The 56,299-nt window shown below is 46.1% G+C and overlaps 1 protein-coding gene across 1 annotated transcript; it reads right to left on the minus strand.

Annotated features, from left to right (window-relative positions):
• Positions 1–10,927: 10,927 nt before the first annotated feature.
• Celf6 (CUGBP Elav-like family member 6) lies at positions 10,928–42,282 on the minus strand. The gene is made up of 11 exons (XM_028892474.2): positions 41,949–42,282; positions 38,199–38,281; positions 29,201–29,249; positions 15,449–15,528; positions 14,982–15,266; positions 14,741–14,873; positions 14,510–14,659; positions 14,222–14,284; positions 13,637–13,954; positions 12,959–13,114; positions 10,928–12,201 (listed from the first exon to the last, which is right to left on the minus strand). The coding sequence occupies exons 1-10, from the start codon at positions 42,208–42,210 to the stop codon at positions 12,987–12,989; spliced, it is 1,551 nt and encodes a 516-aa protein (XP_028748307.1). The 5' UTR covers positions 42,211–42,282; the 3' UTR covers positions 10,928–12,201; positions 12,959–12,986.
• Positions 42,283–56,299: the final 14,017 nt, after the last annotated feature.

The following is a 56,299-nucleotide window of genomic DNA, read 5'->3' on the forward strand; positions in this document are numbered from 1 at the left end:
GCCAAAAAAATAATGGTTTTCTTTGTCGCCTCGTGTGGTTGGGAGGACTGCGGAAGGACAGCAATCTAGATTGTCTATCTAGAGATACCGAGGCGTCCCCTTGGTGCAGGTTGAAGCCAGGCAATAAAAAAAAAAGAAATAAAAAATAAAGATTCTCAAATCTGACTCGCCCCCATGCATACTTCCTCGGTGTGCTGGAATCTGCCTGGCCTCCGGGACTAACACCCTTGGGAGGCTCAGGGCACTTAGTAGAGTGCTTGCCCAGCATGCACACGCAGAGCCTTGGTTTATGCACACCCGTGTAAATCCTGTGTGATGCGGCAGGCCTGTAACCTCAGCGTCCAGGAAGTTGAGGCAGAAAAATTAAGTTATCCTCAGCTACATAACAAATTCAAGGCCAGCCTGGGATATATGAGAGCATCTCAAAAGTTAATTAAATGAAGATTTTAGTGGGGGGCGGAAGAGATGGCCTCCGCAATTAGGAGCCATAGTTTCACTTGCCCAGGACCTGGGTTCGGTTCCCAGCACCCACGTAGCAGTTCACAATAATCTGTAACTACAGTTCCAGGGGATCTGACACCCTCTTTTGGCCATTATGGGCACGAAGAACCAGTGTGATACACATACAAACACTCATTCATATAAAATAAAATAAATCTTTAAAAAAAATTAAGTGATTTATGTGAGAGAAAAGCTTAGTTTGAGCACTTGGGATTTTTCACTGGGTTCTAGATTTTCTCCTCGCCTACTCATGATTCCTGTGTGGATATAGCAAAAGGCCCCAGGAAGCTGACTGCTAACAAGCTTCGATATTTGTTACACTGTAGTAACTGAAAAAAAAAAAAACAAAAACGAGGGCTCTGTTTCAGTCTTAGAGTGCAAAGGTTCATAGTAGTTCAGAAGGGTTTGCCCTACTCATGACCAAGGGTCACGTAGTCTTCCGAGAGCCACGCACTGTGGAAATGTGCTCACCACAGTGTTTTAAGACAACACAAGAGTTTGGTCCCGCGAATAAAAAGTCAAACTCCCAAACCGTACAGCCCCCAGGATTCCTTCTCTAGCCCCTCCCCTCTCATGCTCACGTACTCACGGTGAATATCAACTGCTTCATAGATTATTATGATCTTCCTGGCTTCCTATGCACACATATCCTTGTCAGTTACCCCTCCTCCGTGTGTGTGTGTGTGTGTGTGTGTGTGTGTGTGTGTGTGTGTGTGTGTGTGTGTGTGTGCCCGTGCCCGCACGTGCGTGTACTCGACCTTCCTTGTTGAGACAAGGTCTCCCATTGAAAGTGAAGCTCTTCAATTGACTGGTATTCAGTAGACTGGTTGGCCAGGGATCCTCCTGTCTCTGTGCTGGGATTGCACATGGTACACCACACCTCGCTTTTTACATGGGTCCTGAGGATCTGAACTTGAATCTTCATGCTCTCATGGCAATCTTTTACCCAGTCATCTCTCCAGGACCACATCAGTCAGCATGATCTCAGTTTTGTCAATATGTGCTGTGGAATACTCTCCTCTGACTCTATTAGCCATTACCATTCATCAGAGAAGCAGTGTTTCCCACAAGTGACCCTCACAAGATTGGGTCTGTTGATGTCTCTTCATAGAAAGAGGGAGTGAGGAGGGCCATTCGACCCTCACTGGAGATTCCAGACATTTCCTCTTGTGCCTCCCTCCAGCACCACGTCTTCTCAGCCACTATGGACTGGAAACTTGTCTGAAATCATGAGCCAGACAAATCTTTTCTTCCAGGTGTCTTTTCTGTCAGGTATTTTAGCATAGCTTCAAGAAAAGTGACTGATCCACTGGTGGAGGAAATCACCCAGTTCTACGGACTTGAGCTTGTGCGTAGACATCATTTTTGGTTAGTCCAGCTCCGGAGCCCATTCTTCGGGAATTATGGTTTCCACAGCTGTGCTTGAGATCCACAGGCTCCCTACATGTTTCCTGAGACGAATGGCGCCTAAATTGCAATTAATTGAACCGTGAGTGGATTCCTAGTCCAAGCTGTAGACCAGGCTTTCTCTTTTGGGCCACCAACCAGCTCCCAAATCAGGACACAGAGATTTACTATTAGTCTTGAATGTTCGGCCTAGCTTAGGTATGATTTTGGCTAGCTCTTTTAATTCAAATAAACCTGTTTCTCTTTATCTATATTTTTGCCTTGGGACTTTTTACCTTTTCTTACTTTCTTGCTGTCTCTATGTCTGGTTGACTGCTGGCTGCTTGGCTTGTGGCCCCAGGGGCCTCCCTCCTCTCCTACTCCTTCTCTCATTCCCCTTCTCTTGAACCTAGATTTCTCCTCCTATTTATTCTCTCTGCCAGCCAGCCTCGCCTATCCCTCTTCTGCCTAGCTACTGGCCATTCAGCTCTTTATTAGGCCAATCAGGAGCCTTAGGCAGGCAAGGTGAAATAGATGCAACACATCTTTACATAATTAAACACACATCCTTACATCATTAAACAAATACATCATAAATAAATGTAACACACCTTTACACAGTTAAAATAATAGCCCACAGCATAAACAAATGTGACACATCTTTGCCCAGTTAATATGTCACAACACTGCTGTGTTAAACAGATTGTTTGGGGATTGTGAGACTGGAGCTGAGAGATTAAGATTCTAATTGGACATCATCTGATCTACTCTGAGGAATGAGAATAGAGGAAGACAAACTACCAAAGAGAATGAAGGAAGAGAGGCAGAGAATACTATTCTCAAGTTCCTGGCAGCTTCCCCGCCCTTTCTGAGAACCTCCGAACTCTGACCTGGAAGGGGATGTCTATGAATCATTCTATCTAGACTAAATTGCTTGTGCACAATACACTTACTACAAATTCACAGCCACCCCCTCTCTTAAGATAGGGTTTCATGTGGCCCCAGCTGACCTTGAACTCCCTACGTAGCCCCAGAGCTTCTGATCTTTCTGCCTCCATTACCTGAGTTCTGGGATTACAGGCATATGCCATCACATCTGTTTTGTGTAGTGCTAGGGACCAACCCCAAAGGCTTTGTGCACACTGGGCAAGCACTCTAACAAATGGGCTCCAGCCCCTGCCCTCATAGTCTTTTCAACAGAATCTTTGGATCCAGCTGTCCTTCTGTCCTTCAGCTTTCCTCACCTACCCCCATTCTGCTTCACAGCAGAGAAAATGAAGGCGAGGAGGGAGCTGCTTCATTTTGTGCTTACACCCAAATGGTCATTCTCTCTCATCCTTCCACTTGAGCTGGGGCAGAGACTCCCTTGTAAGCCCAGGCTATCCTTTCACTGTATCCTGTATTTCACTCATTTTTGCCACATCGGGAACTTTGCTCCTTCACTTATTCCTTCTCCTTTATGTAAATTCAACTTTTTCTTCTCTCCTACTCTTTGATCTCAGCACATAAATATGATAAACTAGCTCAGTATTTTTAAAAAAAGTGTGTGTGTGTGTGTGTGTGTGTGTGTGTGTGTGCGCGCGCGCTCTCGTGTGCATGTGCGCGCGCGCGCTCATGAAGGCCAGAAGAGAGTATAAGATGCCTAGAACTGAAGTTCCGGATGGTTGTGAACCACTTGTCATGGATGCTCCTTTGAAAGAGCAGCCAGCACCAGCTCCCTACTCCAGTCTTTTTTTTAAAAATTCAACTTTAGCCAGGTGCTCATGCCTGTAATCTCAACACTTGGAAGCTGAGGCAGAAAGATCACCATGAGTTTGAGGCCAGTCTGGTCTATAGAGGCCCTGTCTCAAAAAAGTAAACAATAAAAAAATAAATAAATTAGAACCCAGTTTTAATCTCATACACTATTGGTTTTTGCTGCACAAGAAAGATGATGTCTGGAGGTTGGAGCATGAAAATCCTGAGATTTTCAACAGAACCCAAACAGTATAATTTTGCTGCCTTAAGCCATCAATCCAGACTGCCAAGACTAAAATAATTGTGCATGTTATTAATGATGAAAGTCAAATTCTCTTTCCTAATCTTTTTTTCACTTTCATATGTATGTTATGAAGTGTGTGTATACGAACATTTGTATGTGTAGGGGCACACATGTATACGTGTATATGAGGATGCCATAGGTTAATGCTGTGAATTCTCCACCATTTCTCTTCTGTCGGGTCTAAAAGAAACCCGGGACAAATGGCTAATGGTGGTGCCCATGAGCACCAAAGCACGTGCTGGCCTCTAGGCTCTCTCAGCAAGTACCTGGTCCTGGCATCCTGGGGTCCTGGCTCCTGCAGTTCCTCTCACCCCACCTCCTATCCTAGACTTCTCCAGTTCACAGGCTCTCCCCCCCCCTGCTTCTCATTCCTGGGTAACTGTGCCATTTGGGCCATGGCCTCTCTTGCCCTTCTCTCTTGGTCCTCCTCTCTCCCTGCCTATCTCTCATGTTCATGGTCATGTTTGGTCTACTACTTTCTCTCCCTGCTCTGGACTCTTCCAGATGCCGCTGGCTGTACTCACCCTGATCTCTACATTGAAAACCTTCTCCTCAGTCACACCTTGGGGTGCCCATGTCCCCACACTGAGGCAACATCTCTCAACCAAACTCAAAGCTTGATGGTGCGGCTAGGCTCCCCAGGCAGCTTGCTCAGGAGATCTTCTGTCTCTATCCTGAGGCTGAAATTACAGCAGTCCACCACCTGGCTTTTTATGGTAGGTGCTGGGGATCCAAACTCTGGTCTTCATGCCTGTGCATCAAGCACTTTAACTACTGAGCCACCTCTCCAGCCTTCTTTCCCCAAATCTAAAGGCAGCGAGAACACACAGACTGAAATGGGAAGGAAATCCAGGAAATGCTGGAATTTCCAGGGAAAAAAAAAGAGAGAGAGAGAGATAATCCTGATCATCAAAACCACACTTAAGTACTTCTTTCCTCTTCCAAGTTAAGATGCATTTGGCTTGGAACTCAGTGCTAGGGTTCTGGTGTTTGGCTGTCAACCCTGTGTAAGGCACTGGGCACAAACTTCATGCACCTTCTTGGACCCCATAGCTACCTCCCTCTTTCTTGGTGGGAGGCACCTGACCATGCCAAATAGCATCTCTACTTCTCCATCTTTGGCCTTCCCAACACCCAGGGGGCAAAAGATGCACCTGGTAAGTACCTGAGAGTTGTTTTGTGGGGTGTGCCTTGGCCAGTGGAAAATAACGGATGAGGAGGGGGTGCAGATGGAAAATCCTCTTGGCGAACTACTCCACAATGCAGCGTCTCCTTGCAATACCAAATGCTTGGGAGCAAGGCTGGCACTGCCCGTGACCAGTGCTTTCTTCACCTCTTATGTAGAGCAGTTGCCAGCACAGTGCTACATCATCCTCCAACTGCCTCCTGTCCCTCTCCACCCACCGCCCCACCCCCCCCACCCTGGGTTTCCACACTCAAGTCATTTCATCTTTGCCCAGAGTCTGCTTTCCGGAGGACCTGAGTTAAGATATAGAGACATAATAAAGTCCTCATCTCAGCGCTGGGGCCTAACCATGAGTAGCTGATGTTCCTATTCAACTACAATTAATCTTGCCTGGGTAGCTGGCTTTCTGTTGGGGGTCCGGGAGCCAAGGTGGCTATGTCAGGCCATTTGTGAACTACTTACCTGGAAGATGAGGCTCATTCCAAAGGCTTTCTTCCCGAGTCCCTAAATTTCCTGTTGAGCACCAAAGGCATCTCTGGGGAACGCTAGACTCAGTTTTCAGTCTATCGTGATAAGCTGGGTAAGTAAGGTCTGTAAAAATGTGACCGATTATGTGCCATGTGTCAACTCAGAGAAGGGCAGAAGAGAAAGATCCAAGCTGCAGGCTGGGAGCCAGCGACCTGGCATGCCTGGCTCTGAGCTTATTAAGCCCAAAGAATACCAGGCTGTGTCATATACAAACATACTGGTCATCGTGGAGGCCCAGAGGCCACAAGCAGACTATTGAGTTCCTGCTTAGCTTGGCTTTGTCATGATGGATGCTACAGCCTTAGGACAATGGGTGCCCAAAGTCTATGGCTGAAGCTAGAAAGGAGCAAGGAGATCCCTGAGTCTCTGTGACGTAATGCTTTCTTTTGTAGAGTATCCCATGGGTGCTCTGCTGCACTGAGGTAGGGGTGAGCCTCCAGATATGAGCAGAGCACATAGTGGCATAGCCAGAGTTGTTTCTGCCTCAGCATATATGTGTATGTATGTATACATGAATAATATGTGTACATGTACAATACAGGTACATATAGTGTATATGTATATATATATCATATATACACACATACATATATAATATATATTGGTTTTTCTAGACAGGGTTTCTCTGTGTAACAGCCTTGGCTGTCCTGGAACTCACTTTGTAGACCAAGCTGGCCTCAAACACACAGAGATCCACCTGCCTCTGCCTCCCAAGTGCTGGGATTAAAGGTGTGCACTACCATCACCCAGCTCTGTGTGTGTGTGTATAGTTTTTTTTTTTTAATTTTTATTATTTTAACTATGTGCATGGGGGTATATACACATGAATACAAGTTCTCACAAAGATCAGAGATGTGAGATCCTGGAGCTGGGGTTACAGGCAGTTGTAAGCTGCCTGACATGGGTATTGGGAATCGAACTCAGGTCCTCAGGAAGAGCAGTATGTGTTCTTAACCACTGAGCCATCTCTCCAGCCATATACACATATTTTTTTTAATGTATGAGTGCTCTGCGTGCATACCTGCATGTCAGAAGAGGGGCATCAGATCCTATTATAGATGGTTGTGAGTCACTATGTGGTTGCTGAAATTGAACTCAGAACCTCTGGAAGAGCAGCCAGGGCTCTTAACTGCTGAGTCATCTCTCCAGCCCCCAGAGCTGTTTCTGAAGTCAGAGGTAACCATGCTCATCTCAGACTAAACGTCTTTTTCCTCTGCATTGGGGATACCTGGGTTGCATCTAGGGAAAGAAATCTGCCCCAGGGGTCTTGTTGAGGGCTGAAGACTCTGCCCACAGTCTCCAAGCTATTTGGGTTGTCAAAAGGTTCCAGATTCAAAATTAGCTGATGGAGCCTCCTCAAGTCCTTGTTGGTGTAGCCTCCATGTAAAAACTGGCTAAGGCTGGAGGCAGAGGCATTCAGGAAGCTGCAGACTGATGGCCGGATGAGTACTTGTGTGGTTGCCTCAGTCCTGCATTAAGCATCTTCTTGAGGCTGAGGCCTAGAAGTCAGGGATTTTGACTATTCAGTGAAGGCCAAGGATGCTGGAATATGAGCCACACAAGAACAGAATGGGAGTTGTCTCTGTAGGAGCAGCAAGATAGATGGTCTGATATAGAACTAGGAAGCTGAGGAGTAGAGGAAGGCTCAAATTGTGACCTGTTGCCATTATGGTCATCTCTGTCATCTTGACACAACCCAGAATCACATGGAAGAAGTCTTAATGAGGAATTGTATATTACTGAATTGGCCTGTGAGCATATCTGTGAGGGATTGTCTTAACTGATGTAGGAAGCATCCCACGTGGGTCTTTGCACCAGTCCTTAGGCAAAGGGTCATGAACTGTGTAAAAGTAGAGAAACCAAGCTGAGTATAAGCAAGCAAGCCATTGAGCAGGTCTGCACCCAGTTCTCTCTGCTCTTGCCTGTGGATGTAATATGCCTAGCACTCTGAAACTCCTGTTTGATGTCCCCATAATGATGGACTATACCCTGGAACTGAAATATGAAATGCCCCTATCTTTCCTAAGTTGCTTTTTGCCAAGGTTTTTTTTTTTTAATCACAACAACAGAAATGAACCTAGAACAGTTGCTAAGAGGTATAATTTTGGAGGGCCAGATCAAGACTCAAGGATGAGCACTCAGCAGAGGTCTGGAAATCATGGGAGTTTTACTAGCCTACAGAGAGCCCAAGGATCAGCTAATCCTCACAGCCAGCAAATAGACCCAGGGGTGCTGAATTGCTAAGGCAATCTTTAGATCCAAGTCCATGAAGAACTGGGTGAGAGATGCTTTGATTCTAGAAAAGCCATCTTCTCAGGGATGTCCACAAAAGGTCAAGAAAGGAGATATTTCCCAATGGGAAGTATCTGGAACAGTTATCCCGCTATCTAGAAGGAAATACTATAGATTGGAGTCCATTGTTTTCTCTTTTGTCTTATTTCAAATGGAAGAGTTTTAAAAAACAATGGTCTAATCTCCCTCCACTTTTTTTTTTTTCCTAGACAGGGTTTCTCTGTGTAGCTTTGGAGCCTGTCCTGGAACTCACTCTGTAGACCAGGCTGGCCTTGAACCCACGGAGATCCTCCTGCCTCTGCCTCCTGAGTGCTGGGATTAAAAGGCATGCACCACTACTGCCCAGCTGTCTCCCTCCACTATTTTATATTAGTTATTGTAGGAGTGAAAAATTGGGCCTTTTGGCCACATACTGCAAAATCTTCAGGACACATCCGGACCTGATCAAGAATCAGACATCACTCGGGGATGAAGACTGGGTAAAGAACGCCAGATGTTGGTGGCACACGCCTTTAATCCCAGCCCTGGGGAAGCAGAGGCAGGCAGATCTCTGTGAGTTCGAGGCCAGCCTGGTCTCCAAAGTGAGTTCCAGGAAAGGCACAAAGCTACATAGAGAAACCCTGTCTAGAACCCCCCCCCAAAAAAAAAAGACTGGATAAAGCAATTGTGTTCACAACTGCTTTGTCTCTCACATACATAGAAAACAGCTGTGTATGCTTTGGATGGGCCCAGGATTATTACACTGTTAGCCAGATGCAGTTTTGGAATTGTATGTTTGTCAATAAAAGTTTAGGTACAATAAAGGGTAAAATGTGCTTGGTGTCAATTATCTTTCCCTTTGCCGAGCTGTTTCTCCTCTTCCTTGCAGACCTGAAAAAATGGCCCAGTTTTCTATCTTAGAAACATGCTCAAGGCTGAGGAAAGTCTTCCCTGGAATTTTAGAGCTAGAAGTAGTGAGATCAACATATAAAAGGAAGTGGAATAAAGAGGTAGAGACATCATCATTTAAACCCCTAGACCCAGCAATGGCTAGAGGCAGGGATTTATCCTTTGACCAATTGTTTATGCAAGCTATTTAATTTCCTAATGACCTAAAGATGCTTGTGTTTAGGTTTTGTTACTTGCAATTGAAAAGGGCCAGACTATTACATGAACACACAAACAAAGACATAACACCATGTTGCTCAAACTCAAACATTCTACAAATCTTCCATTACCTTACCAAGGGTCTAAGGGACCAGATAAATGCTTAAAGCTTTGTGAGCCACGTATGGTTCTGTATCATCAATTTGTTTTGACAACTCTTTAAAAATATCAAATGGGGACTGGATATAGGACTCAGTGGTTAAGAATGGACTGCTCTTGCAGAGGACCAAGTTCAGTTTGTAACGCCCACATTAGGCCACTGACAAACACCTGTAACTCCAGTTCCAGGAACTCCAATGCCCTCGCTGGTCACTATGGACACCTGCACTCATGGGCATTTCCCCACAGAGAGACATGTACACATACTTATAATGAAAAAAAAAATCCTTGAAAAAAATTTTTAAGAAAATCATTCTTTAAAAAAAATCATCCTTAATGTGTAGGACATACAAAAATATGTCACAGGTCAGGTCTGGCTGACAGACCATAGTTTGCCAACCCTTGATCTAAAATCACGCCAACCCCTGCGGCTTGGGGATCTAGAGTTTGCCAATCCCTCACTCATATCCTACAGTATGACATAAAATAAGTTCCATATTGTTTCAAATGCCTTGACCTGACTCAGTACTGAGTTAAGGGTCAGGGTAGATTTGGAAATGGTAAAAGGGTCTTGACTTATTTATAAAGTAATAGAATCTGAAATAAGTGATTATTATTATTTCTTGGCTATAAACACCTTTTCACAATTATGCATTTGCTCAAAGACTTGGTTTGAATATCTCAGTTCCTTCTTGATGACTCTTCACCTTAATCTTCAGGAAGACTTTCTTGGGTCTCCCAACGTTAGTGCCTGGGTTGGTAGTTTTCTTGCTATAGACCACATGCATCCCTCTATCGTATGTGCTTTAATAGTCTGCGTTCCCCCTTAACTCCTGCTACTTGGTAGTAGCCCGAGCCCTAGAATGGTGTTTAGCACCTAGCACTGAGAGAACGCTCTGCTTTTAGGTGAACACCTGAAGTGTGTTTCCGTGTGTGCCCGTGCATGTGCACAGATATGCAGAGACCAGAGTACAACTTCAGCTATCATTCCTTAGCTTTTTTGAGATAGGGTCTCTCATTGTCCTTGAACTCACCAATTTGGCTAGGATGACTGACCAGCAGACCTCACAGATCTGCTTGTCTCTGTTGAAGTGCTGAGGTTATGTGTGCATGCCTGTTTTGTTTGTTTGTCTGAATGTGAGTTCTGAGGAATTGACCTCAGTTCCTTGGGCTCACAAGGCAAACACTTGCCTTGTATTGTCTGAGCTGTGTCCCCAGGCCCATGAATGTGTCTTTGTTTGAATGGGCAGATGTTGCATATCTCCACCTGTACCCGAGGTGCTCATCTTCGGGTTAGCACTATGCTGGTGTATATGTGCCTCCACATCAGTTCCTCTCCCAGCTGGCAATTATTTGTGGATGTAAACCACAGCTAACCTGGCAATGTGGTTGACAAATCTAGTTTTAATTCTCATTACTTCCAAAAACCAGTCGAAGACAGAGGACCAGGTGAAAACAGGTTTTCTTAAAAAGTGCCTGGAGGGCATTATCCTCTTTCCCACCCACATCCTTCACTGTCCCAGTGTTATCAGATGGCAGGCCTCCAGTGTTGGACCAGAGTAGCCCCCATTCTGTGGGGCTTCAAACTAGGTTGATCCATGACTTAGGGGTGGGAGTGTAAATTATTCCCTCAGGGAAAAAAGTGTGTCCTAGGCCCCGCAGGCCCAGGAAGGGCTGGGCAAGGCAAGGTGAACTGTGGTATTCTAAGCTGAATCTTTGCCCATCTCACAGAAGCAGGCAGGAAGCACCACTGTTGATCAGCTTTATATGGCACCCACTGTATACAACAGACAGACAAGGACAGACAGACAGAGCACACACCACTTCTAAGCTGAACACTGCTCACCATCTAAAAGCACCTTGGGTAAGCACACGTGAGACACACTTGCATAGGAAAGATGTACTTTTTAAAGGAATGAATTAGTATTTTGGCAAAACATCTACTTCCCTCCCGGGTCCTGGGTAAAGAGGGACCTCTAATTCTGAAGCTTCTACATAGTGAAAATTATCCCCTTCTCAAAGGCAGTATTTACAGCAGCAAACCTTCCATATCTGTTGTCACAGCCCTCTACACATATCTTGAGTCTACTTTACAGGTGGGCAAACTTAGACTAAGAGACAGAAGGTGGCCTGGAGCTAGGGGACACTGGGGAAACAAGTCGCAAGAGGAGGGGAAACAGGAGGTGTCTCAGCTCAGCCAAGGCGTGGCCTCGGTCTGCCTGGACTGGGAAGGCAAAGGCTCCCTCTTTCTTCCGGCCTGGGGAGGCTGGGGCTCCGCAGGAAAGGGCATCGGGAAGGAAAGGCAGATTCCCATTCTGATGGCTGGGGCCCTCCCAGGAGAGCAGAAGGCCAAGCAGGCCTGAGCTCCTCCTGAGGCCTCCCCGTCAGGGATGCTATCTGAGCTTGGGGATTGTGGGTTCACTGCTTCCATAACCGTCTTCTTGCTGGAATATGAGTCTAGACTTCACATCCTTTTCCATTTTTTAAAAAGGGCAGGGCAAGGAAGTAGCTTCAGAAGGAACGAGACACAGGACAATCTTTCCACAGCCTCCTCTGCCTAGGCTGGGCTATCAAGGGTCTCCTTCACCCTGTCTCCTAGGGGTATTTAAAGGCCGCTTTTATGAGACTCTATACTGTCTTTTTTGTCTCTCTTCTGTTTTTTCTTCTTTGTTTTAATTTATATAGATATATATATATATTCTTAAAAAAAGCAATAGTCCTTTGGTCCCTAAACACTAAGGAATGATATGATTTTGAACGAAGTAAGTCTGGGCTTCCCTTGTTGAGAAGCCCTTGGCACCCCCGAGGCCCTCTGCTGGTTCCCTTAGATCAGTCGATCCTCAGCCAGCACTGGTTGCCCTGCCAGCTTGAGCGCTCCGTGGAACAACCCACATGATGAGTGGCCTGAGCCCCAGGCGCCAGCCCTGGGTCCGGTCCACCTCCGTCTGCTGCCACTCCTTCCGGTAGGGCCACTCCAGCGTTTCTGTGCTTTTCTTTCTCCTTCCTTCTCACTCTTCAGTTTCTGTTGTTGGGTATTAATTGATAAGGAGACAGGGGTGGGAGGAGGCAAAGGTCACTGAGGGTAAGATAAGAGCAGCCTGTCCCCTCTGTGACATCTCAGCTAAGTGCCTGGGTTTCTCTTCCTGGCAGCATCCTGGCCACAGAAGCCAGCCCTGCCTGGATCACAGGCAGACCATTGTGGTCAGTGTCCTGCAGGAAGTTTCTGGGGCAGCTGGAGTAAGCTGAGACCCAGTGGACCTGCAGGGACAGCACAACTCTCCAAGTTGCAGGCAGCCTCCTAGGGCCCTTCCAGACTGGCCCTTGTCACCTCATTGTTCATGAAGGTCTACTGAGGATCTTTACCCCTCTCCCCTCATCTCCACATTAGCTGCTCTGTTCTTCATTCAGACTGCCCAGTGGTTCCATCCCCTTCACCATAAAGTCAGGACTTATGGTCCATGAGGTCCTCATGAACTGAACCAAACCCCATTTACCGCAGCCCTCCTATATGAGCTCACTGCTTCTGTGACCCCCTACAGCTGTTGCCAGAATATATTGGGCTGAATTTTCCTAAAAATCGCCTCTCCAAGGCTGGAAACACCAAGGTTGTCTAATTCATCTTGAACTTCGGGTTGAAAGAAAATCCCAGTCTCTGTTTCCCTTGTCCCTGCCTCTTCTCTTTATTCCTGGATTTCTCAGAGGGCAGTACTCCAATGTCATAAAGCTGGTAGGGTCTTGGGACCTGGGTCCCATTTGCCTGACATCCACCAAAGACTCACCTGTCTGTGACTGATCAGTGAGTGCAGATCAGTAAGGCCTGTTGGCATCCTTAGGTCTCTTTAGCTGGACCTTGAGCCTCTTCATGCCGATTTGAAAGCCATTCATGGCTTGGATGGCAGTCTGGGCACTGGTTGGATTGTCAAAACTAACAAACCCTGGAGGGTGTGGGCAGACAGGTTAGCTGGGAATCCAGCTTGCCAGGGTCTCCTTTCTCTAATTTCCAGGCTAGGTCCATCACATATGTATCTTTCCATTGCTTAACTATGTGAGCATGTATGCCTACATAAGCATAGACACATGCTTAATAGAGGCAAATCATTCCTAAAGGTGTGGTTTCCAGAAAGATGGGAAGTAAGTCTGGTCGGGGAAGGGACGGGTGTTGGTCAGAGTATTTCCCTGATTTGGGTGGGCTGCTTCACTCCACTCCTCCCAATCTGGCTTCAGATCAGCAGTTGGGGTCTGAAGGCAACTCATGATTCCAAACCCAGACTCATCCCGCTCTGGACAAACTCCAAAACTGCAACCTTCCTGATTTCACACACTCTAGTTACCCAAGATTCTCAGGTGATCTGAAATAAGGCTTGCTGTGCCCATACTTTGTCCCATAACATTCAGTCTCTGGAAGCCTTATGTGTGGTCCCTGGGGAATCCTGACGCGCAGGGATGGATCAGCTCACCAAAACACTTGCTCTGGTTGGTGGCACGATCCACAAAGACTTTGGCAGAGACAACGGCTCCGAAGGGCAGGAATGTCTGTATGAGTTCTGCATCCCCAAATTCCTGAGGCAGGTGGTAGATGAAGAGGTTACAGCCTTCGGGGCCTGCAGGAACAGGAGCAGGCTTGTTCAGGGGAAGGACCCCGAGGGGCACCCCCACATACACAGGCCGCTGCTCTCCAGCCCCCAGGCCCTCACCTTCTCTTTGTTGTTGAGGCAGAGCTGAAGGCTGCTGGGGGAAAGCTGTGTTCACTGGGCCGTAGGCCGAGGGATAGGCTGCTGGAGACAGAGGTGGGAGCGGGCAGTGACCCACAGACGCCATTTCCCAAACAGATCCCTATGTGCCTGGCCACCTCTGACAGGTTCAACCCAGTTCACCATTACCCTTGTCCCAAGACAGGTCGCTGGGGGCTGGGAACTGAACAGGATGGAAGAATTGACTCCTCGGCACAGAGCCTAACCCTCCCACAAATCTCCCTGTTCCTTTCTGAGGCCGTTGAACACCCCACATCCCCACCCCCCGGGCTGGGCAGCACCGAGAGAAACCTGCATAGTGGTGTATCCCAGCGTAGGCCTGCTGCAGGGAGTCAGCCACACCGGGGCTCTGGGCTGGAGAGAGAGGGGGCCCAAGGCCCACGATGAAGGTAGGTGGGCAGGGGTCAGAGGCCAGGGGCCAGGGGAGAGACCCTGGGTGGGAGTGTGGGAGGTGGAGGACCGCTATGAAAGGCAGCAGGGAAGATGGGGGGAATCCCTTCCCCCCAAGCAGGACCTTGCCTGAAATGCCTCGCTTCCACTCCATTTCCAGGTTTGAGTCAGCGGGGTAGGGCGACCCACCTGGGTACGGGGAAAGCCCGTTGTTATAGAGTGTATCAGAGCCTGGCTGTCCGTTGGTCTGGGGGTTCAAGGAGCCGAATCCATTGACCCCCATGGGCGCTGGAAGGCCGGGGAGTGCACCAGGGCCGCTGCCACCAGGTGACGCGTTAGCTGTAGATGGAGGTAAGAGAGTCAGGAAGTGAGACTTCATGGGCCCTCTCAACCATGGCTTCAGTCTCTTGGGTCCCTTACCTGCTGTAGGCAATAGCGGTGCGGCCACCAGGCTGAAGGCCGCTACGTGCTGCATCTGGGCGGCCACCGCGGCCACCTGGCCTAACCCGGGACCCTGCGCCGCGGCCAGCAATGCTGCCTGGTGTTGCAGGATCTTGGGGAAGGAAGAAGGGCGACTGTAGAGGCCTCAGCGGCTGGTAACTGCCTATCTCCCGACCCGGAGCCAGGTCCTATCCTCTCTGGGCCCGAGGCAGGCACCTACCGCAGTGGTGTAGGCGCCACAGGCTCCGAGAGGCAGTGGCGCTGGATGGAAGGCGCCCAGCTGGCCAGCCATTTGCTGCATCCTCCGTAGTGCGCGCTCGCGGTCGGTGTCTGCCAGCTTCACCACCAGGCTGGATGAGGCGCCCTGGGCCGAGGAAGGATTTGGTGACCTGTACTGACCCTGACTGAGCTCTGAGCCCAGCGCCTTCCCCAGCAGGCAAAGGTCACCAAACGCGGAGAGCCTGTTAGGTGAAGGGAACAGGTCCTCCACTCCGCTGGCTTCACCCTCAGCCCAGGCAAACGAAAAAAAAAAAAAAAAAAAAAAAAAAAAAAAAAAAAAAAAAGACAGTCATCTGGTCCCCCCCCACCCCCCCCCCCCCCCCCCCCCCCCCCCCCCCCCCCCCCCCCCCCCCCCCCCCCCCCGCGCCCCCCCCCAGAGTGCAACGGCTCACCTACGCGTCAGAGCACTGCAGCGAAGGGCTGGAACAGACGTCTGACATCCTCCTCCCCTGCTGCTTGCCAACATCCCCACAACAGCTTCCGGTCCTCTGGGACAAAGCCAGGAATGACCTGGGACCTCAGTGTCCTAGACTCCCAGAGTCGCCTGTGGCGCTCGGAAGTGGCTCACCAGTCTAACTTAGGAAGATGTGTGGGGTGAGAAGGCGGGGACCTAGTGGGTCTTTGGGGCAGGGTGACTACAGGGATGAGAGGAAGCAGCTGAGATTTCCATTATGAAACCTGGATCCTGCAGAAGCTCATAGAGACTCATTGCTGCTCTTGTGGGAAGTTACCCAGTCTTGACGGCTTTTGCAGAGCCTATACACATCATGTTATACTTTGACCTTTTTTGTTGTTAGACTTGTGCAATGCTGCTGGAGGAAGGGATGCTTGACTGTGACCTTACTGGTCAGCCTGGTGGCAGTGGCCAAATCACTGCCCTTTCTTGCTTAAATAAAGGAGGGCTCTGTTAAAGAAACAAACAAACAAACGAACACCAGCACAGAACATAGCTATCCTACTTTTAAGGTTTTAGCCTTAGACACTCAGCACTGGAATGGTGAATCCTTAGTCCCAGTACCAAATTTAGCCAAAGACCTACAGAGAAAGTTTGGTTTTCTGAGCTTCTGACATTAGCATTTTCTCCACTGTGTCTGCTGAGCCCCTGAGCCCCTTTCCTAATTCCCAGACTTGGCCCCCTCCCATCTCCTTGCCTAGCTTCCAGGGCCCTCCCTGAGTCCTGTGACCTCCTCTTTGACATCTCATGCTTTCATGCCCTGATCCCTCCTCTGGTGTGGTAACACCTTGGAAGAACACATTCTGTCTGTAACCTAGATGATCATCAAAAAACAAGGTATCTCTCCATGCACCTTCATTGCCTGTGGGAGTAGCAGAGAAAGGGACAAAATTGTAAACTGAGTCTCTGCCCCATGAGGAAAGTTAGAGGGCTTGGATTTGAATTAGGGATTAGCTATACATCTTCCAAGTTGGACCTCTGCAGGACCTCTTCCTGTATAGGAAGCTGAGATTGAAGGGTAGGGTCCAGTGGACTCACTGTTATAGTCTGGATTCTTTCTAAAGTAAGCCTCTGAATTAGGGGTGGAGCTTGCCAGTGTAGGGCACGAAGAACATTGGGAAAGAAGGGTTGGTTGGGAATCAGGCTTCAGGTTTTATTTTTAAGATCCCAGAGCTCAGAAAAATCGAGCTCCTAAACCCCTTTACGACCTCACAAGCTTGTGGGGTAAGAGTTCAATCCTGTGGATGGTTTCTTTTTGCTTCTACAGGTGTTAGTGGGAAAATTGAACCTGTGGAACAGATCCCTGGTTTCCCAACCTCTTTAAAAAAAAGTGGCAAAATATATTGTTTCAGCAACAATATTAAGATGGTGCTGGTGAGGTGGCTCAGTGGGTAGAAGCACTTGCTGACAATGATGAACCTGATTATCATCTATCTGTCTATCTATCTATCTATCTATCTATCTATCTATCTATCTATCTATCTATCATCTATCTATCTATCATCTATCTATCTGTCTGTCTGTCTATCTATCTATCATCTATCAACCTATCATCTATCTATCAACCTATCATCTATCTATCTATCTATCATCTATCTATCTATCTGTCTATCTATCTATCTATCTATCTATCTATCTATCTATCTATCATCTATCAACCTATCATCTATCTATCTTCTGAGTTCTATCCCTGAAACCCACATAGTGAAAAGAGAGTACTGACTCCCACAAGTTGTCTCTGAACTCCACATGTATGCTTTCTCCATCTTCTCTCTCTCTCTCTTCTCTCTCTCTCTCTCTCTCTCTCTCTCTCTCTCACACACACACACACACACACACACACACACAAATCAATCAATCAATCAATGTAATAAAGTATTAGAGTAAAAATAAAGATGGAAGAGAAAATCAGAAATGCCTGGACTGAAGCTAGAAAAGGGAGCTGAAATCTTTCCTGTGCAATCCAAGGAAAGCTCTTCAAAACCATTAAAAGATAGAGGGTAGAGTTCCAGATAACCCAAGAAGACTGGAAAGAACAAGGGGGTATGCAAGTCACTAAGCAATATCAAAGATGGGGCTCAACCTTCCAGGAATGGGAGGAGGTGGAAGGCAGCATCAGTGTGGATTTGAGTCTTGTATAAATATTATGAAATTCATGGCTTTGCCCTAACATTGAAGAACAGGCCTCAAGTGGTCAGGGAAATGTCCAACATCAAACGTCAAGAAGTCTGTGCTATTGTTCTGAGCTTTGACATTAAAATATTCCCATGTCTGCAAAAGGCCTGGAAGTGTCTGGAGAAGATCCCAGAACCTCCACAGTCCCAAGGGAGCTTCACAGTGCTCTAATTTATGGTAGAGCTGTGTCACTGATAGGGTCTGGAGCTGTCATGCCTCCTGGGCCAGCAGCCAGGTAGCCCTGTGTGAGAAGAGAGAAGACAAGCTTAGATGAAGCTACTAACATAGTAAAGAGGTTTGTGTGGACGGTGGCCTTCCCATCCTTTATTTAAACTTCATGTGGCCCTTTTCTGCCCGTGGTGGAGTGTGGGACAAAGGTGGCCTCAGCATAGCTATCACAGGCACCTTTGATCCTCCTGTCTCAGTAAGAACCTTTTGATTTAGTCATTTCCATCAGGGCATTGAGCCTATGGTTCTGGACTACTGGGATGTAAAAAAGTCATCATTGAAAAGAGCACTCCTTGTGGGCTGGGTTCTCTGTTTCCAAGGTTATCACTTGAATCTTGGAACTTTCTCTGCTACTTTACGAGGATTTAATGTTTCACAGGATGATGAGCTAGGCCACGGTGACTATGAACTTCCACGGTGACTATGAACTTCAGGCAATCCAGATATGGTGGGATAATTTTAAGAGACTTGATCAAAGGCAAGCCTGGGTCCTTTAGTGTTGCCTTCAACACTAAGACTCTAAGGCTTATTGATTCCCCTTCAGATAGAAAGGATGGTGCTAACAGCCCAGATATATCAGTTTCCTCTAAATCAAACTCTACTGGCTTGTTTAAAAAAAGGATTCTACAAGAGCTAGGAATAAATGTCTGAGTGAGGGCTGGGGATGTAGCTCAATGGTAGAGCACTTGTATAGCATGACAAAACCTGGAGTTCAGTGCCAGTACTTAAAACCATCTGAGTAAGAGTATCCAACAGGGGCTGGAGAGGTCACCAAGCTGTTAAGGGCAGCGACTGCTCTTCCAGAAGACCCATGTTTGATTCCCAGCATCCACATGGTGAATGGTTGACAATCACAGTTCCAAGGCATTCAATATCTTCCTCTGCTCTCTGTAGGCCTCAGGCACACACATGGTGCATAAACATACATGCAGACAAAATACCCATATACATTAAAAAAAATAACATATAGAGTATCCCATGGAGGGTGGGTTGGTCCCTAAAGACAGAATATCAGTTGTGGACGTCTACCTTCCTGGAGTGGAAGAAAAAGGGAGGTAACATCAGTGGGGAGTTGAGACATAATTGGAAAGCCACATTGTTCAATGGTATGACTGCATTTTCCTATTGGCACCTAATGTATACTCCTTGTTCTTCTATCAGATGTTTTTGAACTCCAAGCAAGTGACTTAGGCTCTCACATGTTCATTTCCATGAAGCTACTTTGTGTATCGGGTCATATAGGTCAGGAATTCTAATGTAACCAATGATATGTTTGAGAGCCCAGAATCAGTCTAGGCTGCCTTCTGAAGAAAGGAGGAACCAGTGTGCTGATCAAAACCAGAAGGTCTTACCTGAGGTGTACACATTTCTGGCATTTAGGGCCTTTATACCCACTCTCCTTGACATTGGTGGGATGCCATGACTATGAGTAAAAGTTGCAACTTTTGGGTACCAACCACCAAACCCATTCTGAAAATATTCAGTTCACCTTTCAGTCCAAAGTCAACCCAGAAAGTCCTGCTGGAGCAGTGGCTGCAGCAAAGCCTCTCTCCCTTGGTGTTCCGCGGCAGTGGAAGAAGCCAAGGAAGACTTAACAAGCAGGCAAAACCTCCTGGCCAGACAAACCTCAAGAAACTTAAAAGGCCTGGGATGCAGCTTACTTGGCAGGATGCTTGCTCAGTATGGGTCCGATCTCTAGCACTTCATAAATCAGGCATTGTGGCATACACACTTGTGATCTGACACTCAGGAGGCCAAGGCAGGAGAATTAGGCATTCAAGGTCATCCTCAGTTACATAGAGGCAAACCTGGGCTACCTGAGACTCTACGTCAAAAATAAAAAGGCTTAACCAGTTATGGTGCTCACCTTTAATCTGCACTCAGAAGGCAGAGGCAGGAAGATCTCTGTGAACTCAAGGCCAGCCTGGTCTACGTAGTGAGTTCCAGGCCAGCCTGGTCTACATAGTGAGACACTACTGAAAAAAAGTTTTGTCTTCAGTGGGCAAAGAACTGGGTGGCGTTACGGTAGGTGGGGGCAGAGCAGCCAGTTGGATGCCAGCCTGGGTTACGTAACGAGACACTGTCTCAAAAATCAAAACAAACAAACCAGCTAATCAACTAAACACACCATCAAAACCAAACAATAGGCAAAGATCTTAAATTGATATTTCTACAAAAACATACCAATGAGCAAGAAGCATATGAAAAAAAATTTAATATTAGTCATCATTAGGGAAATGGAAGTCAAAACTACAAGGACACATCACCTCCCACCTACTGAAATGACTGCTGTCAAAGACACACACACACACACACACACACACACACACACACACACACAGGAATCACAAATGTTACTGAGGGTGTGGAGAGACGGGAACGTTGGTGCCAGGAAGGAAGATAAAAAGGCACAGTTGCCGTGGTATAAATAGTATCCGGTTTGGTGGCAAACGCCTTTAACCCCAGCACCTGGGAAACAGAAGCAGGTGGATCCCAGTGAGATCAAGGCAAACCTGTCTACAAAGAGAGCTCCTAAGCCAGTCAGGGCCACACAAGACCCTGTCTCACTGCCCTTCCTCAAAAGATGTAATGGCAGTCCCCCAAAAATAAAAACAGAATTACCATATGATCCAGCAGTATCTCTTTTGAAGTATTTATGCCAAAGTATTAAAAGCTTTGTTGTACTTTTTTCCAAAATTATTTTTCTTTTTAATTTATCATTACTAATTTTGCCTATTCATGGGATACAATTTCATGTTTTGATATATGTATGCATTGTGGAATGACTAAATTAAGCTAATTAACATATCCATCACCTTAACTACTTGACTTTTCATGGTAAATTCTTAAATTTCTTTTTAAATATTTATTTTATTCTTAAATTTTTATTTATTTATTTTTGAGACAGGGTGCTATATTCAGTCCTAGCTGTCCTGGAACTCACTATATAGATGAGGCTTGCTTCAAATATGCAGAGGTCCACCTGCCTCTGCCTCCAGAGTGCTGGGATTAAAGGTGTGTGCCACCACACCTGGCTTTGTGGAATTTTTGGTTATTCACTTTTTTTATTTATGTATATATGGGTGCCTGCTTTCTATAAGTATGCACAACATGTTCTTTCTTTTCTTTTCTTTTTTTTTTTTTTTTAAGATTTTTATTTATTATGTAGTGTTCTGTCTGCATGTATGCATGCAGGCCAGAAGAGGGCACAAGATCTCATTACAGATGGTTGTGAGCCACCATGTGGTTGCTGGGAATTGAACTCAGGATCTCTGGATGAACAGCCAGTGCTCTTAACCTCTGAGCCATCTCTCCAGCTCCCCGCACACCATGTTCTTGAAGAATCTTTGGAAGCCAGAAGAGGGCATCATTTGGATATGGGTGCTGGGAACTGAACTTGGATCCTCTGCAAGAGCAGCAAGTGCTCTTAACTGCCGAGCCCACTCTCCAGCCCCACAGTAAGGCATTCGATTCCCTGGAGCTGGAGTTATGGATGGCTGTAAGTCATCTGAAAAGGATGCTGGAGACTGAATGCCGTCCTTCTGCAGGAGCCGTATGTGAGCTGAGCCATTTTACATACGCTTACAAATTATTATTAACTCTAGCTGCCATGCTCTGTAACAACCCACTAAAACATGTTCCTCTGCTTAACAGAAGCCCGGAGCCTTTGGCTAACCTCTCTCCTTCCCCCATTCCCTTCTCCCATCAGCCACTGTGAGCCACCATTCCATTCTGCTTCTGTGAGTTCCTCTTTATATTTTACACGAGTGAGATCATGTGCCATTTGTCCTCTGAGAAAGCAGGATCCTAAGGACATGTCTGCATACTCAGTTATAATGCTATTAATCACCATGGTCAAAAGGTAAAAGCAACCCAAACACTCACCAACAGATCAATGGATAAATAAGATGAAGCATATGTATCCAGTGGGCTGCTGTTCAGTCTTAAAAAGGAGAAGCATTCTGACATTTCCCACCTCGAGGGATGAACCTTTAGGACATTATATGCCCAGCAAAGTAGGACAGTCACCAAAAGACAGATGCTGCCTATTTTCACTTCCATGAGTTTTCAGGAGTAGTCTGACTGCTAGAAACTGAGAGCAGAATGGTGTTTGCCAGAGGCTACAGAGACGGGGAAAAGTGTAATGGTGTCAAGTTTCAGAGTTCTGGTTTGTGTGTGTGCACATGTTGGGGTGGGGAGGGCACGTGCACGTGTATAGAGTGGATGTGGAAGCCAGAGGTGGACACTGGGGGTCTTCCTCAATCACTTTCCATTCTAGGTTTTGACACAAGCTCTATCACTGGACCTGGTGCTCACTAGACTAGCTGGCCAGAATGATCTAGTGATCTCCTTGTCTCTACCTTCCAGTACTGGGAGACACACAGGTGGACAGGCCTTTACATGAAGGCTGGGATGGAAATCGGGTCCTCAGGCTTGCATGGCAAATACCTTACTGAGTCCTCTTCCCAGGCTGTTTACATTTTGAAGATTAAAATCTTTGGGGGTTTGGTTACACAAACACGTGAATATACTTAACACTAGTAAGTGTAACACTAAAATGGTTAAGATGATACTTTTTTTAATTCACATTATTTTGTGTATATATGTGTTTTGCCTACATGTGTGTATGTGCACCACATATGTTCCTGGTGCTCTCAAATGCTAGAAGAGGGATCAGATCCCTTGGAACTGGAGTTACAGATGGTTGCAAAGCAATCTGGGTGCTCGGAATCAAACCCAAGTCCTCTAATACTCTTAACTACTGATCCGTCTATCAGGACCCTATTATTTGGATTTTACTATTAAAACATAAACAAGAACTTTAAAGAAGATGGCAACAAAGAGACTTAGAGCAAGAAATGGAAACAAGATGCTACTGACCCCTCATTATGATCCAAGAGAGCCAGGGCTCAGTAAGAAAGGTGAACCAGGCTCTAGAGGAAGAAGACACTTCAGGGGTGCATTTTCCTTTGCGGGTTGCATGCCTGTGTCTGAAAAGCATCACTTGTGATGGGGGCTTGCCTTGGGTTCCACCGCAGCCAAGGCCCTAAAATGTTATAACATCTGATTAGCATGATCTGCTCTCGGCCAAGATGCTGACAACCAGCTTTCTGTACCTTCAGAGGCAGAACACATTGCAGGAAGCAAAGCGTTAACTTGAGGCAACTCTCAAGTGCTCTCTGTAAAACCTAACGAGTTAGACTTGTATGGAAGAGAAGGGGTATTTTTCTAGAATAAGAAGCCTGCCGACCAAAGATAGAAATAACCATCTGTATTATAACAGTTGTTGCTAAAGCATGCATCTGATTTAAAACAGTAATACACAGCCAGCTGTAGCAGCCACGCCTTTAATCCCAGCACTCAGGAGGCAGAGGCAGGCAGATCTCTGTGAGTTTGAGGCCAACCTGGTCTACAGAGCAAGTTCCAGGCTACAAAGAAAAATCCTGTTTCAAAAAATTAAAATTAAAAAAAAAAAGAAGAAGAAGAAAAGAGAAGAGAAGAAAAGGAGGGCATATGGGAAGGTTTGGGGAGAGAAAAAGGAAGGGAAATGATGTAATTATATTTTAATCTCAAAATTTTTTTTAAATATTAAGAAGCTAGAAGGATGGCTCAATAATTAAGAGCATTAGCTACTCTTCCAGAGGGCTCGTTTTATTCTCAGCAGCCAAATGTGTCTCACAACCATCTGTTACTCCAGTTCCAGGGGATCCAATACTCTTTTCTGGCCTCTGCAGAAACTGCACACTCATGGACAACATGACAAGTAGGCACACATATAAATAAGATAATTTTAAAAAGTGAAACCAGAGTGTTGTAGTGCACACCTGTAATTCTATCACTCTGGGTCTGAAGCAGGAAGATTACAAGTTCAAGTTTTGAATTAATTAATTACTTAATTAAAAAGTAGAAAGAGTGTATTGATTGGGTGTATTGATTACTTTAATCTATTTCTGTACCTTAGGTATCTTGGATGTGTAAAGATTTGTGTAGCTTAAAGAAATACACAAGTTGGGAAGGAGAACGAACAGAATAATCGCCAATGTGATTTATTAATTTATTGACTATATTATAAAATTGAAAAGGAAGGAAAAAATATGAATTTAGTGTTCCACTGATTTTAGAGGTTTCATCATGACTAAAAATTATTTTTCTATAAGACTATACTTACAGTTTAACTTAGTATTAATGTTTCAAAAGTAGAGAAAACATAGATAAGAAAAATCCATAGTGGTCCTCATGCTGAATAACAAATGATGCCCATTTATGTAGTAATCATTGTTCAATCAACTTAGAGTCCTTACCTCTGATAACATTTTCCATTCTGAAAAACCTTGGGATTTTATCCCAGGAAACTTTCTCCACTTATTTATTGGGATAGGGTCTTGCTATGTTGACAAGGCTAGCCTCAAACTCTTGAGCTCAAGGGATCCTTTTGCCTAGCATGCCAAGTATCTGGGACTATTCATATGTGCCATTGCATCCGGTTTCAGAAAACATTGTAATGCTCACCTTAAAAAAATCAAATTCGGGGATGGAGAGATGGCTCAGAGGTTGGGAGCACTGACTGTTCTTCCAGAGGACCCGGGTTCAATTCCCAGTACCCACATGGCAGCCCACAGCTGTCTGTAACTCCAGTTCAAGGGGATCTGGCATCCTCACACAGACATACGTGCAGGCAAAACACCAATGCACATAAAATAAAAATAAATAAGTTAAAAAAATAAATCCAAATGCTGGAGGAGAAGTTTTTGATGCCATGTTTGGCCAACGCAGAAATAAATATTGTTTATTTGACAGGAGGTGGCTTCCCTTTAGGAAATTCAGTTCATTTTTCTTTAATAGTTTACTATTTGATGTATAATTGCCAGTGGATGAAAAGTAGAGACCCAGGGTATGGACTCTATGAACACCATGGAACTTAGCTTCAGAATTCATAAGATCTAGCCAGGATACATTAAAATAATATAGTCTATGCAGGTGTGGATGCATGTCTTTGAGAAAAGTGTCCCCAAACTTACAGGGGCAGCCATGGAAGAAGAGGATCCTAGCAGATAGATCCTGCTGTACTGCTATCGTTATTGTGTTGTAGGGAAGGAAATGCCAAGTTCTGGGGCTGGAGTAATGGCCTAGCCAGGATAGTGCTTGCTCATGGGTTCAATCCTCAGAACCCATGTAAGAAGCCGGGCACATGGTTTTGTGTACTTGTAATCCCTGTACTGGGGAGGCAGAGATGGAAAAATCCCTGGGGCTCACTGGCCAGTTAGCCTAGCCAAATAGGGTGAATCCCAGGTTCCAGTGAGAGAACTGTCTCAAAAAAACAAGGTGGACAGCTCCTGAAAAATGACACTTAAGATGGACCTCTGGATTCCACATGCCTTTCCACATATATGCATTGGAGCACACACACACACACACACACACACACACACACACACACACACCACAGAAGCATGAAATCTCCATCCAGTGTTACCACTAACATCTAAAAGGACATTAGTATGTACATTAATTATTACTACCACAAACTTCATGTTTAGTGATTAAAAGAACACATTGCATTGTCATCAAACTTCAAAACGAGAGCACTATTTTTGTCAAAAGGCTCATTTTATATTTCCGCATGGATGATGGGAGAACTGCAGTTCAGGTGCCAAGGAAGTCAACCCGATGGGTTTATCTGGGTTCCCACAGTGCACCTAACAAAAAGCTGAAGCAGCTTCTGTTTTAATAATTAAGACATAAATTTTATATTAAGTTTCCTGGGTTCCTGAAGTTAGTTTCTGACACCCGTTTTATGAGAAAAAAAAAATCACATAATGATTCCTTCCAGAAGATAAATGGGAGACCTTTAGATTACATTTGCCTTGATTTCTTTTGTAAGTTGCATTCTATTATTTATTTGTGTGTGTGTGTGTGTGAGAGAGAGAGAGAGAGAGAGAGAGAGAGAGAGAAGAGAGAGAAAGAGAGAGAGAGAGAAGAGAGAGAGAGAGAGAGAGAGAGAGAGAGAGAGAGATCACATGCCATGGCATGGATGTGAGGTAAGAGGACAATTTGTGAGAGACATTCGTCTTTTCCACCATATAGGTCCTAGGGATTGATCTCAGGACATCAGGCTTAACAACAAGCATCTTTATTTGTTGAATTACCTCACCTAAGATAACGTCTTTTAAAAAAAAGTTTAGTTTTGTTTTTGAAACAGGACCTCACACTATAGGCCAAGCTGGCCTGAATCTTACTGTATAGCCCATGGTGGCCTCAAACCCACGGCGATTCTCCTGCCTTAGCCTCCCAAATTCTGAGATTACAGACATCAGCAGACATCTTAATTTAAAGGACTGATATCCTTTAAATTAAGATTTCATTGATACAAGTGTCTTTTCACACACAAACTATTAAAAATCAGCTGTAAACTAAAGGCTTCAACTCAAGCAATAATAAAAATATACAGGCTTACCAGCTTGGAATACAAGAACATTTGTAATCAGGGTTATAGAATGCTTGAGGTCACTGAAAAAAAAAAGACTTTAATGGGAAAAATTATTCCATGTTGGTGGTGTTTATTACATTTCAGAGGCAAGACATTAAAAATCATCTTTAAAAAATTGAGCTTTCAGCCAGGTACACTGCTGCACACCTTTAATACCAGCACTTGGAAGGCAGAAGAAGTGGATCGTTGAGTTCAAAGACAGCCAAAGCTACATAGTGGACCTTGTCTCAAAAACAAGTAAACAAGGCCTTTAATCCCGGCACTTGGGAGGCAGAGGCAGGTGATCTTTGTGAATTCGAGGCCAGCCTGGTCTACAGAGCGAGTTCCAGAACAGGCTCCAGGCTCCAAAGCTACACAGAGAAACCCTGTTTCAAAAAAACAAAACCAAACCAAACAAAAAACAAACGAACAAAATCAACAACAAAACTGAGCTTCTCATATTTTAGACAGCATTAAAATTCAGCAATCAAACCCTACAAGAGGTGTGTGGGGACTGGAAAGATGGCTCAGCCATTACAAGGGCTTACAGCTTTATCAGAGGCCCAGAAGGCAGGTCTAGCACCCATGCTGGGAGCTCACAAATACCTACAACTCCTGCTCCAAGGGATCCAGTGCCCACTTCTGGCCTCTGCAGGCACCCGTATATCTGCACATATACACACACATAGACACACACACACATAAATCATTTCTTTAATCTAGAAGATCTGTGATAGCCCTGAAGAAAAGCAACTCATTTTGATTAGACATGAGATTGCAGAACACAGATCAGTCGGTAAATAAAATATTTATAAATGACAAAGACCCAACTGCTTTGCAAGACTTACTACATTTACTCCTTTCCTGAATATGTAGCAAGAAGGCACTGAAAGATCTGGTCCTGCTTATCTGCAAGGATTATTCAAGCGTGTGCTCAGAATGCATAGCCCTTGAAAACCATCCGTTGTCAAGAAAAATCTGTGTAACACAAAACTCCTGAAGTAATGGGAGTTAGGCAGCTCTCTTTTCAGCCAGATTTCTTGTCCTGCCCCTGAACTACCCTGAACATGAACAGGTGAACAGGTGAGATGCTTCATGTATAGAATTTGTCAGTGATGTGACACCTGCAAAGTCTGTACAGAAAAAGAGGAAGAAAATGTTAACACCCAAGCAGATGCCACGAAGCCTAGCAGAAGCATTACTGAGCAGCCACCTGTGAATTCTGATGGGATGTGCAGGACCATGTGTAGCGTGCGTCCCTTGGCACATGGACCAATTCCTGAATAAGATTCCAAATTGTACCATGTCCTGCTGAGCTCTGGGGTCTCAGAACATGCCATTCCCCCTGCCTTCCTCTTTCCTCCTTCCTCTGACTACTTTCTGGTACCCTTTGAGGTCTCCTGACCTCCTCTAATCTAGGTTAGCTCCCCCTTATTTGTGTGCCTACAGTGCCATCCTAGACTTTTCCTTGAGAAACGCTGTTCACACTGAAGAGTGACCCCTTATTTGTTTTCCCATCTGTCCCCTCATAGTCTGGGGCTCCATGGGACCAGGTCTGTATTCCTAATATGGAGTAGCCTAGAACATATTGATTGGATAGTTGAATGAACTATACAGCACATTCTATTTGTTTCTCAGCTCACTCATGTACTCATAGGTGACTTATTTGTGGATCTGTCTCACATATGTGGCCTGGGAAGGGTTTTAGAAGATGGCCAACAATGGCTGTGATCCCTAACAGAGCTTCCCAATGGGAAGAGATTCTTGAACATGTTTTGTATGCAGTTGGCACATCAGAAAAGCCTGTCTGGAAAGACTGAGATGAAAAAAGATGGAAAGAGAAAAGGAACCTAGACATATCTCTCCAAGGCAATGTGGGGCTGATAATATCTTGGCCAGATATTATGAATCAAAGACAGATGTCAAAGAATCTAAAGGGAGGAAGGAATATTTATTGGGACCAAACAGAACCCTGATGCCACCAAAGTGCCCAGTGAATGTAAACAGGAAATCAAGGGAGGGTGTGAAGGAATTAGTAGGGTGTTAATACATGTCTCTATCAATGAGATGCATTCTCTCCTAAATCTTAGACTCTCACATAAGGAAGCAATGGCTGATCTTGGGTAAGATCGACAGATATCTTATCAGAGTGGGAGAGTTAGCAGAGACCAAGGAGGGCTGCGGATACCTTGGAATAATCTAAGACCCAAGGACAAGAAAGATATCAGGTACTGACTCTAGAAGTCAGCGTTGCCTTTCTAGCAGGGGAGCTGACCAGAACACAGCTATGAGAGCTCCTCACCACTCTTCTTAAGAAGCAGTGCTCTCTCTACTATGGAACAGTGCAGCTAAGAATGTCTACAGACTTCTGTGAGCCTCAGCTCACAGCTACGTTCCTTACTATGGTTCACAATACCTGTTGTGCCAGCTCATCTTTTATGGTGATTAATCAGGCCATGATGGGAAAGAATGAGAGGTCCCTTCTGTGGACCCAGAGGAATCTGGAAAAGGAGAACCACCCCAGCTTGCTTCTTTATATGCACCTGTAAATTCCACCTGGCAAGGCAGTAATGGCCATTCTCCAGGAGTAAGGCAGCAAGAGCTTCCTTCCTCTGCTTCTGCCCTTTCTGCCACTTCTGGGTCTGAGCTTTCTAGAACCTATCCCTTCTCAGTCTGAGTTGAGATGGCTGAGCTATTTCTTGAGATGCACAATTCTAGTCTCCACTAACCTGGGCCGGGTCTAGTCATAAGCCCTGGCATAGGACTAACTCCAGGAATGGGCCCACCCATCCTCTACTCAGGTACCACTCCGAGGTTTGTCAGACAGGGAAGTTACCTCCTCGGCCCTCACTGGCAGCCGGCTTCACTTGGATCGGACGATTCATCTGAAAGACATGGGACCAACACACCCATTTAGCATGACTGCCTGGTCCCAAGGCCTCATTCTTTCTTCCCAATGAGCTCCTCAGGCTCTGAGTCCCAGCCTTCCTTACACTCTGCACCCCTCCACTCCCATTGGGATTACAGATTCTCTCCAACATTGCTTCCTTAAACCCAGATGTTTAGAAAGTGCTGGAACCTGAAGGAGTGGACGGAAGGAAGCTCAGTCACAAGCATAGGGTGGATGCAGTGGCTAATGAGATTTTCTGTCTTGGATTCGGGGTAGCTCCATGTGGTGCCTGCTTCTTAGGCTCCTGGACTTACATAAAGGCTTTGAGTGAGAGGAATTGGGTGGGAGGGTGTAATTGCTATAGCACATTTGTGGTTTATGTCTAAAACTGAGACTCTAGCTGTGTGTTATTTAGATTAAACAGTCTGGGACACAGACTCAGTGCTATACACCCCTAACGCTGCCATTTCTTGGTTGCATGATTTGAAGTGAGCCACTGTCTCTCAAATCCAGTTTCCTAATCTGGGAAAACACTCCCAGCTGTCTGTGCCATGCTGGTCTCCGCACTCACCCCTCCGTCCCTCCTGAGTGCCCCTTTCCCTGACAGCCTAGGGTTCTCTAGGCACCATTTTCTCCCTGCTCATCTCTCTCTTCCAATTCTTGAATCGCTTCACCCACACCCACAGCCCCAGCAGTTATCCACACAGGGATGACTCAGACCTCTGCGTCTCCAGCCCACATCCTCTCCTGAGCCTCGGACCCATGTTCCCAGCTGCACGCTGGGCATCCTGGCTAGGAAGGCCCCCTGGCACTTCCCACTCAACACACCAGAACCCGAGCTCATCTTTTCACCCCAGCTCGATCCTCCATTACTCAGGTTATAAATCTAGAAAGCAACTTAACTTTTCCCTCCAACCCTTCCCTCCTCCAGCCAGCTTCGCCTTTTAATTCAAGGGTTCCCTGATTAGACGTGGTTAAAAAAATCACCTGGGAACCATATTAGATTCTTAAGGTGGGGGACTGTATAACCTGAAAGAGCTCCTAGGTGATTCAATATATACCCCCACCTTCCCATCCCCCAACCACCCTAAGTGAATTCATGATTGAATCCCCATCTCACCTTCCTCTCATAGGTGTTGTGGGGATCACATGAGGTAATGGGGGTGCAGAAGGTCTTGGTAAACTGCCAAGAGCTTGGTGCGTGGGATGTGAGGGATTGATGTTGGGGGCAGACAGCTGAGTGCCGGGAGGAAGGAACAGCGGCCTTCCTGTTCCTGGAGGAAGGGGTAACTGATGCCCATCTGGCCTGAGAAGGTGATGATCTGACCCCCTCCCCTCAGGAAACGTACGGCTTCTGCACCAATCAGGGACCACTCCATCCCTTCCAATGTGCTCGTTGCCGAGACAACAGGCAGCTTCCTGTTACCATAGCCACAAGTGCTACCCAGTAACCATGGTAACACCCTGGCAGTCACAGCTGAGCAATTTCTTTGGATCAAATTTTGGGGTGGGAGGGGTGAGGAAGACTCATTTAAAAAGGGGGGGGGAGGGAAAACAGGCCAAGCCTGAACCATTGTAATCCTCCCTCCCACCCAAGGCTCTGACACACCCACCCTCTGGTAGTGGAGCACCTGCAGTGTACCAGGCTGTGGGTGGGGGCCGAGACACCGACAGGACTCAGGTTGTAGTCTAGAGGGGATGACAGATCAATCCAAGCAGATCAGGGCGAGCTGGACAGGTCTGGACTGGCCTGGACCAGGGACCAGGAGGACAGGACCAGTCCCTAGGCATGGCCACCTGTGAGTGTGGAGGAGAAACCGAGAGACAGAGCTATGGAGAGCAGAGACATGGGGAATGATGAAGAAACACAGCAAGACAGAAATTATGGGAGAAAGTAAGAGACAGACCTAGAAAAGGGCAAGGAAAGAGAATTACTGGTGGGAAAGGGAAGGAAAGGGGGGTGGGCAGAAAGCAGGTCTGGGGGAGCCAGAAGAGCCTGGTAGAAAGGAGAGGGGCAGAAGCCTGAGCTGGGGGGTCAGTGAGAGTGAGCAAAACCATCATTATTTTATTAGTTCTTAAATAGATCCTGAGAATTTTTCTCTGGAGCCTAGAGTGACGAGCGCATGTGACAGCAGCGGTTTCCATGGTAGCTCTTGGCTGGGTTTCCTGGGAGATGGTGCTCACTGGTGCTCTGGGGGGATGCTCCCTTCCCTCTTCCCAACCACCTGACCTTTTGATGGAGAGTGGAAATTGGGTGGTATATATGAATTCTTACATGGGCCTGCCAGGGTCCAATCCTCAAGAGACTCAAGGTCTACACCGTCTGCCAGTCAGGCATGCTGCCAACATTTATGGAACTCTGTGATGAGCCCTAGTGATGCTTGGATGGAGACTCCCCTCACAGGCTCACAGAGAAGATAAGGCCCCGTTTTCTGAGAGCACACAACATGCCAAGCCTTCCCCTGGGACTATTTATATACGTTGTCTCCAAATCTTTCTAACCACTTCAGGAGGTCTACTGTCCCCATACTATGGATGAGAAAGCTGAGGCCCAGGGAGAGTTATTTGTCTAGGATTACATTGTGGGTACTTAGAGATTCACCCCATGTCTGACTGATGGTAAAGCTCCTGATTTTTTGCATCCTACTGCTCAACTCCTTGTTTTTCATTTGTTTGTGTTTTTGTTTTTAAGATAGTTTTACTATGAAGCTCAGGCTGCCCTAGAACTTGTTAATAGCCTAAGCTAGCCACAAACTCATGATCCTCCTACCTCAGTCTCCTGACAGCTGGGTAATAGTATCATCACCCCCAGCTCAAGTTCACTGTGCATTCACTCAAGTGTGTGTGCGTGTGTGTGTGTGTGTGTGTGTATGTGTGTGTGTGTGTGTGTGTGTGAAGGTCACAGTTAATATCAGGTCTCTTCCTCACTCTATAAAAAGATTTATTTATTTTTATTTTATGTGTATGGGTGTTTTGTCTGCATGTATATCTGTGCATCACGTGTGTGCAGTGGTGCACACAGAGACTAGAAGATGCCCCGGAACTGTAGTTACAGATGTTTGTAAACTTACATTGAGTCTGTGTTCTCTGGTAGAGCATCCAGTGCTCTTAACCATGAGTCCCCTCTGTCTTGGTTTTTGTTTTTTGTTTTGTTTTGTTTTGTTTTTCAGACAGGATCTCTTACTAAACCTGGAGTTCAGCTAGACTGGTTGGCCAGCAAACCTGGGGACTTCCTGCAATCCTGGAATTACAGAAATGTATCATTGCCGTTGGCTTTGTATGTGGGTTCTGGGGGGTGGAGGGGGCAAACTCAGGTCCCCATGCTTGTACAGCAGGCACTTTACTGACTGAACCATCTTTCCAGGCCATTCTTAAGACATGGACACAAATAATGAGACACAGAGGTACCAGGGCCTTAGAGACAATGCAAGGTGAGGAGCTATTAGTGAGGCTGGAAAGGAAGTGCATCTGGAAAGGAAGACACAGGAAACAATCCATGAAGAAACAGTGTTTGCTCTGGGCCTTGTAGTCAGAGTGGGTAGAGATAATGGCAGAGGCAGGGCAGGCAGCTGAGCATTCTAGACAGCTAGAGTAGAGACAGGGAACGTCAAGCCTGAAAGAGCAAGGGCTCCAGCTCCTGAAGACAAACTGCTCACGAGACAGATGGGAATTTCAGTCCTGGTTATATCACTGGCAACTTCTCTAAGGTCTTTGAGCCTCAGTATCCCCACTCATAAGAGGGGGAGTCGTTCCTATGCTTGAGGGTTTGTGGTGGAAATAACAAGAACCAGATCTTAGTAGGTATATTAGAAATGATAGGTGTTTTTTTTTCTTTTTGTGTGCTTCTGTGTGTCTTTTGGGCTTTACAAATTTTTGCTTTTGTTTTTATTTTGTTTTGGTGAAACAGGGTGAAACTGAAAGGCAGACAGGAACCAGATCAGGGCAGGCTGTAAGAAGCATGTCAAGGATTTTGACATGAATATATTTTAAATGCTATAAGGATGCAGGGAGGGACTTTAAAAAGGAGGACAGGTGACGATCTGGTCTGTTTAGTCTTAGAAAGTATCTCGTAAGTTGTCACAGTGCAGAGAGAGGATTGGGAAGGGAGTGAGAAGAGGCAGGATGTAGGTGGGAGGTGAGGGTGACTGGGACCATTGTAGAAGGAAATGGACAGACCCAAAAGATGTTCGGGACAAATGAACTAAACCATAGTTCTGTTGAGGGTGAGGCCGAGGGAAAGGAGGGCATGTGGACTGACTCAGGATTACAGCTCAGGAACTGGCAGAGTATTGCTTCCCAGGCCTGAGCCTCAGCACCACAGGCAGGGATTATGGGGAACACCTGCGGTTTAGGTGTGCCACTCACGGCTGGAGGGGAACACTGCTCATGAGAGCTACTGGGCAACCCTGCCTGTTTCCATCCTGCCATAGGCACGGGGCGGGGGGGCGGGGAATGGGGGCATTGACTCCCCAACCACGAACTAACTTGTCATGAGATTTCAGGTGAGCCTTTGCCTGGACTGATCACCTGTTCCTCCAGGAGTTTCCCAGGCCCATGTCTGTGTCAGGGCGCTGAAGGGGAAATCAAGGTAGAGAATATCAGAGAGAAGAGAACAACCTACTCCACGAAGTGGGGTGGGTAAGGTTAGAGGCAACCAGACCTGTACAAGGCCCTGTTCTCTTGAGCCAGTAAGCAGAAGGGAAGCAAGGTGTGTCCCACTTCTCCTACAGACTGTCTTTGGGCTTTTCATCACCCTGTCCTGATTCTATCCCTCACTCAGCATTCCCTCCCCACAGGAAGGGGTTTTATCAGTACTCCCCAGAGAAGGACTGTTGGTGGTCCAGGAGAGGCGTCACGAGGGACAAGGAAGAGTATGGCAACCCTCAACACCATCATTTTCAGGGCTTGGTTCTACCACACATCCTCACTTTTTTTTGTTTGTTAGTTTTGTTTTTTGAGACTGGGTTTCTCTGTGTAGCCCTAGTTGTCCTGGAACTCTCTCCATAGACCAGGCTGGCCTTGAACTCACCGAGATTCACCCGCCTCTGCCTCCCGAGTGCTGGGATTAAAAGCGTGCGTCAGCACTGCTCGGCTTACCACACTTGCTCTAACCCAGCTAGCTCACTATGAAATCCTGTGAGCTCTAGAGTCCACAGGCATGCCATGAGCCCATCCTCTCCTCTCCACTCCTGCACCATCCTAGCTCCAGGGCAGCTCGCTTCACCACTGGCCTATTCAGAAGCGACGTTGTCCCGTTGTCTTGCCTCCGCTATTTCTCCCACTTCAGTTCGGTCTCCATGCTGTAGCCAGGGTAATCTTCAAAACTTCATCCCTAACTCTTCTTAAGTTCACCCAGGACTGACTGTCAGAACTTGTGTGTCCTGTCTCCTCTACCCAACATGCATAGCACACTTTACCCAATCACAGCCAGTCATCTTTGCTGGGAGACATTCCTGTCAGTTCTCATAGTATCCTCAGATTTCAGAAGTGGCCTTTGGCTTTTAGCTTTTCAGACCCTCAGATATAAAGAAAGCATCTGGTAGCACTCTCCTTCCTCTCCACTCCTGAGGCCTCTTTTACATGTCCAGGTGTAACTCCAATGCAGTGCAATGAGTTACCTCTGGACCGGGAGCTTCTTGAGGGCATGGCTTGGTCTATAGAATATAGTGGGATTTAACTTCTATTTTCTCTCTCCTCCCAAGTTGTTTTGCACAGGACACAACTTGTGCAAGCAAATACCTCCTCCCTCTACTTGGTTGTATCTGCCTCTCTCATAGTGTCTGAAGGGGTAGGCTCTTCAAAGAAGGGAGGTCATGGACAAGGAGATAGACCAATAAGGGACACCCTCTTAATCCCAGAAGTAGGGACGAAGTTGGCTTCATTCTCTTCATGTGGATTCTAGACCTAGAGCGAGGCTCAAAAAAAACAGCAGTAGCTTCGCCAGGAAGAGGCTTCGGGAACTGAGAGCCAGGAGGCAGTTGGCTGCAGTTTGAAGGAAGTTCTGAGTAGGGAGCCGAGCTTCAATAGGTGGCAGAGACTGGCAGTGGGTAAATGGAGAGGATCCGAGAGGAGGTCTCACTCCAGAACAAACTATGCTGTTTCCCGTGAAGATTCAGGCTTTCTTGGGGTGGGGGGCTTCACTCAGCCTTTCCAGGCTTCCTACCCTTCAGTTTTGCCACATTCCAGCAAAAATACAGACTGAAGTCTTATCCCTGTCTCTCCAGCAGATGGCAGCTACACCCAGGACCTAGTACCTACAGAAGGCTGGGTGCCCGGTCCTCTCTCATAAAAGTTGCTGCTGCCCCTGGCAAGCTCAAAGGAAAGATTGATGGCATGGATGTTGCCGGGGCTAGCCAACAGTGCCATTGATTTTCATTTAAGAGGCTAATTAAATATTAATTTTCACTTTGTTAAGCTGAGAAGGGTGAGTAAAGTCAATCCTGGCGGTAACAGAGGAAACCAGTCCACACTGGAGGTCTGCAGATGGAGGTGTGGAAGAAGGCAGGGGTCCTCGAGTGCCACACTCTTCAGAAACTAAGAAAGAAACTAAGCCACATCTGCCACCAAGTTAGCTCATCTAACAGTGGAGCAATTAAGCGAATAGACTAACTGGGCTCAATGACCAGAGCTTCTCATACATGAGCTTGGGCAGCTCCCTTGAAGACTCAGTCTCTTCATCTGTAAGATGGGGGTGGGGGCAGTAACAATACTGTCTTCAAAAAGGATTAAATGACTTGAACAAGTAAAATGCCCTGAATGTTGGTGCTGAGAACTGTTGGTTATTACTATTTTGCTTTTCTCCCTTAGAGTCAATCCTCCCAGGTCTCTGGGGCTTCAGTGGCCTTTTCCAAGGAGCACCCATTCTTATAAAACCCCACAGGGGCTGCTCGTCACTTCTTCAGAAGCTTTTTCTCCCAAGCCCTCTTAATTTGCTCAGGGCTTTCCAGGTAAAGGCCAAATCTCCAGATCTCCCACCTGTTTCCCCTTCAGCTGCAGTCCTCTATAGGATCCTGCCCTCAGCCTGGCCCAGACTCTCCTGGGGTTCCCCCTCCCACCGTTAGACCCATCCACCTCACACCCACCTGCTTCTTCCAGCTCTGAATTTGTAGCACGCTGCTTCCTGCATGGGTGTTCCAGCTCGTCTGGATGCCTGTTCTAGCAGCAGGACTCGTCTGCTCCCACGGTTAGATGAATGATGCTTTCTACAACTGCTCCTACTAACGTCGCTCTCTCAACGACTGCTACCACTACCGCTGGCTACGCCACACTGCAGGCTCACTTTCTGCTGCGCTCTGTACTCCACATGACTTAGCCCATCTGCCCTTGAATTCAGTCTTACAGATGAAGAAACTCAGGTTTTATTGTTTTTTTTTTTTTTTTTTTTTTTTTTTTTTTTTTTTTTTTTTTTTTTTGAGACAGGGTCTCACTATGTAGCCCTGGTTGTCCTGGAACTCACAATATAGATCACGTTGGTCTCAAACTCACAGAGTCTCTACCTGTCTCTGCCTCTGAAGTGCTGGGATTAAAGGCATGCCCGGAAAAACTTGGGTTTTAAACTTGCTCAGAGAGCTGGGTGGTGGTGGTGGTGGTGGTGGTGGTGGTGGTGCACACCTTTAATCTCAGCACTCCGGAGGCAGAGGCAGGTGGATCTCTGTGAGTTCGAAGCCAGCCTGGTCTACAGAGCTAGTCCAGGACAGGCTCCAAAGCTACAGAGAAACCCTGTCTCAACCACCCCCCCCCCTGCCAAAAAAAAAGAGAAAGAAAGAAAGAAAGAAAGAAAGAAAGAAAGAAAGAAAGAAAGAAAGAAAGAAAGAAAGAAAGAAAGAAAATCAAGTCCTTTGTCAAGATCTTAAGGCAACAGTCATATTTACTGGGACTTCTCCCTTACTACAGCCCAAGAGGCTACATTGTTAGTACAACCCATTCCCTAGAAGTGAGAAAACTAAAGCCTGAGTGAAGGAACCAGAACACCATGGTAAGTGACAGAGGTGAGGTTCAAATCTAAGTCTGAACGATGTGAAACCAAGTATTTTTAATTATCATGCTATGATGTGTTCATATTAAAATCCCATTAAACTCTTTTTTTTCCTCCAGACATATTTATCTGCAATTCCTTTGAACATATCTCATGATCTATTTTGTGTCTTTGTGCCTTAATTCTATCCGGGTCTCTTTCTAATAGGCCAGTGACCTTCTTAAGTCTAAAACGGACATTGTTCCAGACTTTGCCTACTCATGGCATTTGAATATTGCTCTTTTTCCAGACACAACACTCTTCAGATAGGAAAAAATGAGGCTGGGAAGTATGTTTTCCTCTTGGTAACCTATGCTAGATCCTAATTGTCACTACCACATGGATGGGAGGTTCCATTTTCTTTACTTGTGACCATCCATTAGTTGAGACCAGATCATATAATCCTGGGTGTCTATAAAACCAAGAAGTCCTTTTAGCTTTAGCTGTTTTGTAACATGGGAAGAAGACGATTTTGGTGAGTCAAGGTACCCCAAACGTGTTACAGGAAGAAGACCGCAGGAAAGCATCATCAAGGACCACAAGATTGGAGAACACAGCATAGTGACTCCACAGAGCCTCTCCCCTACATCACCACATACATGCTCACAGTAGAGACAAGTAACACCCGAAACCATGAGTTTAGCCAGAGTGGAAAATTCTAACTTAGCTTACATCACCGTGTCTCTTCTAAAAAATAAGTTGGAACACTTGGCTCAAGTGTCTTGAGCCCATTTCTTTGACCAGAAGACTGAGTGTAACATGGGGCTTGAGTTGTTCAAGGAACACATAAACCCTTTCCTGGGTAGATGACCCTGTTTCTAGCTGCTGGTGCCAACTTCACCCTGTATACTGCTTTGGCATGCACGTAGAGCATTGTTCCAAGCTTGAAGTGATTCTCACCCATCCCGCCCTCAACCTTGGTTGACTTACCCCTGGCAGGGTCTTCTGTTCATGCAGTGCACTCTGGGCCTTGAGAGCAGAGTCCCGGGCGCAGTAGGTGAGGAAGGCACAGCCTGAGGAGGAAGAGCCTGGCTCAGGGGGGTTTCTGAACCCCCTCAACATTCTTCTTGGTAAGATCCAAATAAGTTAACAAACTCAGGGTCACTATCCTGGAAACATGAATACTGCCCTGTGAAGTGTTCTGTGATGGGAGAGTCTTCACCTGCTTGGGAACTTATGTCCTAAGCTCTGGCTACCTCTCATTTTCTCCTGGTCTTCTGTCCAAGAAACATCTGTACCCATGCATCCAGTCATGTGCTCATTCAATCCCACAGCTTCCCTCCTCAGTCCATCCATAAGTCCTGTCAGGGTTAAACCTCCCTAAGCAGCTTTGCCTTCTTCAACGAAGTACCCCACCCCCACAACGCCCATCTATTTTAGATATAGACTCATAGTCTCCAAGGATCAGCCTCAATTCCTTCCTAATTTCCTAGTTTGAAACTTCCTAGTTTCAAGTGGCAGAAAGAAAAGGAGGAAAATGAAGGGTTGAAGGCCAACTACTTCCCAACACTTCCTTCCCTAAGTTTGAAGTTTAGGAATGGATTTGATTTCAGCCTTGGTTCAGGTCTGAGGGCTTCCTATAAGTAGGAAATTCTAGAAACTCCCTAGCCCTATCCAAGGACTTTGGTCTTGTCAAGACAGGGCCCTTAAAGAGTTATTTGGGACCCAACCTGGACTCCTGTAAAAGAAGCCTAGTTATTGGGTCAGGGGATGAGTCCAGGTTGAGCTAAAGAGTAGGGCCTACTATGCCACTGTGTTCAGCTTCAAAATCTGCAGGATGCTGGAAAACACTGAAGTAGGTGTCTTCCTGTCCAATATTCAACGAGAATTCATTCATCCAGAAAATATCCAATACTTACTTATTTGGTTGGGCATTAGGATGGGTTAAAAATGGAGAGGAGTTCTTGGAGACTGGATGTCATGAGGAGTATCTGAGTCTGTTTCCCAGTGTTGAGGACTGTCTACAAGAAGACACTGAGGGTGGGGATGTAACTCAGTGGTAGAGTTCTTACCTAGCATACAGGAGATCTTAGGTTCAAACCCCAGTAAATAATGATGAAGGTAAAATAGAAGACACTGAGTTCTCAAGAACAGGAATAATGAGTCCTTTAGAACCAGGTAAGAAGAGGGGTGTGATTATATCAGGTGGAGGAATGAAAACTGAGCCAAAATGTGGTGTGTTGGAGAAATGGATAGAAAGCTAGTATGAGTGAAGCCTTAGGAGTTCGAGCTGAGTGGCTAGTGAGGTATGCAGGGATTGGGTTACAGATAGCCTTAGAGACCTCAATAAATTCGTACTCATCCTTTAGAGCAATGGAGAGCCACTAAAGGGTTTTCACTAGGGTTGTGACATGATAAAATCTACATTTTCAGAACAAACCTTTTGAGTAGAGGAAGGAGAAGGACCGAGGAAGGGCACATGCATGTGGGAAGCCATTAGGAGCTGGTGTAGTTTTCTGCTCAGACAGCTGATTAGAAAAGCAAATGGGAAATGTTTGATTTCTTATTTTTTCAGTGGCACCTTCTATGGAACTGCCTCCTTAGGAAGGAAGGATTGCCTGTGGTTTATTGAGAACTCTTAGCTAAAGTGTTCTCATATCCGTAGGGTAACAGAAGCTAGAGATTATGTCAGTCACAGGTCAGGGTTTGGGATTTTGGAATTCCTGGGCTATGGTTGTTTTCAAAGCATAGTGGCTTTTTCTCCCTCAATACTCAGCCATCAGAATGAAAATGAGTCATTCTAGCATTTAGACATCATGGCTGCTGGGGAGAAAGTTGGAATATTGACTTGAAGGCCCTCCAGGCTGCCTCTATGTCTCACAAGGCCACACTTTCCTTGGAGAGGTGTAGACTGTTTCGGGACTAACTCACCTAACCCTGGGTCTCATACTTATCAGTTCTGCCACTGAGCCATAACATCTGACCTCAGACTGGAAGGGGCTTTATGAAAGGCTTAGGAGCCCAGGTGCTACCACAAAAAACCCATGTAGGTTGCTTGGGTTAGAAGGTGGAAGAATGGCATGATGGAAATACAGAGAAGCATGGCTTAAGGGACACATGAGTATGGGGAGGAACAGGAAGAATTGGTGCTTAATGGGAAGGAACAGTGAATGAGGGAACAGTTCAGAGACTCTGAGTGTTTGAGTGTTTAAGTGAGAATTGAAGCTATCCCATGCTTTATTCTACAGATCATCTACAAAGATTAGTTTTATGCTTGCCTACTGAAATCAATGTCTAGAGAAAAGTGCTGTAAGTGGACGGGCAGGAAGATAGACAGGCAGCTGGGCTGCCCCGTAAGCAGTTTGGATGACGTGAACTTTTCCTTGTGGCACTTTAACAAAAGATCCCCCTACTCAAATGGCCCAGGTCTTTCATGGACATTTTCTCAAAGCCCCCTACGTTAGCATGCCAAGGAATGCTCTGGGGTCTCCGGCAGGAAAGAAGTAGCAGTGTGATGCCAGCACCCAAGCCTTCAGAGTGGACCTGCCCTGCAAGACCTGTCACTTTTCTCTTAGGAAGACTATGGAGCAGAGTTGGTGACCCTCCCCCCACCAAAATCTCGAAGCCACATTATTTCCCAGTGGAGAGATAAGGACGTTTCTCCTCAAATTATTATTATATGATTCCGGCTCTGTTATTCCAGCCCAGCCTGGACAGACTTTTCTGCATGTAAACAAGTCTCCTCCCTTCTCTACAGGAAGAAAGGGGTGTGGCTGGACAGGACCATGGTGCCTCTGTCTTCCTAGGAAAGGCAGGGAGAAGGGGCACCATCTCCATCTTCCTCATTAGACTGACCCCACCCCTCGAGTGCTCTGGTCTGGGACCAGGCAGCAAAGAAAGGAAAAGAGGAGGTCACCAGGAGGATTGAGAGGGAGCAGATGGGAGTGGGGATGAGTGATGGAAAAAAGTGTCTTCATCTAAGGGAGAACCTAAGGTGAAGGGGACGCAGGAAGGTGGATGTTCCCAGCTGAGGCTGAGATTCTGGATTCAAATCAGAAGAGGTAAAGAGTGTTGGGGTTCTGGAAAAATATATTATTGTCAAATGTGAGAAGGCATTTGTCTCTGAGAGTCTCCTGGGAGGTGAATTGGACTGTGTAGATTGGACAGGTTTGAATTCTGAAGGGGAAGAGGAATTTGGGCATGGGATGTTTAAAGCTGTCAGACACAAGAGTTAATTGGAGGCTTCTGGGGCTGGCTAGGGTTGGAGGCCGGAAGGAGGGGTGCAAATCCAAGATGTGTATGAGTGGTTAGGCCTGAGTAGGGTGGCACCAGAGGGCTCTGGAAATACATGAGTCCAGGGATCAGGAGACCGAGTACTCCAGAGCTGGGAGGTAGAATAAGTTTCCAAATTCCAGGGTTTGGGGTGTCTGATGGGAGGGATGGTGGAGAGGTCCAGCTGGGAGGTGGGAATGGTTGGGATGTGAGAAGTAACAAGGGATTTGGAGGTTAGAGTGAAGAACCTGTTAGAGAATCGGAGTGGTGCTCAGGAAGATGTCACAGAGAAAATTCTGGGTCTGGGGCTCTGTGACCTGGGGAGGGGACAGAGCTGAGGTGGGGCAGGTACTGGGCTGGCTCTAGGTAGGGCTGGGGTTGGGCCTGCGTTTGGGGCCAGGGTTGGGTTGGGCTGCGCTCTAATTGGATTGGGGCTGGGCTGGGCTGGGCTGGGCTGACCCCGCGCACCTTTGTGGAGGCCGGTGAGCCGGTCCTTCAGCACCGTCAGCTCGTAGATGCGGCCGAACTCCTCGAACAGCGGCTTGAGGTCCTGCTCGTCCAAGCCCCGCGGGATCTGCCCCACGAAGAGCTTGATGGCGTCGTGGTCCTTCATGGGCACCGCGGGACCTGGGTTCAGCCCGCTCATGCCGACGCCGCTGTCCGCGGTGCTGAAAGCCAGGCGCGGGCCGGGGCCGGCGGGCGGCGCAGACCCTCCGGGCGCCGCGGCCATGTCCCCGCCCCGTCCGCCCTCCCGCGCGTCCGGCTTGTCCCGCCGTCCCTTCCCTGGACTGCTGGCGAGGGCCTGGGGGGAGGGGGCGGGGCCCGGCTGCGAGGGCGGGGGGCTATCCAGGGGGCGGCTCCCGGCCGAGAGCGAGGGGCGGGGCCCGGTCGAGAGCGAGGGGCGGGGCGGATTAAGAAGGGGCGTGGTCTAGGGCGGGGCGCCTGGGTCCGGCTGGAGTCCCCCTCGGAGCTCTCTGGGCTCCCGCCCTAGCTCGTCAAGCCCAGCCCCGAGCCCCAGCCCCTCCACCACCACCACCCCGAGTTTAGTGACGTCAGACAGCTAGCCGGGCCAGTCTACGCAAGTGATTTGCATAATGAGATAGCGGTGGCCAATCAGAGTGGGAGTTGGCTGAGCTGGGGCGGGGGTGGGGGGCGCGGGAGGAGCGGCTGGGCTCACGCGCTCCCGCTCTCCATGGCAACCGGACCCTCAGCTGCCCTGTATGTGGAGGGTGTGCGGGCGTGGCAGTGGATGGGAAGTAGCTTCGTCATGCGTGGCGATGTCTGCGGGAGTCAGAGCCGATCCCTTCCTGCACACCTCCAACAGGGAGACCGTTTTCTGCGGGGCAGATGGGGCTTCCACCTCTCTATCCCTACTACCGAAGCCAGTCCCACGGAACCCATCCTACGGGGCTCCATCACACACCTCTTTGGTATCTTCAACCACTTCCTTGCTCCTGAGCCTCAAACACACTCCCGCCTCTTGCATCCTAAAACAAGCCCCCAAGCGCTGATTTCTTCCTCAGGAGAGCTAGAGAACTTATGTAGCCATATTTACTCAGCGCTCGTGCCTGGTTCCTCCCTATGCTAACTCAGAGGTGCTATCTCCTTTTCCTGAAAAGGATGCCATGGATCAAAGAAGTTAGGGGGTAGGGGCCCCTGACATTTGCAGAGCCGTGGGCAAAAGAAGAAACGGAAACTGATTCATGGTGCGTGTTAATATCTAAAAGCTATCTGTAAAATCACAATACTGAAGTGTTTACCTCCCCTTTCACAAGCACACATTCATAAAGATGAAGGAACGGCGAGATAGCCAAGCAGGCTCTTAATGAACAAGCTTGATAAGCCGAGTTGGATACCCAGAACCCGCATGGAAAAGCCAGATGCAGACAGAGTCTTGCATCTGTAATCCCAGCACTTCTGTGGCAAGATGGGAGGAGGAAGCGAGAATCATGGGGACCGGTAGCAGAGGGACAGAAACAAGAGGGACCCTTAACAACGTGGAATGAGAGAACCTACTCCTGAAAGTTGTCCTCTCATCTCAACAAGCATGCCACCACATATGTATTCTTTCTCCTACACAAACACACACACACACACACACAGTAAATTTGTAAACATTTTTATTATTGTGTATATGAGAATTTTGGCTGCATGCATGCTATGTATGTGCGGCACATGTGTGCCTGGTACTTGCTGAGGTCAGAAGAAGGTGTCAAATCCCCTGGAACTGGGGTTATAGAAGGGTATAAGCCTACCTGTCAGTGCTGGGAATCGAATCCAGGTCCTTTACAAGAGCAGCCAGTACTCTAACTGCTGAGCCATCTCTTCAGCTCCAGCTCCATGTTATTGTTTTTGAAACAGGGTCTCATGTCATCCAGGCTGGTCACTAACTCATTATAGAGTTGAGTAGAACCTTGAACTCCCGAGCTTCCTGCTTCCACTTTCCAAGTTCTGAGGTCACAGGCATTTACTCTCATGCTAGGCTTAAGATTTGTTAGTTTATGTATGCATCACATATTTGGTAGTTTGTTTGGGGTACATCTACTTTCTCAAACTGTTTTTTTCTTGGTGGAGCAGTTTTTTTTTTTTCTCTTTCTTTTTTGACAAGATCTTGTTACCTAGTCCAAAGTAGCCTCAAACTTATGGTTCTCTCTGACTGCAACCTTCCCAGTGCTGGGAATGCAGGCATGCAACTACCATGCCCAGCCTTGAACTGATCGTTGCAAGGAGGCGAGTACCAGACCACTGAGGTGTACTTCCCAGCACCATAGCTACATTTAAAGCAGGTAACTTTAAAAGTGTGTATAATTGGGTCTTTTTATATTTTTCAAGACAGGGTTTCTCTGTGTAGCTTTGGAACCTGTCTTTGTAACTCTTTGTAAACCAGGCGGGCGGCCTTGAACTCATAGAGACCCTCCTGCCTCTGCCTCCCGAGTGCTGGGATTGAAGGCATGCACACCCACTGCCTGACTAATTGGGTCTTTTTAATTTAAAAATGTTTTATTTGTTTTGTGACAAATTGCAAATTAAATAGTCAATGCTCCACATTGCTCTCTTTGGATATCATGTTATGTACTCTTTTTTTTTTCTCTTTCTTATAAACTTTAGAGTCAGCTTGTCAGTACTCATTGTGTTAGTTTGCTTTCTGATGTCAAGATGAACTCCATGATCCAAAACAACTTCAGGAGAAGAGGGTTTATTTCAACTTACAGCTCCTAGGTCACCATCAATCAATCACTGAAGGAAGTCAGAGCAGCTGCTCCTGCTGCTTACTTAGCAAGCTATTTATGCAGCCCAGGCCCACCTGCCTAGGGAAGAAGACACCTTCTACAATGGGCTGGACCCTCCCACTTCACAGAAAGGACCAATCTGATGGAAGAAATTAAATTGAGGTTATCTCTTCCCAGGTGACTCTAGTTTGTGTTAAGTTGACAATCACTAAACCCATAAAATAGCTTCCTGGAACTCTGACTGGGTTTACATCCATATAGACCACATTGGGAAGAAAAAAATGAAACAAAACTGATATTGTGGCTCTCAAAGGAAATGGCTCAGTGGATAAAGGCACTTGACACCAAGTCTGACAGTCTGAATTCAATCCTTAGAACCAAGTCCCACAAGTTGTCCTCTGCCCTCCACATACATGCAATGGTGGCATGTACCCATGTGCACACACACACACACACACACACACACACACACACACACACACTATTTAAAAATGTTATTGTAACAATATTGACTCTTTGTCTTCACAAACATGAGAAATCTCTATTTATGTGCCTCTTTTTCATTTCTTCATTCAAGAGTGGTGGGTATAATTTTTTCTTTCTTAAGTACGCCACACCATTCTAATCTTTGCTCCTCTGTAGGTGGATGGGATATTTCCTCCGGCTCATCTCCTGACCCCAGTTCTCCATGTTTTTGGTTTTCTGCAGTTTGAATATGATATGCTGAGATGAGGGTTGGTTATTATCTAGTGTTTATGCTGCTGGGCCCTTGTCAGGATTCCTGAATCTTCGATTTGTTGTCTGTCACTAATTTTGGGACATTCTTTATTATTATTACCTCATTAATATTCTCTTTATGTTCCTGGATGATTCTGATTATGTGATAGGCATTGTGTTGGAAAAATATTTTTAGAAATAATTGGAGGTTGGGGGAGGTTAGTATTTTCTTCTCCAGAATGAACTTACATTTGTTTCTGGAAAGCATCCAGAATCTCTTATCAATTTGAGATAATCAAACTAATTTTAGTGATTAAGATGATTCAAAGCTGAGCTGTAGTCTCCAGAGCCATTGATCTATTTCCAACTCACTCTTTAGTTGGGACTTTTGAGTAGAGAGTTTTTTTAGGGAGTGTGTGTGTGTGTGTGTGTGTGTGTGTGTGTGTGTGTGTGTGTTGTAAAAGATTAAAGGACGGTTTCTAACATTATTCCATAAGAATCAGAAAGAAGCTGGGCATTGGTGGCACATGCCTTTAATCCCAGCACTTGGGAGGCAGAGGCAGGCGGATCTCTGTGAGTTCAAGGCCAGCCTTGTCTACAAAGTGAGTTTCAGGACAGGCTCCAAAGCTATACAGAGAAACCCTGTCATAAACAAACAAACAAACAAACAAACAAAAGAATCAGAAAGAATTAGAAATCCCATGCTAATTTTCAATGTAACCTCTGATTATTTCAGTGTCTGTATATAGATTAGCCCTTTTCTGGGTTTCATATCCTGTTTTATGAGTTAGTATATTCCTAAACCAATACCCCCGTCATGAATTAAAGGTATTTATTTATTTATTTAGAGACAGGATCTCACTATGTATTTGTCCAGAACTCTCTTTATAGACCAGGTTGGCTTCAAACCCACAAAGATCTGTCTGCCTCTGTTTCCCAAGTGCTGGGATTAAGATGTGTGCTTAACCCATGCCCATTTATTCATTTGTTTTATTTACTTTTTTTGTAGCCCAAAATGACCTCATACTTACTCTACTGCTGAGGCTAGCCTTGACCTCCTGATCTTTCTGCCTCCACCTACTAAGTGCTGAGATTAAAGACATGTACCATACCTGGCCTTATAATGTACTCAACGTCTGGCATTGTCATGGCAATATTCTGCATAATTAATGTGTGCACTAGCCAATAAGAATAGATAGTGGCCATAAAACCTGTGTGTGAACCAGGTATAGTGGTATGTAATTCCAAACTCGGGAAGCAGATACAAGACGATTATGAGCTTAAGATCTATGTGGGCTAACCAGTGAGTTCAAGGCTAGCCTGGGCTACATTGAAACCATGTCAAACAAAAATAATCATGTCTATATGTCTATACATGTATAATCCTGACATTTTGGTTGTGAGCCTAGCCTGTAACAGCTGAACTACCTCTCCAGCCCTTGTACATATAATTTGTATGAGAGTAGCTGAAGATACTAAGTATAAATGAGATAATTAAGAAATGTGAGCCTGGTGGTGGTGGCACATGCCTTTAATCTCAGCACTGGGGAGGCAGAGCCAGGCAGAGCTCTGTGAGTTCGAGGTCAGCCTGGCCTACAGAGTGAGATCCAGGACAGGCACCAAAACTATACAGAGAAACCATGTCTCAGGAAAAAAAAAAGAAAGAAATGTGTATTGAGTTGGTGTTGGTGGGGCATGCACTAGGGGAGCAGAGGCAGGAGGATCTCTGAGTTCAAGATCAGCCTAGTTGACAGAGCAAGTTCCTGGACAGTCAAGACTACTAAGAGAAACTCTGTCTGGTGACACACACACACACACACACACACACACACACACACACACACACACACACTGTGCATTGGCTGGTTATCAACTCAATTCCATGGTACAATTTTTTCTCTCCTTGAAAATAGACTTTGTTACTCTTGGCTTTTTTTATTTCAATTGCCTTTAAATCATCTCCAAGTTCAACAATTTAAAAACTGACGTGCTAGAGGTGTAACTCAGTGGCAGATTGCTTGTTCAGCATTGTGCAAGGCTCTAGTTTTGAATCCCACTACTGCAAAATCAAAAAACTGAACTTTACTGGGTGTGGTGGTGCACACCTTTGATCTTAATACATGAGGGGAAGAGGAGGGTGGATCTCTGTGAGTTTGAGGCCATTGTGGTCTACACGGGGGGGGGGGGGGGGGGTTTCCAGACATTTAGGCCTACTTAGTAAGACCCTGTCTCAAAAATGAAATGAATTTCATTTGGAGTCACATCGACTCTATAGACCATTTTAATTCCTTGCTGTATTGAATCTTCTCATTCGTGAACATGTCATGTACCTATATCTGGTACTTCTTACATATTTCCAAACCTTTAATAACTTTCTCCATGAAGTTCTTACATATCTGTTTTGGTTTTTTGTTTGTTTGTTTTGAGACAGGGTCTCATGTAGACCAGGCTGACATAAAACTCATTATATAGGCAAGAATGAGTGAACATCTGGGCCTCCTGCCTCATTCATCTCTCAAGTGTTGGAATTAAAGGTGTGTGCTACCTCTCTTGGCTTCTTTTATCTATTTATAGGCTTATTCTTAGGATCATGTAATGCCTGCTTCTGTCACATGAGGTACACTGATGTTTAGACTTACATAACTCAGAACTTTGCAGTTTTGGTACTGTATTTACATGGTAAGGGAGTGTTACCTCTTGCTTTAGCCAATTTCTTTTCTTGTATATAATATAGGTGGAGTGATAGGAAATGATACTTCAAGATAGGTATCCTCTAGAAGCAGAAGGCTGACATTTCATGCTCAGTGATCTAGCAACCAAATGAGAAAGTTGGAGTGGAAAGATGTCTTAGTGGTTAAGAGCACACACTGCTCTTCCAGAGGATCTGCGTTCAGATCCCAGCTAGGATAGGAAGCTCACAACCTCCTTTAACTCCATTTCAGGGAATCTAATGCTCTATTCTGGCTTCCATGGGCACCTATACTCAAACCCACACACATATACATAATTAAAATTAAAAAAAATTATTTTCTAGAAGACTTGAGCCAAGTGTATCCAACAGGATGCTAGTCTAAGCTTAAGTGAAGTGTGTGTTAAGTCTGAATGAAGATGGAGCAGTATAAACAGGAATAAATGGCTCTAAGAATTGTTGATTTAGAATGAGAACATATTGGTAAAAATTGGGATGGAAGAAATTAAACATGATTCCTAGGGGTTTTTTTTCCTCTTTTTTTTTTTCTGAGACAGTTTTCTCTGTGTAACCCTGGCTGTCCTTTAACTTACTCTGTAGACCAGGCTGGCCTCCAATTCACAGATTTGCCTGCCTCTGCTCTCAAGTGCTAGAATTAAAGGTATGCCATCACTAACCAGCATCGAGATTTCACCTTGACAGGTGGAATTGTGTAAGAATGGAGTGGACACATCTGACAGAGGATTGATCTCCACAGTATATAAAGAACTCAAGAAACTAGACATCAAAATACTGAACAATCCAATTAAAAAATGGGCTAAAGAGCTAAACAGAGAATTCTCAAAAGAAGAATCACAAATGGCTGAAAGACATTTAAAGAAATGCTCAACATCCTTAATCATCAGAGAAATGCAAATCAAAACGACTCTGAGATACCACCTTACACCTGTCAGAATGGCTACGATCAAAAACACCAATGACAGTCAATGTTGGAGAGGATGTGGAGCAAAGGGAACACTCCTCCACTGTTGGTGGGAATGTAAACTTGTACAACCACTGTGGAAATCAGTATGGCGGTTTCTCAGAAAATTAGGAATCGAACTACCTCAAGACCCAGCCATCCCACTCTTGGGCATATACCCAAGGAATGCTGATTCATACCATAAAGATACATGCTCAGCTATGTTCATAGCAGCACTATTTGTAATAGCCAGAACCTGGAAACAACCTAGATGCCCATCAACGGAAGAATGGATGAAAAAAATGTGGTACATATACACAATGGAGTACTACTCAGCAGAGAAAAACAATGAAAGCATGAAATTTGCAGGCAAATGGATGGAACTAGAAAAAATCATCCTGAGTGAGGTAACCCAAACCCAGAAAGACAGTCATGGTATGTACTCACTCATAAGTGGATTCTAGATATAAAATAAAGAATAATCAGACCATAACCCATAGAACCATGGAGGCTATAGGTCTCTAGGATGACTGTGGCTTATAATAAATTTTGGTTTTACTCAATTATTGAAAAAAAATAGCCAAATGAATGGAAACTCATGAACTATGAACCAAAGGCTGAGGGGCCCCCAGCTGGATCAGGCCTCTGAATAGGTGAGACAGTTGATTGGCTAGATCAGTTTGGGAGGCAACTAGGCAGTGGAACCAAGTCCTGTGCTCATTGCATGTGTTGGCTGTTTGAAACCTGGGGCTTATGCAGGGACACTTGGCTCAGTCTGGGAGGAAGGGACTGGACCTGCCTGGAATGAGTCTACCAGGTTGATCGCAGTCCTCGGGGGGAGGATTTGCCCTGGAGGAGGTGGGAATGGGGGGTGAGCTGGGGGTAAGGGGAGGGCGTGGGAGGGGGGAGAATAGGGGAACCCATGGCTGATATGTAGAACTGAATGGTATTGTAAAATAAAAAAAAAAAAAAAAAAGAGTCGAGTGGAGAGCTGTGAAGAAAGAGGTGTCAGGGATCGTCAAAGGATAGGCAGTTCAGAGGACAGGTACATGTGTGTTAGTTAGTATGTGTGTCTTTGTGAATATGCATACCTATGACATTATATAGAAACACATACAAATATATTTATGAGAAAAGGAAGTCACTAACGATTTGTTTACATGCAAATGGGAACTTAGAAGAAAGAAGAGGCTGGGGACACCTCAGTGGTGGGGCACCTGCTCAGCATAAGCAAAGCATCAGCTTCAATTCCTGACACTACAAAGAGGAGGGGGAGGAGGAGAACGGGGAAGGGGAGGAGAGAGAGGAGGAAACCAGGGGCTTCATGCCTGTAATTCCAATACTCACAGGCTAGAGCAGGAAGATTGTTATGAGTTCAAGACTCACCTAGGCTACATAGTGAGTTCCAAGGAAGAGAAATAAAGAACCAGCCTCCCTCCATTTTAGGCTTAAAAGCCACCTTAGAGTAAAGACAAACAAGGTTCGTTCCCGTTTATGATTTAACCTCTGTTTTTCAAGGGTTGGTTTATGCCCCACCTGTAACCTTAATTACAAATTGTTCTGTACTGCACAAATGTTCAAGGAATGGCAAGCTTATCTTTGTTTCAAAAAAAAGTTGTTTTTAACCAACCTGAAGTCCTACTTTTTTTCTTTTTCTTTTTTTTTTCCGAGACAGGGTTTCTCTGTGTAGTTTTGGTGCCTGTCCTGGATTTTGCTCTGTAGACCAGGCTGGCTTCGAACTCACAGAGCTCTACCTGCCTCTGCCTCCCAAGTGCTGGGATTAAAGGCGTGCACCACCATCACCCGGCACTTAGCTTTGTTTCTAAAGGTTTTCCGACCACCTATGACTCCCTTGCTATGCCCACCCTCTGCAACCATGCCATTGTTCGGGAGGCCCTTAGCAGTAACTGCTATGCTTATGTTCTGCTCCCGACAAATCCCCGTTTGGAAACCCCCTACCTCTGAGCTATAAAAGCCTTGTCTTCCTCACATCCAATGCTGATCTCTTGAACCCTGCCTTGGGGGAGGCAGCCCCTGTACATGAATAAAAAAGCCTTGTTTTAATTAATTGCTTGCTTTAATTAATTTGGCCATGATGACATGGGTTGGTGGTCTTTCCCCTCCCATCTTTGGGATTAACAGAAAGAAGGAAGGAGGGAGGAAAGGAAGAATGGAGGGGCAAAGGGAGGCAGGAAATCCCCCAGTTCCAGGATTGTTGCATGGACATTGTTTAGACAGTGGTGGAGCGTGGGAAAGATGAGGAAAAGAGCAGAGAACACAGGAAAGACTCTCACAGAAACCTGAAAAGTAAGATTTTAGAGGGAGAAGTAAAAAAAAAAAAATTCAAAAACTGCTTATTATTGAGATGTGTCCTGGCTTTAACAGGCAGCTTGTCCCAGCCTTGTTGAGAACGGCTCTGGATGGGGCTAATGTCAAACTGTAGTGTCCTGGGGCATGATAAGAAGGGAAACGTGAATACAAGTCAGAGCAAACAGGAAAGCAGGTCTGAGAGACTTGAACTATAGTCCACTAGAGGAAGATGGGGTGTGTGTGGTGGTAGGGGAAGCTAGGGCTTAACTTAGTAAGAAGCCGTATGTTCGACTCCCCAGTACTGCACAGACTGCGCATGATGCTTCACAACTGGGATTCCAGCATGCAGGATGTAGAGGACACAGACGATCAGAAGTTCAAAGGGATCCTCTGCTACACAGTGAGTTTGAGGCCAGTCAGGGATACATGAGACACTATCATGAATAAATATATTAACAGACAAATAAATAAACCAGAAAAAATTGACTCAAGCCAAGATGCATCAGAGTAACCAGCATTGCGGGTGTGTCATGTGGAGTGTCCAAACAAGAAGACATTTGGGGCAGCGGCGGCACACTCCTTTAATTCCAGCACTTGGGAGGCAGAGGCAGGCGGATCTCTGTGAGTTCGAGGCCAGCCTGGTCTACAGAGTGAGATCCAGGACAGGCACCAAAACTACACAGAGAAACCCTGTCTCAAAAAACCAAACCAAACCAAACCAAAAACCAAGAAGACATGTGATGTAGGGTCAGGCAGTGGCTGGAGGTGGCACAGTAGAGGGTAAGTTGAGATCAGAGCTCTGCTCTCTAAGCAAATGCTGACTCAGACGATATGTATAATCATATCGAGTCATGTAATCTTTCTATGTCTGTCTGTCTCTGTTATGGTGGTCAACTTGAAGGATCTAAACTCACCCTGAGACAAGCCTCTGGGTATTCCTGTGGGTGAGTATGTAGATGGCATCAGCTTCTGGGTACACCTGTGAAGGATACCTTGATTAGGTTCACTGCAGTGAGAAGACCCGCTTTAAATGTGGGTGCCACCATTCAGTGGGCTGAAGCCCTGGGCCACAGAAAACTGAGAAAGCAAGCTGAACACTAGCAAATTCCTCCCTCTTAGCTCCCCCATTGCCGATGCAGTGTGGCCAGCTGCCTCAAGTTTCCACTACAATGGACTGTGACCTCAAACTATGAGCCAAAATAAACCCTACCTCCCTAGGGTGCTTCTGTCAGGATACTGAGTCACAACAGAGGAGTCAGGAGGTAACATTGACACCTACATCAGTAACAGGATGAAATGAAATGACACCACTATTGTGGTGGGTGGGCCTCTCGTACTCACTAAGAGAGCATGCTGCCACTAAGTTACATCGTTAGCCCACCATCTCTGCTCAGCACTCAGCACACCTGAGCAGCCAACACAGACGTGACAGAGCACTCGGCTGCCCAGCTGAGTGTCCAAGCATCCTGACTTACAGAAACCAGATAAACATCAGCAGTGTCTTCTGAATCTCTCCATTCAAAGAGCCTTTTTGGTGATAGATTACTCAGGTAATTGACCACTTGCTCTTGTTCATACACTTGGCTACACACCAGCAAAGTGGAGCGAGCTCCTCTTCCTCCAGTGTCTGCCTCCTCTTTTACACCCTTTTGTGATTTCTAAGATCTCTCTTTGTAATCTGATAGAAACTGATCCATAAGCAATTTATTAACAGGATGGTTGTGGTGATGATGCCTGCACACCCAGAACTCAGGATGTGCACGGACGACAGTCGGGATTTCAAAGCTAGACGTGGCTACAGAGAATTAAGGTCAGCCTGGGTGACATCAGATCTCCTCTCAAATTTTTCATTTTTATTATTTTTTTTTCCAGACAAGGTTTCTCTGTGTAGCCCTGGCTGTCCTGGAACTCACTCTGTAGATCAGGATGGCCTCAAGTTCAGAAATCTGCCTGCCTCTGCCTCCCAAGTGTGGGGATCAAAGGTGTGCACCACCACCACCCAGCTCGAATTTAAAAAAAAGAAAAAGAAAGAAAGAAGAAAGGAAGGAAGAAAGAAATATCACAGTTAAGTACCAGACACTGTAGAGAAAATGTGATTTAAGTTAAATTCTGGGAAGGGATTTTGGAGAAGGAAGGGAATAGAATTGAAAAGAGACACATGTAATGCTTCTTCTGTTTTTAAAATGTTTATTACATTGTATGTTGTACACATGTGTTGCATGCATGCTCATGGGCCACAGAACTCATATGAAGTCAGGGGACAACTTGCAGGAGTTAGTTTTCTCCTTTGAAGTCAATCCGCCATGTAAGTACTGGGATTGAACCCAGGTTCTCAGGCTTAGTGGCAAGCACTTTTACCCGATGAACCATCTCAGCAGCCCCACGCTTCTTCTTTTTTAAAGATATATAACCTGGGCTCCAGATGTAGGATATAGCTCAGCAGCAGGGCACTTACTTAATGTGCAAAGTCTTGGGTTCAATTCCCAAGCATTACAGTAACAGGAATGGAAGCAGATGGCTGCTGAGATGTTATAGTGCTCCGTGTTTATAGCAGTATAGGAAAGGATGCTATTTCCAGTTGTTCAGAGGTTATTTGTAAAGGAAAAACAGTTTTTCTTAAGAAAGCATCCAACTTGGATTTTCAAAGTAACAAAAACCAAACCAAACCAAAAAAAAAAAACCAATGACACATACATTTGCTATGCTGGATCACCAGACCTTGACTCTAGACCATGGGTCAGGTTAACCTCAAAAGACACTGAGAAAAATGACATAGATCTAGATTTCATAGGTGTTAGGAATATCAGATGTCATGTGTTTCATATGAATACAAAACACATCTTTCCCCTTTCCTTCTCAGTTATTGACTTTCTTCACACTTCAATGGTCTGGAAGTTTCTGGATACCATCACAGCATTCCTAGCACTGTGGTGGCACCTGTACCCACAAGCCCTGATATAAGACCCCTACAATGATCCACTGAGTACTAGAAGAAATTGGGGACATCAGTTTATCAGAGTCCTGGAAGGTGTACTACCTGGCACCCAGTCTCAACTCTTACCAAGGAAAGGGAGGCCAAGTGCTCTCCATTCACTCCTTTTCTATTCTTCTAGGTCCTGTGCTACCTCTTAGATTCAGAGTAATGGCAGGGCCAATCCAGGATGACCGGTGCCAGGAGGCCAATATGAGTACTTCTCTGCCCCCTGGTGGTGCATCAAGAACCCTAGCAATCCCGATTCTGTGCACTGCATACACTGGGTGTTGGCTGTGGACCACTGTCTCTGGCCTCAGGGCAGTTCAAGGTCTGACAATCTTCAGGTAAACAGTCTCATGGTCACTGGACATAAGTATCAACTGGGGAGGCTAGGGAGAAGCACATCCTACCTCGTCTTGACCAGGCTACACTCAATTTTAAAAATGGTAATAATAATAAAGAAAATGTTCCAGTGAGAGTAAAAAGTCACAGAAACTCAGTGCCAAGAGCTGTTTCCATGGTTTCTTCCTTCACTGACTTGCAAGAGTACTTGCTCTTTTCCTTAACATTGGCCCAAACAGTGTCCCGGGAGAGGGCAGGGGCATTTCAGGTCCATCAACAACAGTGCCTTTGGTTACTGGAGCTGTCAGGTGAGCAAGCCTGGGGGCTGGCGGCCCTAACAGAGCTCAGCCTCTTGTCCTCCACAGGCCCAACAGTGAGAAGCAGAGACAAGGATTCAGTGCAAACAAAGAGCTCTCAGCCTTCTCCCAGCAGGACACCACTGGAGGGATCCCAATTTGGGGTGGATTGTCTCGGGAGGTTGATACCTGGCTTGGAGGGGCCTGTGAGGGTGGCACACACCTTTAAACACAGCACTCAGGAGGCAGAGGCAGGTGGGTCTCTATGAGCTCCGGGCCAGCCAAAGCTACAGGGTAAGACTCAGTCTCAAAAGAAGAAAAAAAAGGGAGGTGGTGTGGAGAGGTGGCTCAATGGTTAAGAGCACTTGCTGTTCTTGCAGAGGACCCACATAGTGATTCACAATTGTCTCACTTCAGTTCTAGAACACACGATTCAGATACATGTGTGAGCAAAACTCATACACATCAAAGTCTACAAAACAAACAAAATGGAAAAAAGGTGGTATGTAAAGAAGGTATCAAGCGTCTATATTTTCATTCCTGCCTGTATCATTCCATTTCTGCAGAGTCCTTGCCAGGAGGCACCCCTCGCGTTTCTGTCTAACAGAGACAAGAGAGCTCCTCTGGTGTAGTGGTGAAGCCTTAGCTTCTAACTCTCCAGGCCAGAGAGAGCCCCACCCAGGCATGGCTAGGTGGGGCTGTGAAGATTCCCTAACAATTTGCTCTAGCAGAAGGTGGTCACTCCGTTCCCATAAACATGGCACGACAGAAGGTTCGAGTGGCCATTCGGGTCCCCAAAGAACCCGACTCAAAGACTGAAGGGTAGCAGCTACGGGCCAAGTTTGGCTTAGATTTCCTTTCAGCCCTGCCCTCCAAAAGCTTCAATCCTGGAACCTGCAGACCATGCAAAGGGACCTCCAACCACCAGCAGGGGGCAGCCTGAGTCCACAGCAAGGCATCTCCCCTTGGAGAGCACCAGCTCACACAGGTGAAAGACCCTCCTCCAGGATCATGCGCTTGCCCCCAGGACTTCACTTTTTCGAGATCATCTGTGTCACCCACTCCAAGACGCTTTGGGCTGAACCAGGAGGGAGGAGTAGGAAGTTGTCTGCATTACTTTGGATTTGCCCAGGAACCGCAGAGACAAGTCCTTGCTGGGAGTGGTGGTATGCATGGTAATCTCAGGATTTGGGAGGCAGGGCAGAGGGCCAATACATATACCAAGCTTAAGACTCTGTCTCAAAACAAAAAAGAGAAAAGAAAAATGAAACACTATCACAGTGCCTCTCAACAGTACATA

This window comes from Peromyscus leucopus, chromosome 7 (genome assembly GCF_004664715.2).
Source record: "Peromyscus leucopus breed LL Stock chromosome 7, UCI_PerLeu_2.1, whole genome shotgun sequence".
Lineage (NCBI taxonomy): Eukaryota > Metazoa > Chordata > Mammalia > Rodentia > Cricetidae > Peromyscus > Peromyscus leucopus.

What these genes read in the sequence shown, in the direction of transcription:
- Celf6 (XM_028892474.2), bottom strand. Translation starts at nt 42,210, where the DNA reads ATGGCCGCGGCGCCCGGAGGGTCTGCGCCGCCCGCCGGCCCCGGCCCG. An exon ending in AACAGAAGACCCTGCCAGGG is followed by an intron (nt 29,250 to 38,198) that starts GTAAGTCAACCA and finishes CATGTCTTTCAG; the next exon opens with ATGAATCGTCCGATCCAAGT. An exon ending in CGGGCTTTCCCCGTACCCAG is followed by an intron (nt 14,285 to 14,509) that starts GTGGGTCGCCCT and finishes CTCTCTCTCCAG; the next exon opens with CCCAGAGCCCCGGTGTGGCT.